The following is a 51,625-nucleotide window of genomic DNA, read 5'->3' as shown; positions in this document are numbered from 1 at the left end:
TTTTGAAAGTAAATATTTTGTACTAAAAAATATACGTGTGTATGTATGTGCTTTTGATTAAGTAAAGAGAAATAAGAGGAAATGATACTATTTATTTGAGAGGAAGAGCTTTGCCAAATTATGTAGCGTGCGATAGTACCTCCCTGTGTATCTCTCTCTCCTCATGCAGTCGGAGAAGAAATTCAACATCTATTTATTTTATAGGATTGAGTTTTCTATCCATGCATGGCCTACGTTAGTGCTACTTGTGTCTATTTTTAGCAGAGATGTCATTTTATAGGTGGCAGAGAGATAGATATAGGGAGGTATGGTAAAGGTCACGCTCTTGGACAGTGAACTCAATCCCTTATTTTATTTATGTACTTAAGGAAAGATAGTTGTATTTAGTCTTTTATCATTTTATTTTCAAGATTGTTTAAATGACACATTTTTTAGGTAGCCTCATTGTCTTAGTCTCGAAAATCTTTAAATCAGGGGAAAAAATATTTTCAAAATAATTTGAAAACGTGATCATTATGTCATTATCAAAAGTTGTCATTGACTTGAATATTTTTCAGGGCACAAATACGAAATAACATGATTACCTTCATTGAATTAAAAAAATATATATTAAACTAAAAATTTAAAAATAAAATAATTGATTTAACATGTTAAAATATATCAAATTGTCAATAAAAAAAATCCCTTTCCTAAATATTTCCTTTCAACTTGATGACACAAACTATATATCTATGCTATATAGTAACACAATCCATTCGGGTCTTTCATGCAATTATGCCATTTGTGTATATTTTTTTCTCTTGTTAAATGTCATTGTACGTTAAAGTGTTGCAAAATGGTAATATAGAAGTTACCAAAAAAAAAAATGGCAATATAGAAGAAAATGCCCACCCATGTGGCTTCTTGTCAAGAACTTTACTTTATGTGTAGCAAAGAGTGTGCTGGTTACATGATTTCATTGTTCATTAGCAGTGGTCCAGGTGATCTTATAATGACAAACACCCCTCCCCTCCCCTCCCCTCCTCCACTTTTAGTATTTATTTTGGGGATAAGAAATCTGGTCAATAGTCATTTTGAAAAGCTTATTTAAGTTATTTCGTTTGGTTCAACCATCACATTTTTGGGTATGATAAAGCTTCCCTCTGAGTAACAGCCTAGATTATCTGTCAGTCATTTGCAATATCTTTGAAACACTTCCCTGACCTACTTGTTTATTGGATCAATGGTTCTCTAAATATTATATATTGGTTGGAAAGAAGGAAGTTGGGTCCATAAAACAAGAAAATAAGGAAAAGAAAGAAATTTGAGAAACTTTTGCCATCTCTTAAATACAAACGCCATAGACATTTATACAAGAACTAATGGTAACACCAATATCTTGTTTTAAAAAATCTACATTTTGAGGGAATTGTTATTTGTTAATGCATTAATCACCTATTAATTCATATTGTGGTGCCAATATTACCCCTATTATTTTGGGTAAAGGTAATAGAGAGAAGCAATTATGATATTGTTAGTGTACGATGTCTTGTATTATGTCATAGTTTAACCCAGAGAGTACTGGTGCAGCGCCTCGATAGGCAGGACGATGGTTCCGCTAGCCTGTTAGCTGGCCGTAGGGGTTGCAAGGGGGCAGGAAGCCCCTTGCATAGCAGGGGGCTGTAGGGGGTGTAGGGGGCACAGCCTCCAGCTCGAATTTTTTATTTGAGGGCAATTGTGTACTTTTCAGATTAGGATTTTTTGCTATATATTTGTAGCGAGGGTTTCTTTCTCTATAATGCAAGCAATACTGAGAGGTATGAGGGACGAGTGTTGTAACCCTATTCTCCATTGATAGTGAAACCGGATCTCATCTCACCGGGAACGTAGGTAATTTTGCCGAACCTCGTAAATCTGTGTGTATTATTTGTTCTTGTTTTTCCATTATCTTCTGCATCATTTTAGGGTTGCGTTTCCACAAATATATGAAGACAATAAATGTGTGAATGATTAAATAGAGACATCATGAGGGATCCAATTAAACTTCATTTCATAGTTTTTAAAATGAACAAAGATTTTGATACATTGAAATACCTCAAATATGACTATCTTTGTGGGATAGAAAGAGTAGTTCTTCTATAAAGATAACAATGATGATAATTATAAGTATAATTGTCTGTAGTTGTAGCAATAGCAATAGCGATGGCATAAGTAGTAGTAGTCTTAACAATAGTAATATTACTACTACTATTTAATTAAACTTAACTCAAGTCTTTTTTTTTTTTTTTTTGTAGAAACTTAGCTCAAATCTTATTCCAACTAAATGGAGTAAGTTATATGGATCTTTTTTTTCATTCAATTATATTTAAATACTATACCTGTTACTAGCTATGCATATCTTTCCTCATCACTTCTAAACCTACCCCTAACTCTTTTAGCTATTTTGATCTGAATCAACTTGCCCTCCCTCCATGCTAGAACATCATGTTAAATATGTCCATGCTACCTCAAACAACTTTCTCATGATTATCATTTATCAAAGTTACTCCAAAATTATCTCAATTTAGCTATACTAAATTTTGGTTTATATGTTGTTTCTTCACTGTCCAATATTCAACTTCATGAATCATTGCTGGAGTATAACTATCTTATAAACATTTTTCTTTCTTAAAGGAATATGTTGATCACATAGCACTTTAGATGCGCCCGTCCACTTCATCTACCCAATTCAAATTCTTTGTACATCTCTTCTATTTCTCCTTTATTTATGGTTCAGTTAAGTATCTAAAAAAAAAATCACTTTGCACTACTTGCCTACCATCAATTTTTACCACTTCATTTTCTGTCTTATTGTTATTAACTTAGACTTCATATATTCTATTTTTATTCTACTTATTTTAAAACCTTTTAATATTAAGTTTTATTTTCATATCTTCAACTTTGTATTTATCAACACCATCAGATATGGCAGTGTATGGAGTACAAATGGCATATTATATCAGATTTATCAGTTTTAGCAAAGGTCGAATTTATGGGCATTTTTATTACTTCATATGATAAATTTAACAGTAAGACTCGTCCATAGAAAATTATAGAGCATCGATTTTGTGTGTCTAATGCACCTCAAATTTCTCGATCCAACGCTAATCATAACGACCACTGTGTTCAATGAAATTTTTAAATGGATGCTTGTATGCATTAATCAAGTGGGCCCATATGATGACCTGAAAGCGGCGTCAATATGTTCATTTTATTTGGTGAGGTGGCATAGTGCCATGTAGCTTGATGGAGGTGTAGTGGCAGCCAGTATACTAGCAACACTTGGTGGCACCACGACAAGGCCACAATATATAGCATAAGATATGGTTGAACGCAATGAAGACCTATACACACACACACACAGGAAGGCCCTGCACAAGCATGCCACAGGGACACAATCTACCCTAGCCGTGTACTCAACAACTTGTCGGCAAAGGCCCTGCCACATTGCCAAGGAAAGAGCTCCCAAGCACATGTATTTGGTTCATGCAACAGAGTGTACAGGGCCCCACCATCTGTTCTACATATTGTCCCAATGAAGAGTAAAATTTCATAGGTCTTTATGACCATTTAACATTATAAGGGTTTGAAATATAATTTATAACAGATGAAGGGTATAGGAGCATATGACATGGGACAAGAGCGGGCCTCAACTGTTATTTAAGATTATCTAGCCGATCTTAGATTAGCGGTCAGGAAGCTTCCACATCATAGTTATTCTAATCCGAGGGGTTAGTTCAAAGTTGTGAAGTCAAACTGTGGGATACTTGCTTGGGGGCTTTGTAATTGGTTGAGAATAGCACCAATCGTGCACCACGATGCATTGAATCCCTTTGTTATTTAACAAGAAAATGCTTAAAGATTCTGGTTCTTCCAATCATGGCTGCTCATCCCTCTTTATATCTAATGACCTTAAATAATCAAGTCAGGGAGATCGAATTGTCGCTCAAAACATGGCACGTCCATTTTATTGGTGATGCTCCTCACATCACATGGATTCCAATCTGTAGTCGTAGATCAACTGTAAGATCCTTAAATTGCATTCCTCAGCCCCCAAGATGTTTGGTGGATGTGATAAACACTCTCACTTGCTCCATTCTCATTGATCAATGATGTTCATAGATGAGAATTAACCTCATGTATGCAAATATAGATAGTTTGAACCCTAAAATGTTGTAAGGAGTGGGTAGTCATTTCTAAGCCTATAAATAAAAAGTTCTTCTTAACTAGCTTTTGTTATATGGAGTATCACCTTGACCAGAGTGAGTTGAAAAGAACAAGTTTTGAAGCCCTAATTATAAAGCAAATTAATCCGAGTTGAAATTTCTATTTTAAGTCTAAAGTAGTCTCAAACCTTCTATTCTTTATAATTATTTGTTCATCTTCATCATAAAATAATCCTATATTTAGTTTCATTATTTTCATTTTTTCTTAGGATTTCTTTTAATATCACACCCAAGAAGATGTAAAATCGTACCTCTCTCGGAAGTGGTCATACACCCATGTTTTATTGATTTAAATATTATTTTTAATCTTATAATTACTATTTATGATCCTTATGTTATGCATCTCTAGATTAATTTTTTTTCTAGGATAAATACATCTTTAGATTAAGGTTTTATGGTTCATAGACATTAGGCTAGGATTTATGTTTTGTTTCCTAATGGGGTGAATCATTCTCAAGATTCATGACAATATGTTGATATGACATGTATTTTTTATAAACTATATCTTTTTTTTCCTTTTGATATATCATCATTCTTCTTCTTTGTAATATATAGTTCTATCGCATCATTTTCTTCATTTGTTCTTGGCTTAATCCATGTATATTAATTTTTTTTATTTATTATGCATGATATGAAAAGAATTTTAGATTTATGACTTTTTACTATCTTAGCACTAGATGTATGCTTTTCATAATATCATGATTGTATGGCTTGAAAGTCATGTTAAGATCTATGTTCTTATTTACATGTTCATTCTCGTGATATATTTGGGTTTTATTTTTATTCCATATTTCATATGTTTAGGTGTCTCATGTATCACCTTTATATATTAGTACATTAATTTTTTTCCATTTTTGTAGAGTTTAATCTTGATTTCATGAGTTGGATCTTCAAATCATGTTGTTTAATGTTTTTATTGAGTTTTCACCTATGATTTTGTCTGAAAATATATATATTTTTTCTATTTTTAGGTATATTTGGGATTTTTAGCCCAAGGCATTTTAATAATGTTATTATTATGGGAAAATGATGAGTATGCTAACGGGTTACTTAGGAATAAGGCATGTTAGCATTTACTAACCGTTAGATGATAAAGTTGTAATATTTGTCGTTGGATTCCAATGTACATGGTGTGAACAAAAAATATGAAATACAAACTAGGTCCTCCACCCGTATTGATATTTTCTTCTTCTTCTCAGAACATCCGCGCCCCTATTCTTCTTCTACTTCTTCTTCTAAAAGCACCACCGCCACTTATCTGCGTCTTTGTTGCAAATCAGAATGTCCCACCCCTTTGCCCATCTATTTTGGAAGGAACCTGACCCACTCCAGCTTCCACCCTCCCACTAGCTCATCCTCTAACTTGACCTTTAGTGCCCCTTTCACCTGTCAACAAATTCTATTCTCACCTTGAACTCCCTCTGCAACCAACCTGAACCCAGCCCCTGCCTCTGCAACCAACACCGATCCATTATTCTCTTTTTCTTTTCTTTGCTATTTCATACTTATTAAATAGGGATGGGGTTGTTAACAGTTTCTCCTAAGCCTCACTATACATGGCCGAAACCACAACCGAAAATTTAAATTGATATTGAAATTAATTGTGGCTAAAACCTAGCAACTTCAATTGATTTTGACCCAACAAAACCCCTTCAAAGGGAAGAATCAGAGGGTGAGGGTGAGGGTGAGAGTGCGAGTCGGGATAAATGAGAGAAAAGAGAGGGATAGAGAGATGGGAAGAATGGCGTGAGAGAAGACATGGATGTTACACCCGTGCCCTAATCCAGTCAAATTTGAACTATTGTGACAGGCCTTGGATCGGAGATCGAAAGTACTACCGGGTTTTGGCTCGCGGCTGCGTATTATCGAAGGGGTAGAGATGACCCCACGTGTTCATGCATTTCATGCCTATCTAACTGGAGGGGATTCATACCTTCCGATCCCAGACGGTAAGTGACTCAACTCCCCACACTTGAATTTCGACATGCATCATAATTACTGAGAATCCTTGGGCATGACCGAGGGCAACCACCTGTGTGAGACCAACCTTGGGATAGAAGCTGTCAAGATAGTAGGTTGTCTTGACCACCAGAAACAAGCCACCGAAAGTAGCCTCGGCATGAATCCAGTGCCTGTTTTCGGTGGGTCCATTGGCTGCTGTTGAGGTTTCGATGTTCGTGGGTCCTGCCACTCGCATCATAAATGGTTTCGGATGATCCCAAATCATCCTCCACATCTTTCTCTTGATGTGAACACCTAATAGACCCAATCATACGGTCGTGCCCCAAAACTCGTTTTAACCCGATTGGTTCAAAAGAGGCCCAAACCAAACGGACCCTAAGGGCTAACTTAAGTTATAAGTTGGGAAATGAGGATTCATTCCTCATTTCCCTTGTGCCCAATGTAGGAGAGGAGAGAAAGAAGAGAGGAAGGAAGAAGAAGAGGAAGAAGAAGGGGATTGAAGGCCAACCCTGGTGCCAGCTGCCGCCTTGTTGCCGGAATCGCTGCCGGGGGTAAGTACAACCTCCCATGCCTCTCTCTCTCTTCATTTCAACCTAGGCAGAGCTAGGTATAGATGGAATCTTGGTGTACACACCATGTTAGGGTTGTAGGATGGGTGTTCTACCCTCCCGGTGTTGTTGCCGAGCTTGAACCAAGCCCGGTGAGCTCGGGCAACATGTAATGCCAAAAGACTAACTAGGGTTTTGATCATTCGATCGACGTATCTCCCAAATGTTTTAGTGAAAATGGAATTTTCTTGGCTTAGAATGATGCTAGAAACATCCCTTACAAACTCCACGGAACAAATCTTGGTAATTGGGCCCGAGCCAAAAAGCCCCAATTCGAGTTGGACCTTTTTGTGTTCACCGGAGATATGGCACAAGAAGCACTGTAGCTATTTTCGGTGGGTTGTTTTCGGTGGAAAAATGAGCCTAATGTGCTCTCTGTCACCTCCACCGAAAACAAGATTGATATTTTCGGTGGAAATGCCCTATTTTCGGCGACAGTACTGTCACCTACTGACAGTGTTTGTACATTTTGGGGGTGACCTATGTGGGTCCCTCCCGATGTTTCGATGCATACTGCTGTATAATTCCCTTGATAGTGATACGCATGTACCCCAAAGCTAGAATTGAATTGATCGATTGGTGGTCGTACTTGAACCCAAACACAATCAATAGTAAAACAGGCGAGGGATGGACTGTGTTGATTTTTGAAATGTTTATTATTTATTAAATTGCTCACATGCTTAGAATTATATGTTTGATTGAAATTGTCATTTTACGATCATGATATAAATTGTATGGAATGTATGACGGGATCCAGTGTGGTCGAGGTGGTACCGATACCGTGATCTTCATATATATGTTGGATGTGTGTGTGTGTGTGAGATGGAATCCAACGTGACCGAGGTGGTACCGATGCCATGATTGCCGTATGTATGATGCATTCATGTATTGATTATGTGCATTAGAGTTAGTTGTAGTCACGGGTTACACTTTTTGGCCAAGGTCTTGTTGGTATCGTGTACCCTGGGACTACATTTGGAAATGGATACGCTTCGTGGCCGAGGTCTTTCCGGTGTTGCGTAGTTCATACTCAACTACTATTTGTATGCTAGATTAGGTAGACGGTCTCGGGTTTCACTTTGTGACTAAGGTCTCGCTGGTATCGTATACCCAGGACTGTATTTGTAGATAGATTATACTTTGTGGCCGAGGTCTCTCTGGTATCGTATAATCCATACTAATTGTATCATTATGAAGCCATGTAGTATATATGTGGTTAAGTATCACTCCCTATGCTATGCACCCTTGCCAACATGGGTTGAGGTGTTAGATAATCCATTGTGGTATGTTTGATGAGCCTTTCCGAAGTGCCACTCCCGAGGTACGATGTGATTGTTGCCAGAGGAGGGAACCTGTCTGGCATAGCCGATGTTTTACTGGTACCGTGACTACCAGGAGGTGTTTATCAAGAGTTTGCTGGGTGACCCATGGACGCATACGGGGACCGTTAGGCTTCTAATCATGGCTAGGGTTTGTATCATTACGTAGTTGATGTCATTTTCGAGATGAGGGATACAACCTAATGCGCCATAGTAGTATTTATCAGACTTAGTTTTTTTTGTTAGTTGGATAATAAATAAATGAACTGCATCATGAGCATCATGGACTATGTGTATAATTTCTGCAATCATGTATCATAAATTTCTACTGCTATTGACTTGCTTGGATGTGCTTGACCTCACCCCTTACTAAGCGAGTTGGAAAGCTCACCCCACGTATACACCCCTTTTTAGATGATGATTCAAGTATCGTGGTGCTGATGGTGGGTGATCCAGTATCTTCTGGGTTGGAGTATGGTGTGAGCGATTGGTGGATGTCAGAAGCGGAGGAGCACGACCAGGACTGTGCTTGCGACCACTGTGCTTACGCCACACCATGAGATTATATATCATCTTTTGATACTTTTGGATATAGTTCTGAATTGTATATTTTGAGATTATAGTATATGTCATGGATGAATGTAACAGAATAAATCGGTTATTGCTATTATATTACCATTATATGTTTTTCCCATTTTATTTATAAATTTCTCTACTATACTCTGATTCCGCTGCTTATATTGGTTTATATTGTGAGATTGTGAATATGTTAAGGTACTGCTATCAGAGATCCTGGTAGGTGGAAAGACAGGTACGTGTCTTACTCACACCATCGGTATTCCTAATGATAAATTGGGTCTACTTTAAGGTGGGTTGTGACAGTTGTGGTATCAGAGCGTGATGCTCTACCTTAACTCACAGTCTCAACCAAGCTATGATTTTAGGGAAACTATGATTAAATAAAAATATCAAGACAACAATAATAGCAATTGCACATTAGGAGACAAGTATAAGTGTTAAAGTCGTTTCATTATAATCAATAACTTGAATACATAGCTTACACATTTTATAAAATTGAAGTATGGAAAGTAAGAAGTCCTAACTAGCCTAAGACTAGGAAATCAAACAACTAAAGCAAATGACATAATGTAAAAGTTCAACTAAACCTAAAAACATCAAACTCAAATAAAAACATAAAAATGGAAATCCTAAAAGCTATAGGCAGATATGCCACTACTCTTGCTACTGCTGCTGCTGGTGGTTCTGTTCTTGGCCCTGAGCCTGGTTCGGACTATGCGTTCCTAAAGGAGGCACCATGATACCAAGGTGGAAGACCATCGCCTGCATCTATGCCTCTAGGGAGGCCACTCTATTGTTTATAAGATAATAGGTCTTGTCCATGCTCTCGAGGCGATTGTCCATACTTCTCATCAATGACATAGTGGTATCCAGACGGGCCATGACATTAATGAGATCATAGGGCCTCGCACTCCTAGTACTCTGGGATGTAGAAGCTACCATCAAACCCATAGCCTGGGGATCAGATGGTGGAGCCCCACCAACCCTAGCAGCTTCTCCACCTGCCTCACCGACATCGCCACCCTCTACCTTCATGGGCTGCTGACCTTCTCCTGGAATAGGTGTCACCTCCCCCAGATCTATGGTCATCTTCCTCAGAGAGTCTTGGTTGAAGTTTGTGACCTCTTCACCCAAGCATGCCTAACCCTCTAAGTCCTCCCCAAAGCGACGAAAGATGTTAGTCAATATCCTTCAGTAGCATAGGTTCCCTACTCGATAATCCTACCCTTCAGACCGAGTTACCATAATCCACATTAGGAGGTAAGGTAGTCGTATCTGCGCCCCCATGTACATGCAGTATATCACGTAGGCTTGCAGGGCAGACACCTCATTCTAATATCCACAGGTGGGGAGGACATTCAGCTGAATCGCACGATAGACAACATTGGGAGTGGAAAAGTAGTTGACTGAACTGTTCCATCCCTGGGCTTCCTTAGTCAGCATGTCATTAATCTCCTGAAAGGTATCGGGACTCTGAAATTCATATGTCGGAGTTCGAGGTAGGCAATACACTAGATCACCTGTATTACTGATCATCAAAATATTTTCCAGCTGCCCCATGTCAAAGGATATATCCACCCCCTTCACTTAGGAGGTGATCAACATCTCTTCGGTACCCCAGTTCACGCATTCCATGTTAGAGTAGCATAGCCTGACCAGGGTCGGGTAGTAGTATCTGTTGGGTTTTAGGATGCGGTATCACCCGATCTCCTCAAATCATTGACAAAGACAAAATGTATGGAAGTCATTCATCCTCACACAGACTCCTAGGTCGACGTTGCGGTGCTCAAAGAACTCCCAACGGTCTCGCTCAAGCACAAAGAGGAACAAAATTGGGTTGAACTGCTCAGCGGCATCTTGTTTCTCTTATATAAGAGCACGTTAGGTACGTACACCACATCCAGATATTGTTACAAGATGAATCCTAAGGATTTGGAATGGAAAAGCTAGTTAAATGGTTGAAAGCAAAACTCACAGAGAAGAAAATCACAAAAACTAGGTTATAGAGAGAGAAAACATACCTTGGATGTGAATAAGGCTCCAATCGATCGCGAAATAGCGCAAGGAAGGTAGGGAATAGGTAGAAAAGGGCTCCTTGCTATTTTCACACCTTTCTCATAAGAGCAAATAGGGTTTTGTGTGAATAACCTAAGGCCCGAGCCTATTTAAAGGCCATTTAGTGTCACCAGAAACAACCCACTAGAAAAACACTGAGTATGCTTCCGGTGTCTGTTTCCAGAGAAGCAAAAATTAGGTTTTTGGCCTCTATTTTGCCCATGGAAATACCACTGATATTTCCAAAGGATTAAACCATATTTCCGATGGTTTGAATCCCTAATTCTGGTGAATTCAATGAGAAAATAAGTCATGTTAAATTTTCAAACCTAAGTTTTATTTGGGCCCTTGATGATGTGCCTCTTTGTGATGTGTGCGTGATCGGACCTTAATATGTGTGGACCCCACTTATGCATACCCTAACCCTAATGTTGACTGTGGTATACGTGTGGGACCCATTGTGGTATGTGTGTGGGACCCGTTGTGTATGTGTGTGTTCCAATTACATTTAACCTTGTTTATGTATGGGTACTAATCAGATTCCTTCACAGGAATCATGTCACGTCAGAACACCCGATCCCGATCCTGATCTCGATCCTGATCCCAATCAAGCCCGTTGCCTCCGGCTTCCCCTACATAGAATCGAGGTAGACCCCGCAATACACCTCCGGCCCTGCCCGTACTTATGACTCAGGATGTGGCATCCATTATGAATAACATGATGCGGGAAGTGGAAGAAAGACAGAGTCAGTTTATGGCTAGGATCGATCACAAGATCCAAACGTCAATGGAAGCCCGTAATAGATCAGCCGCACCTCCTACTCCATTGGCACCCGTTTCAATCCCTACTGGATTGGCTACCCTTCAAACATCTTGTGGGGCACAGGTGCATGGGCATGTGCAAGATCCGATGCCAAAACAAGCTCAAGTCCATGTAGAGGGTTGGACAGACTTGACAAAAATGATGGAGAAATTTCAACGGCTTAGGCCCCCATGTTTCTCCAAGGTGGGGCAAGACCCGTTGTATCCATTAAGATGGATTGGTGGGATGGAGAAGGTTTTTAGACTGATGGGCTGCACCGATGAGCAGAAAATTTTATGTGCTGGCTATCAGTTACAGAATGAAGCAGATGATTGGTGGAGTGCCACCAAGCCTATTCTGAGGGCTAGTAACCCGAACCCTACTTGGGCAGACTTCAAAGGGGCCTTCTTTGAGAATTATTTTTCAGAAAGCTTCTGAGATAGGAGAGAGAGTGAGTTCCCTCAGTTGGTTCAAGGTTCCCGGTCTGTGCTTGATTATTAGCAGCGCTCTGAGGAGCTATTCCATTTTTCTCTTAAGCATCTGAGAGGCGATAGAGCCAAGGCAAAGAAGTTTGAGAAAGGGTTGAGGCCAGGTATTGGGTTAACCACTGTGGGGTTGAAACTATAAACCTATGCTGAGGTGGTCCAAGTGGCCAAGTCTATTGAAGACCGGCATAGGGATAACTACACAGCTCAGCAAGGAATGGAAAAGAGGCCAATGGGATCTACTGATTCTAGAGGAGGCAGCAAACCTTTCTAAGTGCCCTACGCTAACCCAACTCCAATGCAGTTTAGGAGGCCTAATGCTTGTCAGACTTTCCAATCCTCCCGATCTAGTGCAGTATCATCATCTTTGGGATCAGGCCTGAGATGTTTTCATTGTGATCAGTCGGGCTATATGGCAAGGACCTGCCCCCACTGAAGGCTAACCCTACACTATGCCACCTAGGCCCCCAGCAAACATATTCAGCCCCTAGGCCAGCATAGCCCCTACAGGGCCAGAGATCACAAGGCAGAGTGTTTGCTATGACTGCAAAAGATACTGAGGCTGCACCGGTGTAGTGACAGGTACATTATTGATATCCTTATTGTCTGCACATATGCTATTTGACTCAGAAGCCTCGTATTCATTCGTGTCACCGACATTTGCAAAGAAGATGAAAATTCCACCTAAGGGACTGACTCAATGTTTGGCTGTGAGCAGCCCTACAGAAAGTGTGGTGGATTTGAACTATGTTTATGAGCTTTGTCCAGTGACCATAGGTGACCATGATTTGAATGCTCACTTGATCGAGTTGGATATGACCGACTTCGATGTGATTTTAGGAATGGACTAGTTGTCCATATACAGAGCCAGTGTGCTATGTGCAAAGAAGGCTATCATTTTTAGACCTCGTGATGATGATGAGTTTGTGTTCTAGGGGGATAAGCCCAAGAAACCCAAGAAAGTTATCATATCCACACTCCAGATGAAGAAACTATTGGATAAGGGATGTCAAGGCTACTTAGCATCTGTGATGGATACTGAGGTGGAGATTAGGCCATTGACTGAGCTAGATGTGGTGAGGGAATTTTCTGATGTATTCCCGAATGAATTGACAGGTTTGCCACCAGACCGAGAGATGGAATTTGCTATAGACCTACTCCCCAGTTCGGTACCAGTGTCAAAGGCCCCTTACCGTATGGCCCCCATAGATTTGAAAGAATTGTAGGTGCAACTTTAAGATCTTCTGAATAAGGGATTTATTAGACCTAGTGTGTCTCTATGGGATGCACCGGTCTTATTCGTCAAGAAGAAAGACAGAAGTATGAGATTGTGCATTGATTATCGAGAGCTTAATAAGCTAACCATTAAGAATCGGTATCCTTTGCCAAGGATAGATGATTTATTTGATCAGTTATAGGGAGCAACGGTGTTCTCCAAGATCGACCCTAGATCGGGCTACCACCAGCTCAGGATCAAGGATAGTATGTCAGTAAGACAGCCTTCAGATCAAGGTATGAACAGTATGAGTTCTTGGTAATGTCATTTGAGTTAACCAATGCACCGGCTGCATTTATGGATTTGATAAATTGAGTATTCCAAGATGTCTTGGATAAGTTTGTGATAGTATTCATTGATGACATTTTGGTATACTCTAAGAGTGCAGAGGAGCATGTTGTTCACCTGAGGTTGGTACTGCAATAACTGTGGGAGAATCAACTTTATGCTAAGTTCAGCATGTGCGAGTTTTTGGTTGTCATAGGTGGCATTCCTAGGCCATATTGTTTCAGCAAGGGTATAGAGGTTGACCCAGGCAAGGTGAATGCAGTTCTAGAATGGGAGATTCCTAAGAGTGTAGCAAACATACGTAGTTTTCTAGGATTGGCCGAATACTATAGGAGGTTTATTGAGAACTTCTCTCGCATTGCTACTTCGATGACCCGACTCACATAGAAGGGCGTAAAACTTGAGTGGTTTGATGCTTATGAGAAGAGCTTCAAGGAGCTAAGGCAAAAGTTGGTATAAGCTCCAGTTTTGACTATTACGATCGGTACAGGTGGTATGGTTGTTTATAGTGATGCCTCCAAGCTGGGATTGGATTGTGTATTGTTGCAGCACAGGAAAGTCATGACCTATGCATCTCGTCGGTTGAAGGATTATGAGAAGAACTATCCCACCAATGATTTGGAATTGGCAGCCATGACTTTTGCACTGAAAATCTGGAGACACTATTTGTATGGTGAGAAGAGTGAGATCTTCAGTGACCATAAGAGCCTCAAGTAATTCTTCACCCAAAAAGAGCTCAACATGAGGCAGAGGCATTGGTTGGAGCTGATGAATGATTATGATTGTACTATTCACTATAACCCAAGAAAGGCCAATGTGGTAGCTGATGCGCTTAGTCGAAAATCCCAGTCACTAACTTTGGCATCACTGACCACCAATGAGTATCTCCTAGAGGAGGCCTGGAAGCTAGACTTGATGCTATTAGTAGAGGGTGTCACCTTGTCACTATCAGCATTGGTGGTACAACCTATTCTGGTAGATAGGATCACTGCAGCTCAGGTTACTGATGCAGAGCTATAGAAACTGATAGTTGAATACCAGGAAGGAACCCAAAAGGACCCAAATTTCTCAGTGACTGAAAGTGGGATCCTCAAGTTCAAAGGGAGGTTATGTGTGCCCAGTGATGGTGAATTGAGAGACATAGTTTTGAGAGAGGCACATAGCTCTTCATACTCTATTCACCTCGGCAGCACTAAAATGTACAAGGACCTCAAAGGCTCCTACTGATGGAGAGGAATGAAGAAGGATGTGGCCACGTATGTGTCTAGATGCCTCACATGCCAGCAAGTCAAGGCTGAGAGACAGAGGCCCCATGGGTTATTACAGACCCTTCCTATTCCAGAGTGGAAAAGAGAGAATATTACCATGGACTTCATCACGGGCCTACCTCATACACAGAAGGGTATAGATGCCATTTGGTTAGTTGTGGATTGCTTGACCAAGGCAGGTCACTTTATCCCAATCAAAGTTACATTTTTCATGGACAAGTTGGCCAAGTTGTATGTCGATAACATCATCTTTGATCGAGATCCCAGGTTCACTTCCAAGTTCTGGACCTGTGTGCAAAAGGCCATGGGCAAACAGTTGGCTTTCAGCACTGCCTTTCACCCTCAGATCGATGGTCAGTCAGAAAGGACTATTTAGACATTGGAGGACCAACTCCGAGCATGTGCCTTGGATATGAGTCATAGTTGGGATGAGCACATTTCTCTTATTGAGTTCTCCTATGACAACATTTATCAGGCCACCATCGATATGTCCCCATTCGAGGCACAGTATGGCAGGAAGTGCCAGACTCCACTCTATTGGGATGAGGTTGGTGAGCAACCTATTTTGGGTCCAGACTTGATATAGGCTACCAGTGAGAATGTGAATTTGATCAGAGAAATCATCAAGGTAGCTCAATCCGGGCAAAAAGTTAAGCAAATGTTAGGAGGAAACATCTAGAGTTTGGTGTTGGAGACAAGGTCTTCTTGTGGATCTCCCTAGTTAAAGGGGTGATGCGGTTCAGTAAGAAGGGAAAGCTTAGTCCAAGGTTTATAGGACCGTATGATGTACTGGAGAGGATCGAATTGGTAGCTTATCGGATAGCTTTGCCACTAGAGTTGGAAGGTACACATGATGTCTTCTATGTATCTATGTTGAGGAAGTACATTTCTGACTCGACTCACGTCTTAACTTACATACCCCGTGAGCTGGATGAGGACTTTGCCTAGGTGGAGTATCCGGAGAAGATTGTTGACCGAAAGGACCATGTTCTTCACAATTGCACCATTTCCTTCGTCAAGGTGAAATGGAAGAACCACCCCGAACAGGAAGCATTCTGGAAGCGAGAAGACGATATGATGAAGCAATATCCTGGATTATTTGATATGTCATGTATGTTCAATTTCGAGGAGGAAATTCTTTTGAGGTGGGTGGAGTGTTACACCCGTGCCCTAATCCAGTCAAATTTAAATTGTTGTGACAGGCCTCGGATCGGAGATTAGAACTACAATTGGGTTTTGGCTCATGGTTATGCATTACAAAAGGGGTAGAGATGACCCCATGTGTTCGTGCATTTCATGCCTATCTAACTGGAGGGGATTCATACCTTCCGATCCTAGACGGTAAGTGACTTGACTCCCCACACTTGAATTCTGGCATACATCATAATTACCGAGAATCCTTGGGCATGATCGAGGGCAACCACCCGTGCGAGACCAACCCTGGGACAGCAAGCTGTCTTGGGCACCGAAAATAAGCCACTGGAAGTATCCTAGGAATGAATCCGGTGCCTATTTTTGATGGGTCCACTAGTTGCTATCGAGGTTCTGATACCCATGGGTCCCGTCACTCACATCATAAATGGTTCCAGATGATCCCAAATCATCCTCCACATCTTCCTCTTGAGGTGAACACCTTATGGACCCAATTGTGCGGGTCCTCATGCCCCGAAACTCGTTGTAATCCGATTGGTTCAAAAGAGGCCCAAACCAAACGGACCTTAAGGGCCAACTTAAGTTATAAGTTGGGAAATGAGGATTCATTCTGCATTTCTCTTGTGCCCAACAGAGGAGAGGAGAGAAAGAATAGAGGAAGGAAGAAGAAGCGGAAGGAGAAGGGGATTGAAGGCCTACCTTAGTGTCGGCTGCGGCCTTATTGCTGGAATCGTCGTCAGAGGTAAGTATAACCTCCCATGCCTCTCTCTCTTCATTTTTATAGGAAAGGCTAGGTATGGATGGAATATTGGTGTACACACCATGTTAGGGTTGTAGGATGGGTGTTCTACCCTCCTGGTGTTGTTACCGAGCTCGAACCAAGCCGGGTGAGCTCCGGTAACATGTAATTCCAAAAGACCAACTAGGGTTTCGATCGTTCGATCGATGTATCTCCCAAATGGCTTGATGAAAATAGAATTTTCTTGACTTAGAATGATGCCAGAAACATCTCCTACAAACTCTATGGAACAAATCCTGACAATCGGGCCCGAGCTGGGAAGCCCCAATTCGAGTTGGACCTTTCTATGTCCACCAAAAATATGACACATGAAGCACTGTAGCTGTTTCCGATGGGTTGTTTCTGGTGGATAAATGAGCCTAATGTGCTCTCTGTCACCTCCACCAGAAACAAGACTAATATTTTCGATGGAAATGCTATGTTTTCGGTGGGTGTTTCCGGTGACAGTACTGTCACCTAGTGACAGAGTCTGTACATTTTTGGGGTGACCTGTGTGGGTCCCTCTCAATGTTTTCGAAGCATACTGATGTATGATTCCCTTGTGTATAGGACAGTGATGCACACGTGCCCCGAATCCAAAATTGAATTGATCGATCGGTGGCCATACTTGAACCCAAACACAACTGATCGTAAAATAGGTGAGGGATGGATTGTGTTGAATTTTGAAATGTTTATTATTTATTAAATTGCTCACATGCTTAGAATTATAGTTTAATTGAAATTGTCATTTTACGATCATGACATGAATTATATAGAATGTATGACGGGATCCAGTGTAGCCGACATGGTATCGATACTGTGATCGTCGTATGTATGTTGGATGTGTGTGTGTGTGAGACAGAATCCGACATGGCCGAGGTGGTACCAATGTCGTGATTGCCGTATGTATAATGCATTCATGCATTGATTATGTGCATTAGAGTTATTTGTAGTCGCGGGTTACACTTTGTGGCCAAAGTCTCGGTGGTATCAACATTTGAAAATGGATATGCTTCGTGGCCGAGGTCTTACTGGTGTTGCGTAGTTCATACTCAACTGCTATTTGTATGTTAGATTAGGTAAACGATCTCGGGTTTCACTTTGTGGCTAAGGTCTCGCTGGTATCATGTACACAAGATTGTATTTGGAGATGGATTACACTTTGTGGCTGAGGTCTCTCCATATCGTGTAATCCATACTAATTGTATCATTATGAAGGCATGTAGTATATATATGGTTAGTTATCACTCCCTATGCTACGTACCCTTGTCAAAAGGGGTTGAAGTGTTGGATAACCCATTGTAGTATATTTGATGAGCCTTTCTGAAGTGCCACTCCCGCTGTACGATGTGATTGTTACCAGAGGTGGGAACCTGTTCGGCATAGCCGATGTGTTACCGATATCGTGACTGCTAGGAGGGTATTACCAAGGGTTTACTGGGTGACCCATGGATCCATACAAGGACCGAAAGACTTTTAATCATGACTAGGATTTGTATTACTGTGTAGTTGATGTCGTTTTCGAGACTAGGGATATAGCCTAATGCGCCGTAGTAGCATTTATCAGACTTAGTTTGTATTGTTAGGTAAATAATAAATAAATGAACTGCATCACGAGCATCATAGACTATGTGTTTAATTTCTGCAATCATATATCATAAATTTCTACTACTATTGACTTGCTTGGATGTGCTTGACCTCACCCCTTACTAAGCGAGTTGGAAAGCTCACCCCACGTATACATCCCTATTTAGATGATGACTCAAGTATCGTAGTGCTGATGGCAGGTGATCCAGTATCTTCTGGGTTGGAGTACGGTGTGAGTGACTGGTGGATGTCAGAAGTGGAAGAGCACGACCAGGACTGTGCTTGCGACCACTGTGCGTACTTCACACCGTGAGATTATATATCATCTTTTGATACTTTTGGATATAGTTGTGAATTGTATATTTTGAGATTATAGTATATGTCATGGATGAATGTAACAGAATAACTCGGTTATTGCTATTATATTACCATTATATGTTTTCTCCATTTTATTTATAAATTTCTATACTATACTCTGATTTCGCTGCTTATATTGGTTTATGTTATGAGATTGTGAATATGTTAAGGTACTGCTATCAGAGATCCTGGTAGGTGGAAAGACAGGTACGTGTCTTACTCACACCATCGGTATTCCTAATGATAAATTGGGTCTACTTTATGGTGGGGTGTGACAGTGGAGGTGTGAGTTGTAGATGGTGGGGGTAGGGTGGGACAGGGTGAGAGCCAAGAAGGGAGCAGATGAGAGAAGAGAGAGAGAAGAGAGCTGGGAGGAGAGAGATCGAGTTGTTGTGTTACTTTGTCGGAGTAGGAGGAAGAAGGGTGTGTTACTTCGTCATCATCACCGTTGGAGTAGAAGGAAGAAGAGAAGACAAAGATGGAGAGAAAGGTGTGGGTCCCACTTCTTATATTAAATATTTGAAGAAAAAAAAAAAAAGCAAATGAGAGTTCGACACGATATGAAGTCTTTCCCTCTTTCCAACAAAATCGTATAGTATTTGCTAGTATTTCTCCCTCTCTTAATGTATTTAAAATTAAAATAATAACTATAAATCCAATGGTTAAAATCAAATTGTTGAAATCTAACGGCCAACAAACGTTAGCATACCTAATTCCTAGGTGACCCGCTAGCATACCTAACCCTTGCCCTATTGTTACATATGAATTTTCACTATAGGAATTAGAGTTTCATGATTTTTCTCATTGTTCATGCATTAGGATCAAGGTTTGCATAGTTAGGGATATATATCTTCAATTGTATTATTATATCATTATTTACATTCTGTATACTAATATTTATCTTATAGCCAAATCTTCGGGTATGTGTTTCCAAATGTACTTTTTCATTTTCAGTATTTTATTTCGTGTACAATAGTTCAAGCATGCACTAGATTAGTCTAGCTAAGTAATGTAAAGACCGACTTGAGTGTTTAACATCTTCTTTGGACATTAATAAAGGCTTATACCTAGGTCGATAGTTTGACTCTCTCCATTGGACAAGTCATGAAGTCATTATTTCTTTTGTGAGTCGCAAACCTTTATGTGACACCCAAGAATACAGTAAATGCATCAAACTCACCTGGGAGATTGGTGAGGTGTCTCCACCAAGAATACAATAAGTATCAGAGATATTTAGGAAATCGATGAGGGTGTGTAACCTTAACATTGCCTAGGGGGAGGTTACTGAACTAATTGATAATATTTAACCTTCTTAACATAACACAACGCATTGTAAAGACTTGAGGCCTATGGACCAAAGAGGATATTATTGTGCCAAGGTTAATGGGTAAGGGCGTTACAGAAATGTGACACCCAAGAATACAGTAAGTTTACTGAACCCACCTGGGAGATCGGTGAAGTGTTTCCATTAAGAATACAATAAGTATCAGGGGTGTTTGGGAGATCGATGAGGATGTGTAAAGTTTAGTCCTGCATTGCCTATGGGAGATTGTTGGACTAGTTGATAATTTCTAACCTTCTTAACATGGCACAACACGTTTTAAACCTTGAGCTCATTGGACAAAGAAGATAATATTGTACCAAAGTTAAACCAAAGTTAAAGGGTCGGGCGTTACACTCTTATCTAGGTATCGGTTCCTTATTTAAAGGACAAGTATGCACCTAGGGGCTTTAGAGGAGGGCCTTTGGGCTGCTCACAATAGAGTGGAAGACAGTGGTGAGAGGTGGTGGTAGGGTGAAGGGTGGGGGAGAATGTCAGAGAGAGAATGCAGGAGTAAGGTGCCACCAAAGGGGATTATGAGATGGCAGAGGAAGGTTTTAGAATTAACAGGAGAGAGAGTTGAAAGTTTGCTTTCCTAGGTGAATAATAAAAGAAACTTTTGAGTAGAAAAATTTAGAGGAGGTGAACACCATTGACTTGCTCACAACAAGGTATGTCCCTGAAATAAACCGATGATTTATGGAAACCCAAATTTAAATAAATAAATAAAAATAACAAATAGGAGAAATTTTCTTATGTAGAATCAGGAATTCTTCTTTTGCAATCGTCAATATAAAGCTATCATAAGCACTATTGATGCCATTTAATTAGTCCACAAATGGTCTGCAGTAATAGAGTATGATTTGCTGCTATTGCCACCTTGTTTTGAATGTGGACATCAGTGGACAAACCACATCAACTAGGAGAATAGGGTAAGACTTGGACCCGGTTCAATCAGGTCGGCAATCCTATTCAAATCCAAGTAGAATAGGGTGTGCTAAATCCATGGATATCACCTTTTGACAAAGTATGTATAACCCAGCACGATGGTGCCGATGCCTGGCCAAAATGAAATGACTTTTCAACAAATCCGAGTCCAATGAGAATGAGCATTCATAGTAATCTATGTGGTGTGGAACCTCAGACACTGAATTTAAGGATTGGTCAGAACTGAGTTGTGGGATCACTCAGGTTGGGTTGACAAGGTCTAATGTCAATGGATAATAATGGCCGACAAAAGATCTAAAGCACTTCATACCTCCATTAATCTACCTTTCCAATGCATGTGCTTCTCTGCATGTACTCTTGCAATAAAAAAGATGAAGAAATATAAAGAGTTGCATATTAATATTTCTCTTTTTTCCCATTTCAAACTTTTAAAACTTAAATTTATGTTTTTAGATTCATTCATGTCATGGGAAGAGCTACCTGAAGCTTCAGGAAGATCTCCACTACCATTGCGGTGCCCACTCAAAATTCTTGGTAGACTCAGTCTACTGCAATTTCTCTTTTTTTTTTTTTTTTTGGCCCACTCAAAATTCTTGGTAGAACTCAGTCTACTGTAATTTCTCTTTTTTTTTTTTTTTTTAAAAAAAAAAAAAAAAATATTACATGATCGTGTGGCCCCAACATCAACATGTGGGTCAATGAAAAGGCGCATAAAGACATTAATAGACGGTGGGTTTTTCTTCATTTCGTCTTCCCTCTGTGTTAGGAGTAGGAGCCATACAATCAGGTAATTTTTTTTTTTTTTAATATCAATTACTAAGACTTGATAGTTAAGTTTGACTTTAATATAGAAATCTAATAATCTTGTGGATGTGTTTTTTACTTTTGAGATGGGTGGGATGGTCAGCCAAAATGAAGGGTCAAGGTGCAGCCAGCAAGGGCCAGTATTGTATCAAAATACATCTTTATGTGGAATGGTAAGCAGCTAAGAGCATCTTTGATGTGTATTATTTTATTGTGAGGTCCCCCACAGCACGGCTTAGTATTCCACTACCCCAGTTTGGGAATGGGTTCCACTACAGGGGAGGGCCCACTTATAAGTTTTGTTTAATGGGCGTGCTTCTCTGCGCTTTCTTCGGACTAATCAATACATAAACAAGGGTCCTTAATCCGTATCATTTACATTCAAAAGAGGGAGAAATCTTCTAAGAAGATAATTGTTTTATAAAAATATGTTTTTTTTTTTTATTCTAGTAGAAAAAAGAAAAAGCCCAAGAGGTACCTATGCTCAGACATAATAGAGGGTGAAATGATCGTCTCACACCTCATGAAAGATGGAAATTATGCCAGTGTTGATGCTTCTACTAGTGCTCCTATTGACCCATGCACTGGTGTATGGTCTACATTGCATTTTAAAGATTCCACTGTCTTTTTCAATATTATTTATTGGACAAGGGATTGCACACCACCTATTTTGGGAATGAGGATGGCATAATCATTCTAAAAATAGAGAAAGACGTAATAATGAGGTCAGGGCATTTACCCATCTGTGGGTTGCTTAGATAGTTAGGGCGAATTGGAGATTGTGTGGATAGGCGCACGGTCTCAGGTTCGAATCCCCATCTATGCATCTACAATTTAAGTGGAGACCGTGGCAGTGGGTTGTTGCGCTAGTCTCCCCGAGTAATAGTCAAGGTGCGCGTAAGCTGGCCCAGACACCTTGGTTAACAAAAAAAAAAAGTCAGGGCATTTTTAATACTCCGCACCACATCTGCTTAGTGAACATTTCTTATAGAACATTTTCCAGTGTTCGTAATCTAAATGTGACATGAGTTTCATATCCGTATGTACATAATTTCGTATTGACAAAGTTCTTTTTTTTTTCTATTTTTGGCCTGACTAGTCTTGCGGGCCCATACTGACCCGACAACCACATAGATCGGGTCATACCAGAGTTGAATGAGAAACATTCAACTTTCATCAAAAGCACTAAAGAGCCCTAAGCACCTCGTGTGAGTGGCCCTAAGAAGGTAAGAGGAATCGAACCCAAAACCACCTGCTTCTTGAGGCAAAGGTCCCTTGCCAACTCGACTACCTTCTTAGGGTTATATTAATAGAGTTGCCCTCACAATAAAACTCCTAAAATGCTCTGACCTTTCCCTCTCATCTCCCTGTGTCTTTAAATGTTGGATGCATTAATTCTCAAAGAGCCCTAATGAAGCACTACAAACCTAACTGCAACCCCACCTGCAACACTCTTGGTTGGCATCAATAATCAAAGTATTCATATTCTTTGTTGGTGTATGATGTCTTGTATTTCGTCACAGTTTAATCAAAGGAGTACTGGTGCAGCACCTCGACAGGCAGGACGGCGGTCCCTATTCTTTAATGCAAACAATATTGAGAGGTGTGAAGACGAGTGCTATAACCCTATTCTACATTGATAGTGAAGCAGAATCGCATCTCACCGAGGACGTAAGCGATCTTGCCGAATCTTGTAAACTTGTGTGCATTGTTTGTTCTTGTTTTTCTATTATCTTCTGCATCGTTTTAGGGTTGCGTTTCTACAATTCTTCGCATATCATATCTCTTCTTTTTGTGAGACTAAACGAATCACAGTAGATGTTTCCACCATGCCAATGCCCAAAATGCTTAAAGGCTTTAGGATTTGGTTTTTCATCAAAACAAAGGGGAGGTGGTACTTGCCCAAGTTGCTTAAACTCTTTAATCTATGTCATATTTAGCTAGCCCAATCTAACGCTCATATACTAAATTGAGGCCTATAGGAGGACTAAAGGAAACAAGATCCAAATGTTGTGGTTGTGGTGGGTGCCTCAACCTTACAAACGCTCATACAAACAAAGGTCATGCACACAACTATTGGATTAGGGGATGAGGGTCTACGGTGCACACACTCCGGGTGTAAACAGACGTCTTCAGTTTGAGCCTCTTCACGTATGATTTGTTACACGGGCTAGGTGTGGCTGTGTGTAACTAAGGTTTATCATTGGGCCTAAACCGTAAAATCGAACAGGTTCAAGGGGTTCCTAGTTAGAGAAAATAAAAAGGGTCTATAGTGCACCACTTCATCTTCATCTGATGATTGTGTGCATGATTGTACATTATGCGTGAACCGTGCACAAAACCTCTCCCCTATGTTAACGGAGGGTTTTAGGAAGAGATTTTATTACTAAGAAAGGATTTTTTCTTTTTCACCATGTCTCTTACTTTTGTCATCCACATCATTTACCTTAGGGAAAGGGAAGAGAGCGAAATGCATAATGAATTGGGCTCAAAGATCTGAGCCCATAGTCCTTACACTGATGCACTGTTTAATGCTAGTCTTTAAGAGGCTACTATATTTGAAAGCCAAGAAAAGAAAAAGAAAACATAGTATTTCAAAATAGTCAGAATGATTTTAATGATGACTTAAATGTCTATTTTTTCCATTTTTTAAGAAAAAAAAAATTAAATTTTCTTTTCTTTTCTTTTGTTTCCAACTTTACCAACAAATAAAAGTATAATCATCTCATTCTCAACCATCCAAGAGAAAAACTTTCCCTACCGTTAGCATACTTTAATTACGTAGAAACATTTTAAAATAAGGAAAAAGACTAGACACACCACCAATATACCATAAGATAATGTCTATTGTGTCTTCTCTTTTTCTTCCCCATCTTCAAATGACTCCCTTGCTCCTTTTGTTTGATGCCTTATCCTGGATCTCACTGGCGCTGCCAACTAACTTACCACACACAGGAAGTGTGCCTATCCCTCTCTCACCAACTAATATATCGTTTAAGATCCCAAAAATCAAACCCCAAATATAATAAAGATCTCCTTGGTCGTGTGGTGTGGCCATTGCATCCAGACAAAAAGAATGGAAAAATGAGATCCTCATTTTTGTTAAATCTAAAAATCCACCCCTTGTTGATGCCTATATGTATTCCTTCACTGGCCCCTTACATTGGCATAAGAGCCGCACGACCAGAGAGCATTCTTTTCCTTAAAAATAAAATATTTTACTTGCTCTACTTTAACAGTTTGACCTCATCATAGAACTTCATGTCCCCATCTATCCACTTGAAATGAATTCTATGATTAAACATTTTTGAATCTTTCTTTATTTACTTAAATCTATTTTTTGTAAAGATAAATGAAAATAGAGAAAAATAACCCTGCTAGTCTGACATAGAAAATGCCTAAACACAACAGGCACAAAATAACCCCCTGCCCTATCCTTATATGTGCCGAAGATGCTGCCGCATGTGCTCTCATTGACCCATACAAATGCCATTCAACACCAAACCAGCAGGGATCTTTCGCCCATGAAAATATTAGAAAGGTAATGTAAAGTTGAAACTAACTTCTTTTCTTCTTTTCCTCTGAAGAAAAAAAAAAAAAAAAAACTATGACTAACAATAATGTATGCCAACTTGGGCTCAAGCATGGGCTATGGGGTTTGGTGAAGAGGCCTATTGGACTCACCTGTGTTGGGCGTGGTCCCATTGCCAGTAGTAGTTTACCACAGGCTTTTGGGGCCTCTCAGATCATGTGCCCATGGTCATGGTCACCCATGTGACACCATAAACTAATGTGATTGTTCTTTAATTTATTCTCTATTTCCTCACATCATTGGAACACTATAATGGCATCTTAGCATGACAGAAGCTTAAGAGAGTACCAATTCCAAAACCATAAATAATTTGCTATTTCTATATACAATGTGAATGTAAGATGCTCAAGCTTAGCCCCACAAATGGGCTTATAACTTTGTTTATTCTGCACACTGCACAGCAAACCATATTACTACACATCACCCAAAAAATAAATAAATGATAAGAAATAAACAATCAAATTTTTGTTTTTTTTTTTAATCACTCATATCTCCAATTAGAAAGAAGCAGGATCAAAGAAACAACTCTTCTTCTACTCCATCTCTGTTCTTCAGTGAGATACTGGCTGCTCTTGGTTGGGGTTTATTTCTTCAGTTTCAGAACCAGACATGCTTGATAACTTAGCATCTTCAGCAGGTTTTTGAGCATTTGGGTAAGACAATCTCCTTGGCTTTATGGATCCCTTCCCATTAGACAAAGTAGGTTTGACTGAAACAGAGATTTTTGTTGCTGGCAGGCTTGTACTGTTACCAAGCTTGCCTGTCTTCTTACTCCGGGCCTTCTTGGGACTTGGGCTGATGGAAACTCTGCTCTCCCATGGGCGAGCTGCAATCCAACGCTCCTTCCAGCTCCAACCCCAGTTAGCTTTGCCAAGTTCACAAGCAAACTGTCCCAGGTTCAGATTAGAGTTGGCCCTCCACTGCAAGTCACAGGATCCCCATATTGACATTCAATATAAGATGCAAGTTGCCGTCATTACAGGAGAAGGGTGAATTACCACATGCGAGGGGCATACCTGATGAGAGAATGCATATGCCATGGCTCTCTCACGCTTAACTGCAGCTTCTTCTCTCTGATATATCCTGGCAAGAATTTCCTCCATGGTGTCAGAGCTGCCTGACCACTCCACCTGTCACCCATTCATAATGTCAGTGAAGAGGTCTGACAATGACCTTTTGCATCTGAGATGCTAGGGATTTTTTCTTATCTTTTGGGGTTGGGGGGGGGGAGAGAGAAGGGTAAAAGAGGAGCTTTGGAGATTTAGTTAACAATAACCCAACAACTGAGTTAGTGAGAAATGTTCCATCGGAATACTATTAAATTCACTTTCCTGTCATAGGCAAAATAAAGTCATAAAATTCTTTTGCTTCCTCAGTGCTCACATCAAGACCAAAAACAAAACGACTCTAGAAGCTTGCAATATTTAACTATACTTTGGTTAAACATATCTCTTGGACGGACTGCAGTCCAGTTTGCTACTTTACAAACTTCAATTGCAAAATGAAGATCAAGGGAAGTGAAAATAACTTGTCCAGAAGCCATACCCCCCCCCCCCCCCCTCTTAAAAAAGTAATGATAAATAAATAAAAGCCAATTTGTTGGGGTTTCTCAAGCCTAAATTAATTTAGGAATAAGGGTAAACATCTTTATAATAGTGTATTCCCACAAACCCCCCCTTTTTTTTTCCAACCTCTGTACCCTTCCCCTCTGGAAGATTTTCCAAACAGGTGTATGGTTGTTCTTTGTCCCAAAAAACAAAAACAAAAAATAAAAATAAAAATAAAAATAAAAAATAAAAGTTTCATCTGTACTATTTTAGACTACATTTAGGAAGGGTTTATCGATAGAGAGTTCTATCTTATTTTGTAGGTGGTTTATATTTTACGCTTTAGGTTACACGAAATATGAGAGGATTAGAATGGATTATTCTTGACTACTGAAAATAGATTATATAATAAAGGAAGAGATTTTTAGCTTCACTCTTGTTGCTTCTCATCTTTTGCAGAAATAAGCTAATTTATTTGCATCAAATAATTTGGATTTGGATCCAAGAACCTTAAATATAGCTTTAGTTTACAATTAGTATCAGCAGTTGTAGCTGTTTCTGTTTTGGTCTAGACCATTCAGCACTTTACGCTTTGTAGGCTGTCTTATTTATCACATGGGATGCATCGTAGGTCCAGAACATGTTGATGTTTTATCTTTTTTATCAGTATTTAGTGCTAGGATGAAAACTGAAGGTTTGAGGAATTGTATATACTTAGGTAGTTAAAAAAAGGGGACTCAACTGACCTTTATCCCATACAGAAAATAACAGATGCTCTTCTTCTCCGAGCTTATACATCCATTTCTTTAAGTGTCCTCATTCAATTGAGATTTGGTTTTCTAGCCAACTCTCACCACTAGCACAATTTTGTGGATTGCTCAATCCATCTTGGTAATGATCATAGCTAGTAAATTTGGGACAGAAATAAACAGTGGCTAGGCATGCCTCAGCCATAATTCAGTAAGATTATTGAAATGTACAGTGGAAATTCAGATTATATATACAATAGGGATAAATGTATATGGGTTTAGCATATTATGTATATAAACTAGTGATTTCTAAATGTTGAAATACATATTAATTTAATGATTTTTAAATTAAAATATTCACAAGATGAAAAATAGGGAAAAATACAAAATAATATTGGATATGATAAAAAATATGAGTTTTTCCTCAACCTCGGAAATTGCACAATTCAGATGCATTTTAAAATTTTGGAACATATGCAAATAACTCGAACACAGAATTGCTCTAGCAAGAATTTTGCAACATTCCATTACCACAAACTGAGTATTGTCAGCACAATTATATCAATAAATTAGACCATGTGAGGTGCTGCACACGATTGAACAGTTCAGTATTACCTCTATCTCATGAAGCTTCGCCTCCAGTTTTAACTGATTCTCTAGTTTCTTTTGGTTAATTCGGCCTTCAGTTACCATGGAGATTCTACGGGCTTTAATCTGGGTCTGTATCCTATTCCAAGAATGGAGATAGTTCAAAGTAGTTGATGCTTGTTTCTTTGTAGGATAGCCTTGGGTCAATGCTTGTAACCTTACAGTTCCTTTCAAACGACGTAAAGTTTTCCTTGCCTGCCATTAACAAAATAGAATTTTTTTATATAATCACTTCACAATAAAAATTCTACTTAAACTAATAATATAAAAAGTAGTAATGAAGTTCCATTACTCAAAGGAACTGTAAGATGCTAACAAAGTGAGCCACAACAATCACCAGAGAAATTTAAGTATCCAAAAGAGGGTGGGGAGGGGGGTATTACCTAGAGATATCCAAAATGTTTCTGCCCCTTATGAACACCCACAAGGCAGATCATTATATCAATTGATGTAGAATTGGAAAAACTGAAAGTTAAGGGTATAAATGCTCCAAATATGTGTTTTCTACACGCACAATTTTTTTAAATATCTGGTGAACATAGAAAGGGAAAACACTATGGTGTCCCTATAGCATATGGAAAAGCCGTATAGCCAAGGTTTAAAGTATCCCACTGTACCGTATCGTATTGGTCAATACACATCGGTATCGGTGGGTATCGATACGATATGGCGAGATAAGTATCTCTTTTTTTTGAAAGGGTATTGTATCCCACCATATCCCCCATGTGCGTTTTTTCTCGATTCTAAATCGAGAACAAATACACAGGAGATTTTGTCAAATTTTCTTGCATTATTTATTTTTATTTTATTTTATTTTATTTTTGAAAAAAATAACCATAACTATTTCGACTGGGTCAATATTGTCCCTATGTCCGGATGGTGCACAACATCATCTTAGTCACTCCTATTCCTGAGGACCCTTCCAACTACGAGTTTGAACCACCCCGACACTCTTCACGGCATCAGACTATTACTACAAGTAAGAAATCTCATCCTTTATAACAATTTAAATTGATTGCACTTATCTCATTATACGGTATTCTCCATTTAAGTGTTTATATGTGTTTATATATGACACATGTTATATATTGTTTATTTATATGTTTTTTTCTCAAAAAGTGTATTTCCTTGCGTATCTTGACCATTTATGTGTTTATATTTAGAGTATCTTCCGTATCTCCAATACGATACATCTCTCAGAATCACCCGACCAATACTATACGAGATACCAATACTTTAAACCTTGCTACAGTAATCCTTTTGAAACTAAGGCATCGTTTGATAACGTTTCTGCTGTTTCTTCTAGAAACAGAAAAAACAACTTTTCACATTTCCGAAAACAAAAACGGATTTTTTTGTGTTTGATAAACCTGTTTCTCAAAACATTTTTTGCAGACATAATGCCACTAAAAAACCCAATAATATCATTGGATGCCCAAAAGGGAGAGAGGGTTTGGTTGCCTCTTTTTAGGTTTAAATAGTTGAGAGATTTATTAGGCACAACAGCCTTTTTTTTCTCTCAAATTCATTTCTAGAAACCACAAAACAAGACAGACTTGTTTCGTCAAAGTCGTTTTTAGAATTGTAAATAGGCATAAATTTTAATTTATGTTTCTAGAAACGGGTGAAACGGAACAACTTTATTAAACATTTTTTAGGTTGTTTCTCTGTTTCTAGGAACAAGAAAACGCACAAACGGAAAAAACGAAACGTTGTCAAACAATGCCTGAAACTTTTCAAACGAAAACAACAACTTAGCCTTATCCTAACTAAATAAGTCGGCTACATGGATCCTTGCCCTCTAATTAGCTCTATTAGAGGTCATATTTGATACAAGGCCTAAGCTGTGTATGTCTTTCCTCAACACTCCTCCTAAGATTATTTTAGGTCTACCATTGGCTCTTTTAGTTCCTTCTATCTGAATCAAATCACTCATTCAACTAAAGCATCAAAAGGCCTTCGTTGAACATGATCATGCCATCTCAAACTAATTTCTCATAGCTTATCATGTATTGGAGCTACTCCCAAATCAACTCTAATATGATCATTCCTTACTTTATCCTTACTAGTTTTGCCACTCATTTATCTCAACATCCTCATCTCCGCTACATAGAGTTCATTTCTACGATGCTTCTTAACTGCATAACACTCCACAGTCCGCAGCATACATTATAGTTGCTCGTATGACTATCCTATAAAATTTTCCTTTAAGATTTAAAGGAATACGTAGATCACATAATACTCCTGATGCATCTCTCCACTTCATCCATAATATTTTAATTCTCCATAAAACATCATCCTTTATACCACCGTATTTATTTATGATTTAGCCCAGACACCTAAAATAATCACTTTGCGGAATCTCTCTCATCAATTTTCACCACCTCATTATCTATCCTACTGGAGCTGATGTTACACACCATATACTCCATCTTCGTTCTATTAATCTTAAAACCATTTGATTCCAAGGATGATCTCTATAATCCCAACTTGACGTAACCCCTTCTTTTGTTTCATCCACCAAAACAATATCATCAGCAAAAAACATACATTAAGGAACCTCATCTTGAATTTTGTGGTTAAATCATCCATGCATGATAAGCACAAACAAATAAAGGCTTAAGCTGATCCTTGATGAAACCCAAATGTAATTGGGAATTCACTAACTTGACACCTCATAGTTCTTACATTAGTCACCACACCATCATACATATTATTTTGCAAATCAAAGCTTGAAGAAGAGGACAAAAACAAAAGTCAGAAAATACTGTTCACGAATTTCTGTTCATGATGAACCGTAATTTTGGTGCATATTCTCCTATTTAGTTTAGTTTAGTTAAGTTTCTATTTTCTGTTTTGTCTCGGACAGAAAGCCACGATGACAGCTTCTAGAAGACCTCATTTGTTTCCTTAGTTTGATTATTTTTTTTTTGGACAAGTAATTAGATCTAGGTAGTTGTCACAAGAAGATTCTAAGTTTCTATTTTATTTCTTCCTTAGTGAGAAAGTTATTATTGTTAGGAAGTTGTGTTTTAAGTCAATAGGTTTCTAATTTTAGTTTGTTTCCTTTTTTAGTTTCTTAGCATTTATTAAGTCCCTAACCTCTACTACATAAAGAGCCATTGCTGTAACACAAAGACAGATATTGATTAAAGAAGTTTATTTGTGGTAATGCTTACTCCTTGGAACTGAGAGGTTTTTTTCATCAACTAAGAGAGTTGAGGATGAAAGACCTAGGCTGAGATAGCTATCCCCTATCCCCCCTTTCTATCACACGATCTCTCTTCCCTTCTTTTCTTGACTGATCATTGTGAGTGAGTGTTTGAGAGTCAAACTGCAATCAGACTGAAGCCTTGAAGACCATCAGTAACTTGAGTTATGAGATTTGGCAAGATCACTCAGATCCACAGAGCAGAGTTAATGTTTTGGCTAGATAAACTTTGACCAGATCTCCCAAACTAGAGATCCAATCCCAGAGCTCTTCTGAGGGTTTCAAGGACCCTAAAAGAGTCACTCAACCAGAATATCAAGGCCTTTGGAGGCCTGCCGAAGGAGCCGCAAGATTTCTCCCATTCAGCCCATGAAACACTAATTCCTATCCCGCTCTAAAAAACAAATGGTTTCCTAACTATTTGGTGGTGTCTAGCCATATTTGGAGGACTATTTGAGGGTGTCCTTAACCACATTCAGTCCAAGTTTGAGGCTCATTTGAGCCTTGGTTGTGAGTATGTGAATTTTACCCTATTTCAGCCCAGACTTTTCAGATCATGCCTGGCATTAGGTCCTATGTGATCGAGCCTTACAACATATTATAGTTGTCATGGCGTCGCCTTGGAATCCAGGCAGTTTTGATGGGGTCTAGGTGATTGTCGCTAAAGTGCAAAGCGCTTGTTTGGGCTTGAAATGGTATCATACCAAATTTGGCACTTATTTATGCCAAATATAATTTAAGTAAATACCATTTACTTGGACAAAGGGATGGTCATTGGGTAAATGATATATCCTTGGCAAGTGCCCACGAGGTGGGGGATAAAGGGATGGTGATGGCCCCACCAGATAAATGACCGATGCAGAACAATGACCCTTATGCTGAGATGGATAAAGGGATGTACTAGACAACAGAATACGAGCGAGGCCCGAGAAAGATATTATTCATAAATAAGCAAATATCCCCTATTTGCATCCAATAAAAATAGTTTTAAAAAAAAATCTAAATGAGTAAAAAGTCAACCCTCAATTCAAAAACAAAAACTGAACTTTTTGTTGCAGGGGGTTTCTAAAATCTAAAATTTTTATAAATTTTCTTATAATAAAACATCACTAAAAAACCAAAACAGTAGCAAAATAATCTTTTGTTTTGATGCCTAAAAATTTACTGCCATTCAAGGTGATTTTAAACAGCGTTCGTGCACACCAAATAAGGTTGGGAACTTAACGCCTTCAATATAAATCATATTTAAGAAATCTTGGATTTGTTGGAAAGCTGGTTTTGTGCTCTACCTAATACAAAAAGTCTCATAAAAATAATAGCACTTGACCAGCCAAACTAATTAGAGGACAAGAAAATTTAGAGAAATTAATTACTTATAGATAAGATCATATTTTCCAAGAACAGTACAAACCAATTTCCAAAAACAGTATAAACTAAATGTTTTCTTTAATTGTTTCAAACTTCCAATAGCTTGTTTCTTTAGTTCTGTTGTCTTCTAGCTCTAGATTTATTTTTGATGACTTGATATGGCTTAATGTTGATTTTTTATGATATGGGGTATATATTGTAGCATACTAAATAATGCTAGAAAAGAGGGGAAATAAAAAATAAAACTTGGGTCACCTAAGCGCTTAAGCAACAACCCTTCCACTACCTTGGGTCACCTTGTCGCCTTGACAACTATTAAACATATATTTAATTATGTCCACATATTTACTTGAAACATTTCTCTTCTCCAGTACTTGCCAAATTAACTCTCGAGCGACTTTCTCATAAGATTTTCTAGGTTAATAAAGATCATATAAAGATCCTTCTTGCGATTTCTAAATCTTTCCATGAGTCTCCGAAGTAAATAGCTTTTGTCATGGATCTTCTTGGCATAAAACCAAATTGGTTCTCTGTAATAGTAGTTAATTGTCTCATGTGGGTTTCAACTACCCTCTCCCATAATTCCATAATATGAATCATTAGTTTTATGCCTCTAAAGTTATTACGACTCTTAATATAACCCTTATTTTGTAAATCGTAACAACAATGCTTCTCCTTGATTCATCTGGCATTATTCCTGTGCTCCTAATCTTATTAAACAACTTGGTTAGCCAAAGATAAATCAAGTTCTTCCACAATTCTTTTGGGACCTCATTTGAGCCTTGTGTCTTGCTTACTTTTATCCGTTAAAGCTTTTTTTACTTCAAACACCCTAATTTCACGTATATATCTAGGACATGTGGTGTCTTAATGGGTAATGCAGTCTTTCCGGACACTATTACTCTAAGTGTCTTCATTTAGTAGGCTGTAGAAATATTCTTTCCTTCTATCCCACCACCAAGTCTTCCTGGAGGAATGGCGTTTTCCTTTTGATTCGCCTAGGACATCTTTAGCAATCTTCTTAATACAATTAGTCATCTAGCCCCACATCATATTAGTGTCTTCCTCAAGTCCCACTTTCCTTGTTTGACCATTTTATCAGTAAATTATTTCAAAACATCTTCTTTTAAGCTTTACCACCTTATTTAACGAAAATGAACTTGCCTTTGTTATGATTCTGTGTAGTGAGGCATATATCCATTACCACTAATCTATGTTGTGTGGTTAGGCTCTCCCCTGGTATAACCTTAAAGTCAATTAATTATCTAAAAATCTATCGGACCTCCTAGTTAGGAAGAAATCTGGTGAGACAATTTAAGTTCACCATTGTCTACCCTTTCCACTAGCTTTTATGTTTACATTTATTTTCCATTCATTTAGATCCTTTTGCTTATCCATAAGTCCAATCCATCATCAACAACTCCTTCTCCCAACAAAATGGGGTTGGCTACATGGATATGCAATAAGGTAAAATAAAAGAAAAAGAAAAAGAAAAAGAAAAAGAAAAAGAAAAAGAAAAAGAAAAAGAACGAAAGAAAAAAAGCAAAACCATGGCAACATCCCACCTAAAAGCAGTCGGCTACATAGATCTTTTCCCTCTAAACAACTCTGTCAAGACCTAACCTTTACAAGTCTTTCCTTACAATATCCTAAACAGTCAGTTTAGACCTGCCCCTAGCTCTTTTAGCTCTTTCCATTTGGATTTGATCACTCCTCCTTACTAGGGCATCCATTGAACACAGTCATACCACCTTTAATGACATTTTCGGAGCTTGTCTAGAATCGGGGAACTCCCAAATCAACTCTAACCCAATCATTCCTTTCTCTATCTCTCCTAGTTTTGTTGCACATCCATCTCAACATCATCTCTGCTACACTCAGCTTCTTGATTGCCCAATATTCTGCCCCATACATCATAGCCGATCTTATGATAGTATTGTACAATTTTCCTTTAAGCTTTAGAGGAATGTGTTGATCACACCACTTCAGATGCACTTTTCCACTTCATCCATCCTACTTTATTTTTTTGAGAAGAATCATCTTTTATATCACCTTCCTTGTTTATGGTTGACCCCAAACATATAAAATAGTAACTTTGTGTTATTTCTCTCCTCGAGTTTCACCACTTTGTTATCTGTCCTTGTGTGACTAAAGTTACACACCATATACTCCATCTTCGTGAAATTGAGAAAACCAAGAAACTCTAGACAAGATCCCCTAAGCTTGGATGATATATGTCCAGCCTAGTTAATATTATAAAAAAAAATTATTAACCATCATCCAGTGCTGGTACCACCTATGCGGGGTCCTAAGGAAGGTGTGTTTGGAGTTAATCCTAACCTCATGCCTTTTTGCACAAAATGGCCACCCTCTTATCTTCTCTAAACTTGCAAATTGTAAAGAACTAATCCTTCTGCATTACGAGCCTTATCACTTTGTAATACATGAAATTGAGAAAATAAAAAAATTGTGGGCATCCAAAGCTTAGTTTCTATATGTACAACCAATTCCCTACCATCAAATCTAGCTCCTCTAAACCCGAAAAGAAGTAATCCAAACAACTGAAAGAGAGAAGAAATCCTTACATAGTTTGAAGCCTTATTTCAATCTAGTAGTACATAAGATTCTATACTTTCAATCTAAATTTCATGATCTTTGAACAGAGATGCCTAATTACCTATGACCTCTTTCTTGAGATCGATTTGATCCAACTAGAACCATAACATAAGTTTTCGCACACGTATACGAGCCTTGTGCTACTCTAGTTAATTCAAAATACCTGAATTTTCTCCTATATCTAGAGAACTCAACAAATTTCAGTTTTACCTTTTATAGGTCAACTAATATCATTGAAAAACCTATGTCCTTCCAAATTTCAGCTTTCCTTATCCACCGCCATATCCATGTGTCCCCCTCTTGCTGCCGTTGTTGGAATGGCTCAGAAAATACCAACCACCTCTTCTTTGAATGCCCCTTCTCCTCTATTGTCTGGAAAAAAGCCCCTGCCCTCTGCTGGCCTTCCAGAAAATCTCCCCTCCCACTCTCTCGCGAATGGATATGGATTGACATGACCTTTGCAGGTAAAACCATCTGCAACATCGTTGGAAAGCTTGCCTTTGGAGCTGCCATTAGTCAAATCTGGATGGAGTGAAATCTCCGTAGATGGACATCCAACTCCAAGTCTTTCGGAAAGATTTTGAATGCCATTTATTTTGAGGTCTCCTCCAAGCTCGCTCTGATACTGCCAACCTTGGTCACCAGTACCCTTAGGAATATTCACATTGTCTCCTCTTGGGGTCTCCCCAACCCCCTTCAGCCTCCCCCATCCCCTCCCACCTCCCCTTCTGTGTTGTAGCATCTTTTTTTATTTGGTTTCTTTTCCTTTCCCTTAGGGGTTGTGCATTCCCCCCCCCCCCTTTTTCTTCCTCCTTGGTAATGAATTTCTAATTCACCCAAAAAAAAATATCATTGAAAAACCCTATCAACCTAAATTTAGTTTGACACACTTCTATGCATCCACATCCAATGCTTTCACACTATGCCTTGTATAAGAGCTACAGAGTTCAAAAACTTTATGATAGAATATTTTACATTTATCATATAGGAGGCCCCTTCAAATTAGTAAAAAAGTGAACCAAGGGATACATCATCTCACTGCACCAAGGAAATGGAACAGAACAAAAGAATTCATCTTCTGGTGAAAACTATAATAATAACGCTGATTGCCATAATAATCAATAAAAGTGCAACTAAATGTGCTTCCTTCATTTCAATGTTACTCAACCTGGCATCACTAGCATTATGGATCACTAAATTCATAAGATTTCTTGTGGCATTTATCTCCAATCTTCAGATCTCTCAAGAATTTACTAGGCAGAATATATTATTTAACACAAACACTTGATTGTCTAGGAGGATATTTGTGACCAAATGACCAATAGACAAGATCTAAGGTGATGGACTATTGAAGATCATGTGTTATACCTTCTCTTCATAACTATTTATCACCCACTCCCCCCAAAAAAAGAGAGATAGAAAGAAGAAAGCCTACATTTCACTTACTTATCTCTACAATGAAAAGATGGTTGAGAACATTTCTAGTTCGAACAAAAAATTGTGCAATGAACACAATGAATCCATCTCATTTGATGTGCCAGACAATTGTTTCAGATAATTGTGCATCAAGCTTCAATCCGGCTTACCTATGGAGTATGATTTACCAGTCAAGCAACAAAACATACTCCTTCAAGGAAAAACTAGTGTTCAAAAGACTTCTATCCCAAATTTCAATTCAAAAGACTAGATAATACATGTCCTTGGAAACTTCAAAACGAGTTAGATTTATGAGAGGTAGGCTTGATATAAATCCATAAATACTCAGCTTAGGTACAGGAACACTAGATGTTTATCAATGTGTTTTCATGGTTTGGACTGGAATACACTGACCCTTTATTCATTATACACACAGGTCAAAAGCTTCAGCTTTTATAGTCAGACCAACCAGGATTGACTTTTCCCTTTTGTTTTCAAAGAGTTTAATCCAACAAAGAACTTAGATTACATTTATATTATTTCCTATTGGTTTTTTAACAAGTTCAGTACAATACTTGGAAACATATCGATCACCTATTTTCGTTTGTCTATTTTGACCCCTTGTTTGGGCTGTAACTAATTGGCATGAAATAGGAAGTTCATCCAGATAAGTTCAACTCAAATCAACTCAACTCAACTCAGCGTTATCCAACTAAATGGGTTCAGCTACATGGATCCTATTTCTCCAATCAGGACTATTCAAAGTCATACAAGATTCCAATCTTAAGCTATAGATGTCCTTCCACACCACTTCTTCTATGGTCATTTTATGCCTGCCTCTAGCTATTTTAGCTCCTTCGATTTGCAATAAATCACTTTTCCATATTGGTGCATTCAAAGGCCTTTGTTGGACCTGTCCATGCCACCTTAGGCGAGTCTCTCGTAACTTATCCTGAATAAGAGCAACTCCCATTTGCTCTAATTTTTTTCATTCTTTATTTTATCTTTTCTAGTTTTACCACTCATCCATCGCATCATCCTCATTTCCACCACATTGAGTTTGTTTAAATGTCTTTTCTTTACGTCAATCACATAACTTTCAGCCTGATAAGTTTGTTATTTTGAATTAATTTTTAAACTCTTACTAGAAAAATATTTAAATGGTAACTAGAACTAGGCTGTCAATAAAGATGCAGTACGTAAATAAGAGGAACATTAGAGAAGGGGTAATTGAGAAATCGAAAAGGAGAATCATAATATTCAATGTATCATACTGAAGTCATATCTACCATATATGCCCGAAATGCAGTTTGAATTCGTGTGGCTGCAACATCCTCAACTGGCATACCAAGTACAACAGGGTTTCCACCAGAACTGCCATTGAGGAAGTTACTAGATGACTCTTTACGAGAGCGATGTCTCCACTTGAACCCATTTGATTTTTTAGTAGGTGGTCCCTACCTCCACAAATTGCAGGCACACATTAGAAAGCAATCACATAAAAAATGGTAATGCTCAAGTACAAGAAATTAGAGGTGAACTTGGTGGGATCTATTGCCATAATACAAGAAAACAATGATCCATCATATTAGTCTTTTACAACAAAGTAAAGGTATCCTTAACACTAGCACTCAAGAGGCGAGCCATCGCTTACATGAGTACTATCCTGAATAGAACCAATGCTCCCATACTCCCTAATAACGTGTAATGTGTCAGTTCCCCCCCCCCCCCCCACAAAAAAAAAAGTTTTGTTTGCAAGTGATAGTTGCTGATTAGTTCCTCCTCTTTTTTTTTGGGGGCGGGGGTGGTGGGTGGAGGAAGGAGCATGACCAGTCACAAGATGGGGCCACCAATTTTGTAGCCTTGGTCCGTTCATATGTGGCCCATATGGGAAAATTGGAGATGTTTTGATTTATGTTATATAGACACACAAAATCATTCACTTTTCATGTTTGTTGTATCTGACCCTAACCATGTCAGGACAGTTAAGAGAAGAAGCTTCATAAGAATAACTTAACAACACATCATATTACTACATCCATTTAGGAACCAGCTGAGACAATGTATTTATCTTGGTGAAGAAATCCAAGGAACAAAAAGATGCAGGCGGATCAAAATCGACAACAAATGCCAAATTATTTGAAAACAGTCTTTTGAGTTTCGCAGATGAACAAAAAGTCTATATACCATGCATACTCGGCTTGCCTCAGTCTGATAAGACCTAAAATTCTTCCACAACCGCATAAACCAAATCTTCTGTAGAGTATCCCAGCCAGTATACACTAGGACATTTATCTAACAAGTATGAACATTTCCTCCCAGTTTTAATAAAGACGAGCATTCTCTCTAAGAAACATTCAATCAAGCCTATAAAGGATTTTAAAATGAGTAAATATTTCAGTTGCTTAATTCAACATGATTTGCCTCCATTTTCAGATGATCAAACTCCATCTAGTTGGTACTTAAGACAATAATTTATGTTGCAAAAGGAAGAAAGGGAATATAAAAATACCTATATACGAAATGGATTCAACAGGAAACAGAATGGCATTTAAAACATGCACATTCCCAATTTGATTGGGCAAAGTATGTGAAAAGACAAAAAATATAATTGGATATATCCCAACCGTCAAAAACACACATAAGGGAGGTTAAAAGAATGGATTTTAAATGAACATTGGAATTCTCCCCAAACGATATGTCCTCCCCCCCCCCCAACACAAAATAAAAGGAAAGAAAGAAAAAAGTAAACACCGGCAAAGAAAGAAAAGGAAATAAGTATTTCTACCTTTAGTTGTTTGGGTTTTTCCTCTTTCACTTTCTTTCGGCTAATTATGGTCTTAAACCAGTCTCCAGAACCCATTATTCACCAGGACGATTGAGACTATATATAATCTAACAAATACCTGAAACAAAAATTTCCATGGTGATTAAGAAGTAGAAGCACGCCCCAATGGAATAGGAATTGAAATATTAAATATGAAGTAGCACACCAAATACATTAAATTGTAGGAAGTTTTTTAATAAGGAAAAATGGAGGTCTAACTTGATGGCTACAATGCATAACTACAACAAAACATTGCGAGTACCAGCATTTTTTTTTCCCCTTTTCCTTCGTTATTTTTTTTTATTTTTATTTTTTTTGAGGGGGGGGTGGGGGGTGGGGGGTGGGGGTGGCAATAACACAGAAGAAAGAGATATTTTCCCCACCCATATGTATCAAAACTTGAATCAATTAATAGATGAACAATTACTCATGTTCTTCAGAGCAAGCATAAAACACAAAGTGATCACCATGAAAAAAGAACTGATTGCTGAAAAAACACAGACAATAATCCATTACTGGTATAGAATAGCAACACCTTGAAATTCATATGCCCGCAATAAAATCTTAAGGTTGAAAAGTGGTGTCTGAAAAGAGTTTGTCATCATTAGATCCAAAAGTATGGTAATTGTATTAAATCATGGTAGCAGGAATGCAAGATTGTCTACAAAATAACAAGTGGTCAGGTTACAGTTGCATGAACGAGAAGAGAATAGCAGGTGATAGCAGGTTTTAGCCCTTGTCTCTCAGAAAACCCTTTACCCAGTAGTTTCATAGATAAGAAGAAGAAAATTGTTAGGAAGCCAAGATAAACAATGGGTAACCCATTATCAATCGTTGAATGTGTTGTGTGGCACCATCAGTAACATAGGACAGTCTTCCTTCAAAGGGAAAGGGGGATAGTGGAACACCTAATAAATGTCAAGGGATAAGTAGCAATGGCTGCCAATTAAGTTGCTTTTTAGAGAGACATAGTAAACAGAAAAGAAAATTTGATATGAGTTGGATGACTACAAGACTCACGCATCAGAGCAATTCAAGAAGTCAGAAGGGATATCAGAAAGCCTTTTGTCAATCAGTTTTACTTCAAAGGTTACGAGTTAAGAGTTAAGAGCCACCGAAAAAACAAATGATCAGACTAAACTGAAATTGAAATAGGAATACAAGCATAATAGAGTATGCATTTCAATTATTTTGCTTCCCAATATATGAGGGTTGAGTTGCATCTGAATTCAATATCAAAGAACCTATGTAAGGAAGTGTACAGATCTGAGATTTGATCCTATCTCCACAACAGATGGACTCTCTACTTCTTCAATAACAAAGCTGCTGTAGTTTCTCAAGCATATATATATATATATATATATATACTTATTTATTATATTTCCATCAAAGGTATGTTCATGCCATTCAGTAAAATGTTGACCTTCTAATCCCATATAAATCTGCTCACACACTCATCATTCCTACCAACCTCTTCTTTCTATTTGGATCTGATAAATATCTCATCCCACAAAGCCAGGAGGCCATAGACGGTATCCAACAACCACAGTAACTAGCAGGACAAACTTATCCACCTAATTGATGAGAACAGTCAAGGCAAACACAACCTTTTAAGTTTAGACATGCAGTTCAGGAACATGCCACACACACCCCATAAATAAACATCCATTACAATGCAGGCCATATTACTAGCGGAGCTATTTTTCCTCACACCCTTTCACAATAAGCTTTCTCCTTAAGATCACTTGATCCATTAACTACTCCAATGAGTGGAATGGTCAATAACCCCATCCATTCAATGTAATGAATGATCAGTGTTATCAATGGGTAATAAACTGGAAGCAATTAACTCTCTCTAACACAAGATGTCAAAGCAATAATTCAGTCATTTCTCAGACATAGGTTGAAATAGTAACAGTATCTGTTCAATCTCATAGTTCAAAGGTCTAATGTTTCACTGACCCAGGGTGCAGAAAAAAACCAAAAAGAAATTGACATATCATTTGTTCCAGATATTTTTGGCAAACAGAAGAAGAACCAATCATCTTACCATCGGACTCATGAAAATCCGCAGCTTAATTACATCTCTCTGAAACTAAATTTTTATTTTTAATATATCTGAAATTTTTGCACTAAAGGATGAGAAAGGAAAGCACAAAATGCAGATATAACAATCAAAATCTGGGCAATGCATATTACCAGAGAAGGGTTTCCTAAAAGGACCAACCAATACTGCAAGACCAACTACATCAACATAGCAAATAGGAAAGACCCATTTCATGAAACTGAAATAGGTAGATCACTGATATATTTCCCCACATAATTAGCCCCTACTTCCGCCTAGATCCACCTAACAAATGAACCTGAGACACTTTCTACACAGAGACAAAACTAGAAAGAACAGAAACAAAAAGTAGAAGAGGGTATGGATGCATACCAGATAAGAAGAAGCATATGATCGAAGGAAGGAACAGCGAAGTGCTTTGGGAAGGTGGGCACTGGGTAGTACTGATTTAGGAGGAGAAAGATAGTGGAAGTAGTAGTAAAGGAGAAGAAAAGATTGGAGATCTGAGAAATGGGAAACTGGAAAAATGATAGATTTGGATTGCAGTGGTCCATCCCCAGCTTTTGTCAAAAGGTAGCAGTAGCCAAAAAAATAATAATATTAATAAATAAATAACAAAAAATGGGTATAATTATAAATTCCTTCTTTATATCGATCCATTAAAATCTCAACCGACGCCCCAACTCATTAGAAGCTGTTGGTAGATCCTTATGACCCTCAAACAATAAAGAAAGAAAATAGTGACAGGGAAACCAACGATGACAAATTTTGATATAGACGGCTCTCCTATTATATTCTCCCTGTTCGTGTATAAAATCTTAATAGGGATTTCTTAAGGATTAAAAATTAAACAAATAAAAACAAAGCAGATTCAACCTCTTTTGTATTTTTTTAACTTTTGAGTAATATCTGTAGAAGGGTCTGTCCAAATGTTCAATATAATTTCCATTAAAATAAAATAAAGAACAGTAGAAGGAACCAATGATTTGAATTGATTTATGTAAACAGAATATATGGTGTTATGTTCAACCAATTAAAAAAAAATAAAAAATAAAAGTTGCTCCACAAATACACCTCCTGAGTATTGACCTTGAAAATTTAATTGTAAACTCATTGTCATAGAAGACTAAGAACAGTGTAATGATCTCACAAAAAGAAAATTATAATTATACCCCCAAGGAGAGTTGAATTCATGATCACTTAATTTGTAAGACTTAAAAAGAGAGTTAGTATAATTGGTATGATCATAGAAAATAAATAATAAGATTGACTTATCTAAGCATAAAAAGAAATTATATAAACATTACTTAAAGAGTGCATGAAGCTTAGAACAAAAATAATCAAATGACAAAGCTGACTTATATAAAAATTTGATCAAAGATTTTGATGGGTTCTTTATTTATTATGTAATTCTTTATTAAACAGTCCCAACATTAAAGATTTTATTTTAGGTATGTATGAGTAATATTTTACATCTACATTCTGAAATTGACAGATAAAATATTATCATGATTTAGAAATGTTAAAAAATTTTAAAATTATCTATGTGAAAGGAACCTGTCAGTCTAGCATAAGGAATGTCGAGACATAACCTCTGTTTTCTATGGTCAAATACATCTTTTTACAATCACCCTTAAAACAGGAGTTTTATCTAGGTGTTCTCTATGCCAAATCAACCCGGATCTTTTTCCCAATATCTATATATTAAAAGGTTAAAACTTTTTCAGATATTTGTCATACTCTTCACAAGTGAAAATCCACCCATTCGAAGACAAGGTAATTAAATCATTTAAATCGCTCAAAACAACAACGATCTAACGAGTCGAGTTGGGGACGATCTTAGCTAAGTGGTGAGCAGCTAGACGTTTGGGTCTAGTGTAAGTCAAGTGAAACCGTGAAGGTACTCTCCCTCCCATCCCCCACTCTTGTTGATAGTAGTAGTAGTAGTTAGTATCAAGTGTGGCCTAATGGGTCCATTTGTTGCTCCCCTTGTGGGTCCTCTTCTGGCACCTTGTGGGTTGGGTTTTATAGCATGATATTGGATTGGGTATCAATAACTTTAGAAAGTAATATGATAGTAATTCGGATCAGTCAATATCCGACAGTTTCCCCTGCTTTTCTTTAAACAAAAAAAGAGAGATTTTGTTACAATTTTACTCCTGATCAGCACCGTTCCGTTGATATGATATCTGATTGGTATCAGAGTTGATGACAAGTGATACCAATACCTCAAATCATGTTGGTCAGTCACTTGTGTAACCTCAGTTTAGGTCTTGCACCAATAATAAATAAATCAGCTAAATTAAAATATAATGGATTTATCAACATGGAAAAAGTTTTCCTTCACCATATGGTAATGTTCACCACATGGATTGAAGGATCGTGACCCTATGTGCCCCGCCCAGATGGGCCAAGGTGAACAAATTCCCATTTATCACACTTTAGAAAAACTCGGTTCTAACCATTGTTTCAAGTATTGGTATCGTATTAGCCGTATTGACTATATTATATTGGTATCGCCTGAGACTAATACCTGATCGAGCCAGATCAGTTACCCGTATTGTTTCAAGGGTAAAACAGTACAAAAATGTACTTTTATTCAAAATGTAAAGACAAAAATGACCGATATACATCAATTTAATTCAATCCAAATCAATATCATATCAGTATCGTCAAAGACCGATAGCGATACTAATACCGAGAACTAAATCCCTGATCCTAACAACACTGTCAAAAGTATAGATACTTTTAACTCTTTCAGTCAAAAAATTACTAAAAATGAAAAAGCACCTACAAGGTACTTGAGATACATTTGCCGATTGAACCTTTAAAATGAAAACTTCTATTTTTCTTTTTTTCCCACTCATGTTGGTACTTTAGAATGACCCTTACGTACGGATTTATTTCAGTTTCAGTATTGAATTGGGCCCGTTAAGCCAATCTGGGTTGGGATTGGTCGGCACCAAATGATTGTTACCCAAACCAGTATTTTTGTTTTTCTGTTCTTTGGATGCTTACAAGGAAGCCCTCTCTAACCTTTAGCCCTCAACACAATGCGTCCATTTGGTTGTAAGAAAATTAAGAGAAAGGAATTGGATTTTTAAATTTTAAAAAGCAAATTTTGAGAAAGAAATTGAAAATTAAAAACTTTCTTAAAAAATTGTAATTATTAGCCCATATGATTGTATTACTAACTCCAAACCATTCTATATATATGTAATAAAAATTAAAGAAAATGCTAGGTATGTCATTGGTATATATAGATTTGTGTTTATCTCTCTCCCCCTTCCCTTAAAAAAGTTCCTTATGTCCCTCCCAGTGGTAGTCGTTGGCTTCAAGAAAACCGGCAACATACATAACCTCCTTCCTAAACATTAAATTTATTTTGCATCTCAATACTTATTGAAAAATAAAATAAAAATTACATCTGAAAATGGATCATTACAACATATGGTAAGAATTTAAGTAACTTTTGTGCGAAAATAACCTGGTCTGTTTAGTTTATCCCATGCCCAGACACATTTGGGTGTGAAAAAATGCAGCCACATGCCCCTGCTCATGCTAGGCATTTATATGCCTAGCTGTGTCCAAGTGTGGGAATTAAGGGTGTCAATTTCAGACCCAAATCAACAGGCTCGACCAAGCCTGGCCTAGACTAACCCGATTACAAAACATATCAAGCACGACACATTTATAAATAAGTAGTACATGATGCAAGGTGTAAGTCCGACAGGCGACTGACTCGGCTCAACATGTTTAGCCTTACCATTTTATTAATAGGTAGTACACGGTGCAAGGTGTAAGCCCGACAGGCGACTGACTTGGCCCGACATGTTTAGCCCAACCGCTTATTAATAGGTAGTATACGGTGCAAGGTGTAAGCCCAACAAGCAGCCAGCTCGGCCCAACATGTTTAACCCAACCGTTTATTAATAGATAGTACATGGTGCAAGGTGTAAGCCCGACAGGCGACCGATAGCCCCCGACATGTTTAGCTCAACCATTTATACTTATATTTAAATTTTTTTTTTTTTTGTAGAATAATGTATATATTTATATTCTGATCAATAAATTGAATGTAATAAAGCGTAAAGTCTTTTCTAAATTGTTGACAATTTAATAAAATGTATTAAATTTTCTAAAATCTAAGACAACTAAAGCCCATTTAAGGCTTTATTGGTGCATTAGCATGTTTAAGGCCCAATTACAACCTGATTAGCCGGATTAGTAGAAGCCTGGTTAAAGCTTGGAACCCGACCTAGATCACCTCAATCCTTAAATAGGTAGGTCATGGCGCAAGGGTACAAACAAACCCATCATGCCCGACCCAACCAATTAAAATCCCTAGTGGGAACACTAGATGAAGAAACCATAAGGTTCCTTTGCCAAACTTATACAATCACGTTAGATACTGATTACAAAAGTTTCATTTTTAGATTTAAAAATTTTCACTCTCCTTTCCTTTAATTTCCCTAACAATCAAATGGAGCCAACGCAAGTCCCAAATCAGGATCTACTCCCAGCGTCAATTTTTTAAATAAGCTCCAATGGCCTTTTCACATATAATAGGCCCAGAATAAGAGAGAATCTATTCTCAGAAATTAAACTTTCAAATAGATTCCTTATAAATATTTCAAATTAATACAATCAAAACAATTTCAATTTTTTAATAAAAAAATTATTTATTAACTATTTTAATAAAATAAATCAGAAATTAAAATCGAAATCATACCAAATCAGCCCAAGGACCTCGAAATCATATCCGAACCGGCCTTGAGTACTGCCTTGTTCAGAATCTTGGTAGGTAAGTCCTTTTAAGTTTCATAAAGCCCTGACAATCATCTTGGTTCTAACATAGTCCTATACAGAGGCGTGTCAAAAAGGGTGCTCCAAAATATAAGGATGGTCCCCTAAGGATGGCTCTTAGAAATTTTAATTTATTTTTTGTTTATTATCATAGCTGCAGTTCTGCACACATCTAAGTGTGTGGAGTTTTGAGCAAGGATTAAAGTATCGGTATCGGTCACTGTATCGGTCGGCCAAAATTAAGATACGTATTGGAGAGTATCATATCGTATCGGAGATACACTAAGATACGCTAAAGATACACACATAAATGGATAGGAAACATTTTTTAAACACTTTTGCATAAAGAGTTTGTTGAAAAAAGCTATTGATAACATGTATTATGCATAAACACTAAATTGAGGGTATCGTACTAAGAATTCAAGGTTTGTAGTTGTCCCATAAATGTAAAATCCTTGTTCCCAACCTTGATTTCCACTTTAGTTAGAGAGAAATATGGCTAACTGCAACTTTGGAACAAAAACCCTTCAAAAAATCGTGTGTTTTCTGAAAAATTACCCATCTTGGCCATTATATGACCGATACGTATCGATACTCACCGATACGTATCAATACTCACCGATACGTATCGATACTCCCCGATACGTATCGATATATATCGATACTCACCGATACGTGCCAATATATACCGATACGTACCGATCGATACATACCGATACTCACCGATACGTACCAATACATACCGAAACGTATATTTTACCTCAATTTTATAATTTTCATAGTCGTATCGAGGTATATCGTAGTGTATCGATGTGTATTGGTGGTGTATTGATGCATATCGGTATGTATTGTAGGATATATGTCGATACGAAAGGATTTTAAAAATTTCATGTATCGTATCGATGTGTATCGTATCGGTTGGCTAAATTTAAGATACGTATCGGAGGGTATCGTATCGGTATCGGAGATACTTAAAACCATGCCTGCGGCAATGTAGGGATTGTGCAAATCTTCACGCGAAATCTCAATCAGATCTCTTTCTAGCTGACTAAAGCTTGCACTTAGATATGTTCTAAGACTTTACGAACAATCTAGAAGAATCTAGAACCTTTGGAATAGGGAAAAGAAATTTTCTTAATTATATGAGAATATTTTCTTTCCATAAATAACCAAATTGATCATAAAGAAATCCCACATGAAAATAGAAGCAAACAAACCTTCCTTGGTTGACCAAAAGGTCCTAAGACCATAAATATGTGAACCTTCTACGTTTCAACCCTTTTACAACATAATATGAAGAAAAACAAAAGCTCTGCCCTCCCCCTCTATCTATCCAAGGGATGGAAGGGCATAGGCCTTTGGTGTCCCTGTCCCCTATAGTCAAGAATAGGGATCTCAATCTGTCAAGTTCAAGCTGTTATTTCAAAAAATTTCTGCGATTTGAAATCATATTTTGGAGCTATTCTATTGCATCAATTCTGGATTGAGCTCTCTATTTCCTAAGTCTATGCCCTTCTATCTATCTAGAACTATTCATGAAAGTTGTAGCTAGGTGAGTTTTCTTCCTGATCTCTTTTATTTCATCTCATTTAGAGTTTTTATATGAAGTTATCTTACCTTTATTGAGCACAGATCGTTGTCCTCATTAGGACAGTGGTGTCGTGCATCATTTACAAGTTTTCCATAGGTTTTCTTCAAAAACTTTTGTCTTCGAAGTTGTATATATGTGGGTATCTTCTTTTCAACTTGATTTTCTAGATTTTTCCCTTTATGTTTTTTTTTTTTCTCTTTCTTTCTTTTAGTTTGTTCTAAGTACGGATTTTAATCGACACTTTTCGTTGTTCCAGCGTTAGCTTTCAAGTGTTTTATTTTGATTTTTCAGTTGTTTAAGGTGTAGTGATGACTTCTAAAATTATTTAATTGATTTCAATCCCTAGTTTTAGGTCTAAAGTCTTTTCTAATTTAGTTTTTTCATGGTTTTTCTTCATTTCTAGCATAATCTAGGTTAAGGACATTTTCATCTTTTCAATTATGCACGAATATATATTCTTATTTTTATTTTATTTTCTGTAATATCCATGTATATGATCTTGGATGTGGAGTTGATATTCAAATAACCCATATCCCTATAATTTATGCGATTTTCATGTCTGCATGTGTCTCATGTGTCGTATATTTTTCTTCGCTAGACAATATGATACGAGTGTGCTATTTTTAACTTTTCATGATCCCAGTCCCCATATCGCCATGCGTTTAGAATACAATGTCTTACTTAATAAGTGCATGGTAACATGATAGCATGAGAAGGTTAGTTTTGTAATCCCATGCATGATGAATGCTAGATTTAGGTTTTGTCTTGATTTCTCCACTATCATGCATCTTAGTTTTACATCTGAGTATACATACCATACAAACTACTTGGATATAAATATGTGGATTTGATCTTTGCTTCTTTTATTTTTGGTCATATATGTTTTTATCATGTTTGTACTTTAATTGGGTCATTCATAATGTACAAATATTTGGGGTTGAAGTCTAATTTTACCAGTGAACCAAGGTGTCTAACACCTTCCTCAGACCGCAACTTGACACGAAACCTAACATTTATTTAGAAAGTTCAGATGGAATCATTTTTATTTATTTATAATTATGATGACTCCTTGTCAATAGAGACTGTTGGAACAATATTCCTCTTTTCTTAAGGAGAGGTTTGTGAAATTCGTTGTCTTCACACCTGCGTTGGTGTGAAAGGAAGATAAATGCTCGAGCAAATTGTTGAATTTGATTTTGATGAGTATTTGCTATTGTCCTTTGTTCAAGGTGCCTACCTCAGCATCTAGTTTACCAACACACTGATCCATCGGCAAGCTTTGATACCAGGCTAGTACAAATGAAGGAGAATTTCTTTGAGTTCTTCACGTACCTATCTTAGAAGAACAAAAGGCATAGAATTGAAAAGTTGAAAATGAAAAGTGACAAATTTCATAACACACAACTACTACACCGTATGGTAACAAGTAACTACACAGGTCATGCAATAACATGACTAATGGGCTGTCCTAAGTTCCATCCCCACATATTGTATGTTGTGTTTTTATTTTCCTTAATATGTTTGTATATATTTAGATTCCATTAGTGCTAATTTTTCGAGAGGTGCATTCTGAAGGTTGATCTTTTGTGTGTTGAAAAACTCTTTGTTTATTTTCCTTTATTAGTATTTGGGTTTTAGAAGTAGTCTTGCCCATAATAGGGCTCTCTTAATCAAGTTTGGGTGGAGGTTACTAACTAAACCTCACGAGTTTTAAAAATCATATGTTTTCCTTCGGCCCTTCTTATGCCATCTTTGGTATCATTTTTCTTTTTTCTTTTTACTTATTTAATAAAAATCATTAATGAAAACTATTTTTTATCAAAACATAAAAATGATTTGGTAACTACTTAGCAAAAATGGTTTTTTGTGAGAAATAGTTAGGTACCTCTATGTGCAAAATGATTTTTTGAAGAAATGGGTGAAGAGCTTCCCTTCACCCATCTTTTTTATAACTGTCTTTCGTCACTTTGGACTGAAGAAGAGGGGGCAATGGACTTGGATTTCTAATTACAAAGCAAATGACTATTTTCCCCCTCCATATTAAGACTTTAAGCACGTGCTCATTAAAGTTTAGCACAAAAATAACTAAAAATCAATTTTGGCCAAAACACATAAATACTCTTGATCTCTTTTTGGTTTTTGTGTTTTACCAATTTTTTTAAATAGAAACAAGCTCCATAAATGATACCAAATGTAGCCAAAACTATTTTTGTGAATAAAAATAAAAAAGAAAAATGATACCAAAGAGGGCCTTAGTCAATCTACTTTTGTAAGAAAGGGTCTCTCATTTGGAATAGTTTATGTCATGTCCTCCCTATTATTAAACATATTGTGTGTCTAAAAGTGGACGTTGCTTCTTATTTGTCAATATGAGATAAGTCTTGGATTCCCACATTAAATAATTATAAATTACCTACTAATTAATCTCACGGGTTATTACAATATTTCTTTAGTTAAGGAGCTAATGTTTGGTGATTTTGGGTGTGATAAGATTAAAAATTGATTTCCCTCATATGCCGCTAGAGCTATGATCAAATCTCCAATACACCATAATTATGGTGATATTGATTAGTTTTACACTCAATTTTGGAATGGGATTCTGTGGACCTAGTTGGTTCTTAGGCATCTTCAAATGTCGATGGTTATGTGAGCACTAGTCGTGGAAGCAAGAAACTATGACAATTATCCCCATTTATAGATAGTTAAGCCCCAAGGAGAGTTGAACTCATGGCCTCTTAATTCTAAGGTGTTAAGTTTAGCCAACTGGACAACCACCTTGGGTTAAACTATGACAACTTGTTTGGAAACTTACATATATCCAAGATTTAAGATGTTCTTGTAGAAAATTATTGTTGGAGATATAACTATCAAAGATGTACTTGCTTATATTGATCTTTCTTGTTTTTTTTTTTTAAAGACGAGAATGAATTTATTTGTCACTTATTTTTTTCATGCTCAGTCTCTAAGCATATTTGGGCCACAGGACCATTAGATATTACGTACAAAATTCCTTAAATGTGAATCTTCAACAAGTCTATTTGATTCCCTTGGAGCGACACCTATGTTGCCTTAATCTAGAAAAATAAATCGGATTTACTTTCTTTGAATGTTCAAGAACAAATATGTCTATCAAGAGAGTCAATCCTTCTCCTTATTCAAGAATCAAGGTTATTACTAGATGGATTTTCAATTTTGGTTGGTTTCAAATTATTATCTTTTTATATGTAGATGGATTTCCCTTAAACTTTCCTATCCTTCATTCAAAGTTTATCAGGATCTACCTTTAGTGGGTTGCCCAATATTAATTTGTGATGGCTTTAGGCTATGTTTAGTAGCCAAGAGAAGGGGGGGGGGGG

At 37.7% G+C, this 51,625-nt stretch overlaps 1 protein-coding gene across 4 annotated transcripts; it reads right to left on the bottom strand.

The window, feature by feature from the left end:
- Positions 1-25,691: 25,691 nt before the first annotated feature.
- LOC122085013 (protein IQ-DOMAIN 9-like) lies at positions 25,692-42,505 on the bottom strand. 4 transcript variants are annotated; one of them, XM_042653437.1, is made up of 6 exons: positions 42,245-42,478; positions 39,769-39,886; positions 38,270-38,437; positions 28,337-28,564; positions 26,442-26,555; positions 25,692-26,345 (listed from the first exon to the last, which is right to left on the bottom strand). In XM_042653437.1, the coding sequence occupies exons 2-6, from the start codon at positions 39,841-39,843 to the stop codon at positions 25,977-25,979; spliced, it is 954 nt and encodes a 317-aa protein (XP_042509371.1). In that variant the 5' UTR covers positions 39,844-39,886; positions 42,245-42,478; the 3' UTR covers positions 25,692-25,976. The 4 variants fall into 4 exon arrangements, with proteins under 4 accessions (XP_042509371.1, XP_042509372.1, XP_042509373.1 ...); XM_042653438.1 differs by lacking the exon at positions 42,245-42,478 and adding an exon at positions 42,007-42,155; XM_042653439.1 differs by lacking the exon at positions 38,270-38,437 and having other exon boundaries at positions 42,245-42,505.
- Between the last annotated feature and the right edge of the window lie 9,120 nt (positions 42,506-51,625).

This window comes from Macadamia integrifolia, chromosome 7, assembly GCF_013358625.1.
Source record: "Macadamia integrifolia cultivar HAES 741 chromosome 7, SCU_Mint_v3, whole genome shotgun sequence".
Taxonomy (NCBI): domain Eukaryota; kingdom Viridiplantae; phylum Streptophyta; class Magnoliopsida; order Proteales; family Proteaceae; genus Macadamia; species Macadamia integrifolia.
This window is presented reverse-complemented; position numbering and strand designations above follow the sequence as displayed.

Bases quoted from the DNA above. Each gene is read 5' to 3' on its own strand.
- LOC122085013 (XM_042653437.1), bottom strand. From the start codon at position 39,843: ATGGGTTCTGGAGACTGGTTTAAGACCATAATTAGCCGAAAGAAAGTG. The intron at 28,565-38,269 runs GTAGATATGACT...TGTTAATGGCAG, and splicing joins CTGCATTTCGGGCATATATG to GCAAGGAAAACTTTACGTCG. The intron at 26,556-28,336 runs GTAATACTGAAC...AATGGGTGACAG, and splicing joins CGAAGCTTCATGAGATAGAG to GTGGAGTGGTCAGGCAGCTC.